General features: G+C 34.3%; 8 protein-coding genes and 1 long non-coding RNA gene across 13 annotated transcripts; 5 read left to right on the top strand and 4 right to left on the bottom strand.

The window, feature by feature from the left end:
• Positions 1-1898: 1898 nt before the first annotated feature.
• Positions 1899-6032, bottom strand: LOC125220501. Its single transcript, XM_048122667.1, has 5 exons — positions 5483-6032; positions 4230-5383; positions 3227-4045; positions 2978-3139; positions 1899-2723 (listed from the first exon to the last, which is right to left on the bottom strand). Exons 1-5 carry the CDS (start codon positions 6030-6032, stop codon positions 1899-1901), a joined length of 3510 nt encoding a protein of 1169 aa, XP_047978624.1.
• Positions 6033-20891: 14859 nt separating this feature from the next.
• On the top strand, positions 20892-23073 carry LOC125218832 (arabinosyltransferase RRA3-like). The gene is made up of 2 exons (XM_048120609.1): positions 20892-21260; positions 21724-23073. Exons 1-2 carry the CDS (start codon positions 21084-21086, stop codon positions 22834-22836), a joined length of 1290 nt encoding a protein of 429 aa, XP_047976566.1. The 5' UTR covers positions 20892-21083; the 3' UTR covers positions 22837-23073.
• A 176-nt stretch (positions 23074-23249) lies between these two features.
• LOC125220500 lies at positions 23250-23726 on the bottom strand. Its single transcript, XM_048122666.1, has one exon. The coding sequence runs from the start codon at positions 23724-23726 to the stop codon at positions 23250-23252; it is 477 nt and encodes a 158-aa protein (XP_047978623.1).
• Positions 23727-34388: 10662 nt separating this feature from the next.
• Positions 34389-35897, top strand: LOC125218910 (ricin B-like lectin R40G3). Its single transcript, XM_048120712.1, has 4 exons — positions 34389-34848; positions 34934-35056; positions 35488-35716; positions 35831-35897. Coding segments are annotated over exons 1-4 (762 nt in total). The 5' UTR covers positions 34389-34440; the 3' UTR covers positions 35833-35897.
• Positions 35898-37504: 1607 nt separating this feature from the next.
• On the top strand, positions 37505-40332 carry LOC125220077 (J domain-containing protein required for chloroplast accumulation response 1-like). Of its 4 annotated transcripts, none has more exons than XM_048122201.1 (8): positions 37523-37889; positions 38006-38354; positions 38750-38852; positions 38930-38997; positions 39144-39197; positions 39587-39667; positions 39754-39930; positions 40118-40332. In XM_048122201.1, the coding sequence occupies exons 1-8, from the start codon at positions 37594-37596 to the stop codon at positions 40154-40156; spliced, it is 1167 nt and encodes a 388-aa protein (XP_047978158.1). In that variant the 5' UTR covers positions 37523-37593; the 3' UTR covers positions 40157-40332. The 4 variants fall into 4 exon arrangements, with proteins under 4 accessions (XP_047978160.1, XP_047978158.1, XP_047978157.1 ...); XM_048122200.1 differs by having other exon boundaries at positions 37524-37889; positions 39584-39667; XM_048122199.1 differs by having other exon boundaries at positions 37525-37889; positions 39575-39667.
• A 671-nt stretch (positions 40333-41003) lies between these two features.
• Positions 41004-46185, top strand: LOC125222801 (lysophospholipid acyltransferase LPEAT1-like). 2 transcript variants are annotated; one of them, XM_048125618.1, is made up of 9 exons: positions 41004-41630; positions 42563-42685; positions 42801-42838; positions 43334-43398; positions 43809-43877; positions 44250-44383; positions 44824-44964; positions 45292-45355; positions 45688-46185. In XM_048125618.1, the coding sequence occupies exons 1-9, from the start codon at positions 41139-41141 to the stop codon at positions 45705-45707; spliced, it is 1146 nt and encodes a 381-aa protein (XP_047981575.1). In that variant the 5' UTR covers positions 41004-41138; the 3' UTR covers positions 45708-46185. The 2 variants fall into 2 exon arrangements, with proteins under 2 accessions (XP_047981575.1, XP_047981574.1); XM_048125617.1 differs by lacking the exon at positions 45688-46185 and having other exon boundaries at positions 41005-41630; positions 45292-45562.
• Positions 46186-49041: 2856 nt separating this feature from the next.
• Positions 49042-51048, bottom strand: LOC125185431 (protein BRASSINAZOLE-RESISTANT 1-like). Its single transcript, XM_048081962.1, has 2 exons — positions 50520-51048; positions 49042-50077 (listed from the first exon to the last, which is right to left on the bottom strand). The coding sequence occupies exons 1-2, from the start codon at positions 50811-50813 to the stop codon at positions 49388-49390; spliced, it is 984 nt and encodes a 327-aa protein (XP_047937919.1). The 5' UTR covers positions 50814-51048; the 3' UTR covers positions 49042-49387.
• Positions 51049-60908: 9860 nt separating this feature from the next.
• LOC125223782 (geranylgeranyl pyrophosphate synthase, chloroplastic-like) lies at positions 60909-62449 on the bottom strand. The gene is made up of 2 exons (XM_048127077.1): positions 61798-62449; positions 60909-61632 (listed from the first exon to the last, which is right to left on the bottom strand). The coding sequence occupies exons 1-2, from the start codon at positions 62342-62344 to the stop codon at positions 61082-61084; spliced, it is 1098 nt and encodes a 365-aa protein (XP_047983034.1). The 5' UTR covers positions 62345-62449; the 3' UTR covers positions 60909-61081.
• A 7662-nt stretch (positions 62450-70111) lies between these two features.
• On the top strand, positions 70112-70767 carry LOC125218060. Its single transcript, XR_007175865.1, has 2 exons — positions 70112-70353; positions 70562-70767. It is a non-coding gene; the product is annotated as an uncharacterized LOC125218060 (long non-coding RNA).
• The last annotated feature ends 119 nt before the right edge of the window (positions 70768-70886 follow it).

The raw sequence follows: 70886 nt of genomic DNA, 5'->3' as shown, positions 1-70886 counted from the left end.
TCCAAATAAAATTAAAAATTTTATGTGAATCACTACGAAAGAATAAAATATTTATAAATTGAGTTATACAAATATTTATCATCATAGTTACAATTTACAAGTATATTACTTTCTTCGTCCCTAAAGAATATGCAATTTAGGTTTTGCACAAGTTTTAAAACAAAATTGAAAAAATAAGAAAGTGGTAGAGAGAAAAAATAAATATAATATTATTAGTGGGAAATGAGTCTCATCTTGTTAAAGAAATTTTTTTTTCTAAATTAAAAAATGCATATTCTTGTGGAATAAACTAAAAAAAAATAGTGCATATTCTTGCAGGACAAAAGCAGTAATATACTATGTACATATATAATATTTCATTTCATAATATTTTTGGTACTTCATATATAAAAACAAATATTTATTATATCATAGTTACCATTTATAAGTATTTTAATATGCAAAATAAAAGAAATAAGAATAAAAGAAAAAGGGGAATGTATATAGTAGGCACATGTTGTATATTTACTATACATAAGGCTGATATGGGCCCACCACCCACAATAAATTAAAATGAATTGAGTTTATGAGATTTATGCGTTTCATGGGCATTGTGGTGCGTTTTGAGCACAGTATCATCTCCTGTGTTTTTAGAAACAGTAAAGGATCCATCCCCGCCCATATCCACTTCCTCATGGCAGTGCGCTACGACTTAGTCATAAATTGAAGGTGCAAATCCAATAAGAGAAAGCCCTAAAATTTAGATGTAAAAGATGAAAATTAAAAAAATAAAATAAAAAAATTTAAAAAAAAAACCCGAATGTTGATTAAATGATGGAAATAACGTTATTTCAAGTCTACCTAGAGGACAACATTTTGAAGAGTCAGTATTTTATCCACGTTGGAAAATCCAACTTCCATGTCACCGTCAACTTTATTTGAAATCATTCTCGTATGAATTGTAATAAGATACTCTCTCTTTTTCACTAGAAATGAAACATTTTCTTTTTGGTCTGTCTCATTAAAAATAAAATATTTTTAAAAATTGAAACAATACTCTCTATACTTTTTATTCTCTCTTACTTTACTCTCTCTTCATTAACTAATAAAACAACACCAGATTAAATTTCGTGCCGAAAAACAAATGTTGCATATTTAATGGGACGGAGGAAGTAAGATTTAGTCGAATAGTTAAAATCTATGGGATTAAACAAAAGTTAGGATTCAAGTCACAGTATTCCTATAAAAATGCATATAATCCTTACTTTTTGTTTCAAATTGTGATAAACACGGAATTTGCCTGTTTTTAAGATTTATATTTGGCTCGTTTTGAATGTCAATCATGAAATTGTTATGTTTTTAAATTGCATATTTTATATATTTTGGTATTTTGACTTGAGAAATGACAGAAAAATACTTAGAAAAAGATAAAAGTAGTCAAAACAGAAGTCTTGATCTAGCGGAAGATATTATTAGTCCGCCAACATCAAGTCAGTTGTCTACCAACATCTAGTTCGTGTGCCTGAGAGGTATAATAGTATCCCGAAAACGTGTTTAGAAAAAGAATTTATTAATTAGTAAAACTGGTTAGTTGGAATTTGATTCCATGGATAATAAATAAAATTTCAAATTAGAAAACTCATTGGAAAATATACTATGTTCGTCCCAAAAAAATATGGACATTTAGGGTGGTATGAGTGGTAAAGTAAAAGAGAGATAGAAAGAAAAGTAATTATAATATTGGTTTTTTTTTTGTTTTTTTTTTTTTGTTTTTTTTTAAACACCTTCACGGTGGAGGGTTGAGTAGGACCCTCATCCCATCTATATCATTCAGAAAAAGTTAGTACAAAAGGCCTGTCCACAAGAATGCTCCACACTACAAAACACTCTGAACAAAACCATTATAACCAAGAAGAACATCAAAACCGAAAATTCGGGAGGCCCCATTGATCCATTCTGCACAGAGCTTTAGCTCGTGGAGGTGTTGAGATTCGCGTGTAGATAATCTCAGAATCAGACTGCAGGCCAATCTTCGCCAGCAGGTCAGCAACCTTGTTGCCTTCTCTGAAAATGTGTGAGGCTCTCCAGATAGTTCCTCCCAATTCCCTCCTGATCTTCGCCAAAATGATACAAGAATCAGCTGACCCGAGTTGATCCTCAGTGAGCCAACGCACAACAACCTCTGAATCCAACTCAATCCAAATTTGATTACCGAACTGTTTGGCCAGATGGATACCTATCAGTACCGCTGCTGCTTCAGCCTCCAGACCTGATCCCGCCTTCAACCCTGCAGAGAATGCCGAGAGTATCTCCCCTTCACTATCCCTCACTACTCCTCCACCCCCTCCAACTTGGGAAGAAGATAAGAACGCGCCATCTACATTTAACTTGACCCACCTCGGATCTGGAGGACGCCATAGAACCATTCTAGTTCTCCTCTTGCTCTTCTCTTGAACCTGCCCATTCATAATCTCCAGCCTCGGACTGCAATCTCTCCACTGTTCTGGTCCTACCAGCTTAGCCAACACCAAGTTCCTCAAGAGTGAGGACACTTTCCTAATCACATTTTCAGCTTCAAGGGGTTTATTTCTGTGAACATTTTCATTTCTCTCTGTCCAGATAGCCCAAAGAATAAGGTAAGGAAGCAATGCACTTAAATGTTGACTGGAACATATATTGAGATATCTCTGCCACCGCCTAAATCTTAAATCTAGGTTGATTCCTAAACCACCACCAGAAGGAACCTGTGGGAACCATCTGTCAAAGTGACTCCAGACCCTCCTAGCCAACTCCCCATTCACAAACAAGTGTAATCAAGATTCCTCACTAGGCTTCGAGCAACACCTACATTTAGAAGCCAGCGCATTACCCCTCCATTGAAGTTTTAAGTCTACCGGGATTCTATTAGCAAAGAGCCGCCATAGGAATATGGAAATCGAAGGGCTAATGCATTTGCCCCAGATTAGCTCAAAGAACGTGTCTGTGCTTTGTATCTTACCAATTCCCAGGCAGACGCGATGGAAAAATTCCCATTGCCAGAAAATTTCCACCTTCCCCTATCCTTTTCTCTCCTATTGATCGGGACCTGTAAAATATCCTCAACGATTTCATCCGCTAGACCCACCTCATCAGCTAAAAGCCATAGTTCCATTTCGTTCCACTGATCATTCTCCCAGAGATCAGATACTTATAGATTAGGAAGTAGGATACCTGGACTGCAGAGGTCTGCAAGCGGAATGTTCCTCACCCATGAGTCATGCCAAAAGCTGATATTCCCTTCACCAATCACCCATCTTATCTGTTCCCGGCACAAATTTCCAACTTTGAACATCCGTCTCCATATCGGGCTAAATCTATTTGATCGGTATGTCACCATTGGTATGGATGTCGAGCAATACTTCTGGTACATGTAACTGGCCCACAGTGAACCTTGCTCGCGAAATCTCCACCACAATTTGATGCTGAAAGCCTCCATCGAGTCAGCCAGACCACGGATACCCAAACCTCCCTCATCCGTCGGCAGACAAACCTGTTGCCACTTTATCCAGTGAGTTTTTCTTGAGGAATTGCATGACCCCCAAAGAAACCTAGCCATCACCTGCTCTATCTGCCTCAGAGCCCCTTTTGTCGGTTCCAGGACTTGGAAAATATGAATAGGAATTGCCCCGAGAACACTCTTTAAAAGTGTCAGCCGGCCCCCAAAAGATAGATGCCTGTGACTCCATCCATGGATTCTCGACGAAATTTTATCACGAAGAAACAAGAACAAACTAGTTTTCTTAGGCCCTCGGTAAATTGGAACACCAAGATAAGAGAAAGGGAAGCTCCCCTGTTGAAATCCACTGATTTCCGTTATCTCTTGAGCCCACGAATAGTGCTTTTTATCAAGAAAAAAACAGCTCTTTCCCACATTCACTTTTTGGCCCAATACTTGCATGTAATGCCTTAGACATTCCATCAGATTTACAATGGCTGAACTCCGAGCCTGTGAGAAGATGATTATGTCATCAGCGTACGCCAGATGCGAAACCCCCATAGTATACCTTGCTGTGCGGTACATCATCTCCTTACGACCCAAGATCAGACGATCAAGAAGCCTTGAAAAATAGTCAGCTGCTAAGACGAAAAGTGAGGGGGAAAGTGGGTCCCCTTGTCGAAGCCCCCGGGATGATTTAAAAAAAACCCGCCGGAGATCCATTGATTAACACCGAGAACCAACTCGAAGATATGCAATTTTCAATCAATCTCACCCATTTCTCTGAGAACCCCATGTATTTTAACACTTTAAGAAGAAACGGCCATTGAACCCGGTCATAGGCCTTCTCCATATCCAATTTAAGGACCATGTTTGGAGATACTACACATTTCCAAATTTCGTGAAACATCTCCTTAGCCAACAAGACATTATCACTTAAAAGCCTCCCTCTGATAAAACCACTCTGATTAGGCACTGTTAGCAAAGGCAGAAAAGGGGCAAGCCTTTTAGTGATGAGTTTAGAAATGATCTTATTCATAACGTTACATAGACTGATAGGCCTGAAATCTGCCCATCTTGTGGGATTTTTCTTTTTCGGGACAAGAACAATAAGAGTTGCCGCAATTCCCCTAGGCAATTGAGCACCAGCAAAGAAGTCCACCACCGCCTCAACCACATCTTTCCCCACTATATCCCAGCAAGCTTGAAAAAACAAGGCCGAAAACCCATCTGGACCCGCTGTGCTATCCGCATTTATGTCAAAAACAACTTGTCTAACCTCCTCAGCCGTCGGGTCTACTTCTAACTGAGACAAGTTTACATCAGCCGGCAGAGAAGAAAGGATTTCTAGCTCTGGTTCTCCCAGAGAACCCACATCCTCAGTGAGCAAGTTTTTGAAAAAAAATTCCGCCGAATTCCTAATATCAACCTCTTCTGTCAATGTTTGCCCCCCTTCCTCTATCATGTGAATTCTTGACTTGACTCTTTTTTGCTTCACCCACCCATGGAAGAATTTCGTATTCCTCTCCCCCTCAGCCACCCACTTAAGAGTCGCTTTCTGTCGCCAAAAGTCCTCTTCCATCTTCAAACTCAAAATGAATTCAGCTGATGTTCTATTCATTTCAGCACGTAAAAGCGGGGAAGGATTCTGCTCAAAATTCTCCATAGCCTTTTTAGCCTCAAATTCAGCTTTCCTCAAATTCTCTAGGATGTTACCAAAGACGACACGATTCCAAATTTTCAAACTACGTTTCAGCCGACTCAATTTAAGTTGCAGATTAATCAACCCCCTTGTGCCTGTATCCTCCCTCCAGCACCTCTCAACCTCTTGCAAGAACAAGTGATGCCTCACCCACATATTTTGAAATCGGAAAGAAGGCCTGACCCTCGGACCAGGAACCCGGCACACTATCAAAAGTGGGCAGTGATCTGATAATATTGTGGGCAAATTAGTCACTCTTGTAGCTTCAAAATTATTCGTCTAGCCCTCTCCAAGCAGTACCCTATCCAATCTTTCAAAGGTGTCACCTCTTGCCCAGGTAAATTTAGGGCCATCTGCTCCAATATCTAGGAGCTGGCAGTCACTAATAGCCTCTGCGAACTCCATCATCTCCCTTGTTCTCCTCCTCTTGCTTCCCTGCCTTTCCTCTTCTGAAACAAAAATATTAAAATCACCTCCCACAAGCCAAGACAAACCATCCATCTTTGCAGCTAACTCTCGAAGTTTAATCCACATATCAATTCTTCCTTCTCTAAAGCATTTCTCATATGCAACTGAAATAAAGAATGGAGCAGACAGCATTGGTGTGATAAAACGAGCGTGAAGAATTTGTTCTGAATCATCCCACTCATCTACCTCTATTCCCTCCGCCACAAACACCCAAATTTGTCCATTGCAGTTAACACCCTTAAAACTGAGGCCAAACACCCTACTAAAGAAGTCCGGCTTTGGATTAACCATTGGCTCTATGATAGCTAACACCATAATCTTATTATCTTTCACCAAACGTTTGATCATGCTCTGAGTGTTCACGTTGGCCACACCCCTGGCATTCCAAATCAAGACGTTAAGAGACATATCAAACTGTAATCGTTAGAGCCGAGGAATTAAGCTTCCCCTTCTTCTTCATTTTACCATCCTCCTCCCCCAGCTCCACCAAGGCCAAAGAAGCATCTCTTTTGTCTGCCCCACGACCAATCTGCTGCATTTGTTCATTCTCCGGGTCATCTTCCACTGCCCAGTCCTTCTCATCCTCGTAAACCTCAGGGTCAAAGTCCTCATTCGGTAGCAATTTCATAAAACGGGCACGAGAACTGACCTCACTATGAAGGTCCACAAGAGAGCTGCCAACAGCCTCCAGGGGGAGAGAGTTTAACAACTCGAAGCGATTAGCAGAACCTTGAGAGGGAGAGGAACCCTTGCATGCAGCCTGATCCCCAGTCTCCGGGGACCCCGACCTCAGCTCCAAAGCATTCCCACCTCCCTTCCCCTGTTTACCCCGCCTTTTCCCTTGGACCTGGAACTCTCCTTCACCCTTATCCTCAAAAACTGGAACCGGCCCCTTAAATGCCACAGAGCAAGGCAGATCAGCATCCATGTGCGCCACCCCCGAGCCCTGCACTTCACTTCCCTCAACCAAACCCTCCACACCACCCCTGACACTCAACCCCTCAGCCCCCTCCTTATTACTCCACCCCTTAGCACCACCCCCAGAACCCGGCCCCTCACCACCAATCTCACCACCCTGCCCATCCACAACCCCTTTAGCTCCAAACACCCCTCTCCCCAAAGAAGTAGTCCTATCCAGAGAAGAATTAAGGACCTTTCTAACTGGCTTTTCCCTCTGACCATTAGCATAACAAACATCCCTAGAATGTCCAACATGCCTACATTCATGACAGTACAAGGGAATCCGATCCCATTTCACAACCTGCCTGACCTCCCTCCCTTGTAAATTCAAGATTATCTCCTGGACGGGGGTCTTGGAAATATCTATTTCAATGCAAAGTCTAGCAAAGGATAATCTAGATCTTAAATTGTCGCGTGATCCACTTGAAGCGGCTCACCAAGTAAACCACCAATAGCAAATAAAGCTGATTTCTCAAAGAGGTGGATTGGTAGCCCAATCAAGTTACACCAGACCGCCGCAATGGGGGATTCAAAGAAAGGATCAAACTCCGGAGTCCATTTAAATACTCTCATAGGATGACGATCAACAAACCACACCGGCATACCATTAGGGCCACTCAATAATTTCACATAATCATCAATCAGGTGGAATTGGACAAGGACGTGTTTAGCATTTATATACTTCCAAGAAAATTCTCCCACAAACTTCATGCCAATAAAAGCCTTCTGTATATGCAAGGCAGAGGGAATGGAGTGTGAGAACTTACCCACAACTGCATAGCCTAATTTCTCAGCAAGGTAGGAGGTTTCAGCTCCCGAGAAATGGATTAAAGGAAGCCCTGCGCTCTCACTAGGAACCCCTATCTTCTTAATCTTCCCCGGCTCAAAACTGAAATGGTGATTGACCCTAGAGGCATTCCCCTCAGCCACAGAAGCTTTATAGTTCTTACCCCTAAAATTTGGACCTCTAGAAAGTCCTTCATTGCTCTTATCCATTCTCTCTTTTTGCAACTGACTTGTTCCTCTCCAAGCCTCCTTTCCTCCCCCCCCCCCCTCCCCCCTCACTAGCTCTGTCTTTTCCCTTTATATTTTTTAGCCCTTCCTTGGTCAACGGAGGAAACTCCTCCAGTCCCAACTTATATCCACCTTCCAGGCTACTTTCCTTCTCCCCCTCCTCTCGGACCAGCCCCTCCATAAGACTATCCTTCGCAACAAACGTATCCACCCCCACAAACCCCATCTCCTGGAGCGGCTGAGCCTCAATAAGGTCCAAAGCAAAATCAGAGGAAGCTCCCTCCGGCAACCATTTTGATTGATTCACTCCTCCCGCTTCAGGAATTTGGACAGAATTATTCAGGAAAATTTGAGCATTGGCCACCACAACACTCTGATCCTCCACCATTTCAGCCTCTACCCCGACCTGATCCTCTCCACCACATTCATCCTTCTCTCCTACCAAAACCTCGCCCACATCTTCAGCTACCACCGGCTTCTCAGAGGAAGAAGGAAAATGCCGCAGAGCCCTACCCCCAAACCCCTTCAACCCCTTGCTAGGCCTAGCCTCTGACCCCTCCAACCCCTTAAACCCAACTTGCTTCAGAGCTCTACCCCTTAACCCACCCCCTTCTCATTTCAGCCATCCTCAATAAAGGCGATTTAGGCAAAGATTTTGGTGGACGCCCACGGGGAAGCCCTGATTTCTTCTTCAAGGAGCGCCTGCTTACAGGCGAACCACAAGCCCCACTACCACTCTGGATCAGGATCAGACTCCCCAAATCTATCTTCTCAGGGGGAGAAACATCCACTCTCCCAATTTCCGACGAAAACCCCTCCGGAACCCCCGCCTCCGCCATCGCAGAACCTCCACAGGAAAACAAACCACAACCAAGAAACAAAACCAGTACCCTCCTTCCGCCACCGATGGAAGCCAAGGAAAAGAAATTAAACGGAATCGGAGCAAGGGTCGATCGAAATCAGGATAAAATCAGGGAGAAATTACTGTGTGAAAATCGCACACACTCTGGGTGAAAATCGCCATCTTCAATATTTTCACCACGAAACAAAGACTTGGATTTCCAAGTAATTATAATATTGTTAGTAGAGAACATGACCTATTTTTATTACAAAGAAAGAAGTTACTAAAAATATGAGATATTTTTATAGGACGGTCCAAAAATAGAAAAAAAATCTATATTTTTTGTGGGATGGAAGGATTATTAAATTTAATTCAAGTCTAACAGGCAAAAGAATTAATTTAATGGATATTGGCTTAGACACGAGATATTTTATAAATCAAAATGGAACTCAATTTTCTCGTAATTTTGCGAATAGATGGGAAGTCAATATTATTTTCTATAATGCTACAAAATAGTAGTAATGTTTTATTGGATAAATATTCAATTATGTGTTAATTGATTTAGTACGTAATTATTCAAAAGGTTGACCCAATTCAATTAATCAGTGGATCTCTAACCTTGTTTGTTACTATAACCTTATAAATAGAGATAGAAGTGAAAACCATAGCCTCCTAACACTCAAAATCGGCACCTCTTATATGGGAGATAAAGAAAGAATTTTTTCTAACTCTTCTCGTGTTCTTCGTAACACAATTTAGCTTTCTTGTCTTAACGTTATTTTACCTAGATCTATTAAGATTAGCTCAGGTTTACCCGCGCAAATAGCTAATCTAGAATGTTAGAAGATTAAGGGTCAAGATCAAACCCGAAAAGCGGAGAAGGTGCAAGCCATGTCGATCATTTAGAAGGTCACAAGGTAACCAATAACACGTTAATTCATTTATTTTGTGTGATTTTAATGTGTTTTATCGTAGATCAATGTAATTTACATGAAAATTGATTTAATCACATCATCACATAAATGGATTCTTAAAAATTCATTTGTTTTTTCCGTATTCTTGCTGCGCAACCCCAACATTTTCATCGTCACACTTCTTTTTACTTCAGGTACAACTGTTTCCTTAACATTATATACCACAATCTTTACATTGAAAATTTCTCCATCCTCAAAAAAGAGACTAGTTTTACTATTTTGGATTGTCCCTTAAAATTAAACAAAGTCTAAGTACAGAAAAATTTTAATATTATATTAATATAAATCCCACAATCCACTATCACTAATTCTACTACTTTTCCAAATATTAAAGAAAATTGCCAATATAAGATGGTTATTATTAAATAAACCTACACTAACAATGGAACTTAGTATTCAATACGTCCCAAGGAAAATACTCATATATAGGCTGCAATAAAATCACACATTCTTATCATCATCATTATTATTATTATTATTATCATTATTGTCATTATTATAAATTTTCCAAATATTAACATTTTCTTTTCTCGAAAATGTATTATCTACAAGTGAAAATGAATTTGACTAAATCTAACGTAATTTTGACTAGAACAAGGATTATACCACAATCTTACAAAAGTAAGGTCAATTCAAATTAAATTGTTAATCATCCATAAGAATATCTAAATGTTGACTTTTCATTCCATTGCCCATTTTATTTAATGAAATTATGATCTTATAAGCACGTATAATAGCATTAAGTGTTGGGCGGTTAGTTTCTATATAGTCCATTCAATGTTTGAATCAATAATCCTCATTTATGGCAGAATGTTTCAGCTTGAGCAGTTTCATTTAATTTCTTTTCCTGTATATTGTTTTGGGCACAAAAACAAGAATGTATATAAGTCGATGAAACCTATACGGCAAATATTCAAATCTATATCCACTTGATAAAAGAAAAATGGCAAGCTTTCTCCCAACATGTTTTTTCGTCATCACTCTTCTTTTCACTTCAGGTACAACTATTTCCTAAAATTATTAAAGTAACTTTTCAATATTGTTAAACCTACATTTATTTATACATGACAGGCATGAGTGAGAGGTTGAAAGAATATAGGACGAAGGATGGAAAGAGATGTGTAGAAGGGTTGGGTCCATGTAGCGTTAAACGCTGCCCTGAGATTACTTGTTGTAAGAGGCTGTGTAACAGTTACTATTCAGGTGCTAATCCATTTGGTTATTGCGAGAAATATGGTGGATATCCAGGTCGTATTTGCCTCTGTGAGCATGATTGTTAATAAGGGAGGAGATTCTCTATTGTTCCACACACACGGCAAATCATGTTTCACACTAAATAAAACGCAAGATTAGTTCTTTTCCTTTTCCTTTTATAATAAATTTATTTTGTACTATAGCTATCATTTTATATTTAAATACTAAAATATCTTTTTCGTGATTTTATTTTGTTATGGACAAGAAACTGATATTAATATTAAATATAAAAAGGAAAATGTCAAGTGTTATAGAACATGATGCTTGGGGAGATGCTTAGAAAAATGTTACTATGTTAAATGTCCATGACAACAATATTTAATGTACCACAGTATTACTAACATCTTGGCTAAATGATGGAATAGAACATGCCAAATGATGAAATAGAACATGATGTACTGATCTATCTAAATGATTTAACAGAACATGATACTTAAAAGCAGAATTAGTTAATGTACTAATCTATCTAAATGATTTAACAGATTTTTTAAGTAATGTACGAGTATGCATGTTTAATGTAACATTGTTTTACACACTAATATACAAAATATTTGTAAGCAAAATATGTAAAAATTCCAATAGGAGCCTAATGCCCTATATAAAACCGAATAAAAGTTCCATTAGGAGCCTAATATGCCCTTATATATTATTATATTAAATAGTACTTCATCCGTTTATTTATAGTTGGGGCGAAACTTTTCGATATGAAATTTTAGAAATGAATGTTGGGTATGTTAAATAAATAAAATAAAAAAATAAGAGAAGGGAAAATGTAGAAGAATAAAATATAAAGTGAATAAAGTAGAGAGAGTAAAGTAAGAAAGAGAAAAAAGTTATTATATATGGAAATGACTAAGAGCATCTCCAATGGGACGATGTCCCATTGGACTTCCCGACGGACTTCTCAATAACACCTCCTACCACGTCATAAGGATCTCCCACTGCACTGCCACGTCATAAGGACCTCCCACTGCACAATGACGGACATCTCCAAGGACATCATGCGCGGACTTCAACAATAAAAAATAAAAAATTCACAAATGTGCAATTTACGGAATTAAAATTTCGACACGAATACGAACGGAGAAAGTGAAAAAAAAATCAAAAATCGGGACGTCCGTGTCGGCGCGCAATGGCGGACGTCGGCGAAAAGCCGCGGATGAGAGGTGTCAGCAGCGGACGTCCGTGTCCGCCACCCCTGCGCCTAATGGCAGACTTCCCGCGGCGGTCCCACGTCCGACGGGACATCCTCCATTGGAGAGATGCTCTAAACTATGAAGGAACTTCTCGAAATGGAAAAATGACTCAACTATGAAGGAACGGGGAGAGTAATTCGCTTTTTTTGGTTTTTGGTTTTTTTTTCGTCCGAACTGAATTGAACTGAAAAACCGAAAAATTTAGTATTTTTATAACCAAACCGAACCAAAAAAATCAAACCGAATTTCAAAATTTTGATTTGTATCGGTACGGATATTCGATTTTCGGTTTTTTTTCTCACCCTTAGGTGTGCTCATGAGAAAAATAAATTTTGGCCCTAAACCTGACCAATTTCATATTATTACTCCTCTCTACCTCATTCTAATTATCTCTCCGGCGTGCCCAAAATTATGTTGCCATTCCTGCCCAACTGCAATATCGCGGTCATCACAGGTGTACGACGACGGACATTGTGTTCCCGCCTAAACCACCGCGCAGTGGCTGTTATCGCCGGACGCTAATTCCTCCTCTCTTTTGTATATATTTGCCATTATTATTTGTTTTAAGAGTTGATGCACGAAGGAAGAAACAAAAGTAATTATACTCCCTCCAATACAAAAAAAAAAACCAGATAAGGACGTTTTATAATGCTAATAGATGCTAATTTATGTGTCTAATTATACCACGAGTCATTATTATTGGTGTCTCAATTAAAATTAGGGAACACAAATAGAAGCGTCCTAAAATGCAAAAGATTAAGTTAATTTATCCCTAACTTAAAAATACTTTCTGTTGCATCCTAAATTATGATTATTTTAAAAAAAAAATTCAAACGCTAATAATTATATATCTCAATTTTTGTGTGCTCTAAAAATATAATCATTCTTGTTTCTTGCTATGAGTTGCACTTTGACGACGCTACCGCTCCGCTGACATCCCTCTTTGTTCTTAAGACTGCGTTTATCGGTTGAATAAGGTCGACCGCCATGTCATTAGCATATAAAAAAAAAATCTTCCATGCGGTCTCTCTCTCTCTTTGACATGAAGTTGGGTGGTGGGCAAACATAGACCGAACGGTCTCTGCTTCATTTCACTATTCAGCCAATGAGATTGTGCCATTTAATTAATATATATATATATTTTTAAAATTTATATATTTTTAATATATTATATGAAAAAATATAATAATTATACCAAAATTCATAATTTTTCATCCTCTATAAATAAATACCACATTTGCTATAGTTTTGCAAAAAATAAAAAATCATTTTTTTCCTCTTATAATCCTTTTTATTTGATACAATTTCATAATACTATTTTTTTAGTTTCCTTTGTTGCTATAGTTAATATTATTATTAAAAAATAATATAAAATAAATATATATTGTAGTGGTTGGATGGTCACTGATAAAGCATAAAAAATAGTGTGGTTAGGTTGGATGAATATTGATGATGTGTAAGATGATGTTGAAGAGATAGAAATTAATTAAATATAGAAAAAGTGGATGGTTGGGTTTGGATTGAATGGTTGTTGATAAACATGGTCTAATTAAGTGTACGATTATTTTTTTCACAATCGTACAAAAAATAGTGGATGCATCATTTGTTTTGTGTAGGGCCCTCAGAATAGTTTATATATAATTCCATTAATATGCATTGGAGTGAAAATGCAATTCCAAAACTTATACACTTAAATACGAATATGAATATAGATGTTAATTATTTGGATAATAGCATAAGCTGAGCTGCAATAAAAATCACACTTATTATTGTTATCATTATTATTATCATTATTATTATTTACCCATAATCTATTCATGTACTTTTTGCGAAAATGTATTATCTGCAAGTGAAAATGTATTGACTAAAACTAACGTAATTTTGACCAAAATAATGATTATACCACAATCTTACAAACATATGGTCAATTCACAGTGTAAAATTAAATTGTTAATAGTCCACGAGAATATTTAAATGTTCACTTCTCTTACCATTGCCCATTTAATTTAATGAAAATATCAGCTTGTAAGCTGTTATATAATAGCATTAATTGTTGGGTAGTTAGTATCTAGTATGTTGGGTCAATCCGATGTATCAATCAGTAATCCTCATTTATTTCAGCTTGAGCCATTTTATTTAATTTCTTTTCCTATAAATTGTTTTGGGCATAAAAATAAGAATGTATATAAAGTCAACGAAACCTAGCTATAGCTATATATCAAACTTTCCCCCAACATGTTTTTTCATCATCACTCTTCTTCTTTTTTCACTTCAGGTACAACTATTTCCTAAAAATATTATACTATCACACAATCATTATATTGAAATTTATTTAAGTAAAATTATTTAAACATACATATGCTTATACATGCATGTGTTTTAGTTTGAGAATCTTGAATCCTAAATATAGCCACATGTATTTGATCAATACATATACATGCAATAGACAACGTCATACATATTGACAATATATGATGTTAAATTGAATTTTAGAGTCACCAAAAACTTAGGGTTGAAGGTACTTATCAACGTATACATGCATCATGCATGTTGGTCTTATATATGTTACGTTAGTATGCCTTGAATCCGTATTGTTTGGCGCTAGCCCGTCTTCTGTGTGCCTATTTATATAGAGTAGGGCACACAACTCTGTAATCTGAAAACAATCTGAATACAATATGTTCTCCTTTCCTACCTGTGGACGTAGCCAACACAACGTTGGTGAACCACGTAAATCTGTGTCTCTTTAATTACGTTTTTGTTTGTCTCGAGTACACAATTACTCTATTTTGTCACAACATGTTAACATACAATATGGTGATGACAGGCACGAGTGCGACAAGAATGACGGGTGGAGACAAAAATATGGGTATTACTAGGCTGCATAAACGTGTATTGGATGATCACAAGGTGTTTAGTTGGGCTTGCTGAATGTAGCATTAAAGGATGCGATGAGAATTGTTGTAAGAAGATGTGTAACAATTACTATTATGGCGCTAATCCATATCCCTCTTGCGAAGTATACCCTTGATTGCCCGGTCGTGTCTGCATCTGCCAGCATGATTGTTGATATGCATTGTTCATCAAGAATAAAATTTAAGTTTTCAGTCTCTTGTCAATCTAGAAATTTTAGATTAATTCAGTGTTGGTAATGGAATGTTTGAATTTCTATCTATTTTTAACATTGCAAAATTATACTAGAAAAAAAATAAATGACATCTTAATTGGCAAGACATGAGTAATGAGACTTGTCATTGATCAATAAGGATGGAATATTCCGGGAACTTGAATGAAATTTTCAATTTCACCTCAATCATTTAATAATGTTTGGAGATTATGAAATTTTCAATTTCACCTCAATCATTTAATAATGTTTGGAGATTATGAAATGACTCTATTATTGTGGAGTGAAATGAGTAATATTTACTTGCTTACGACAAAAATTGATTAAATAAAAAAAAAATTATTCACAAAACATCAATTGGGGGTTCAGTTTTTAAATTTTTTAGTTTTATTTACCCTTTTGTCCTGCACATTTCTTTTGTGTATGAGATTTAAGAAAAATAAATTTTAAAAATTAAGTGGAGAGGAAACAAAAATAAAAAAATAAAAAATAAAATAATAATAATAATAATAAATAAATAAATAAATAAATAAATATAAAATTAAAGAAGAAGAAAAAAACGAGAAACAAAGGTACGAGAGAGTAATTGTGTTACTATATTAGTGTTATTTTTTTAGAAAAAAGAAAGAACTTGAGTTTTGGTGTTAAAAAAAGTAATACTCCCTCCGTCCGGCGTTACTTGCACTAGTTTCCTTTTTGGGCGTCCCAAGTTATTTGCACTCTTTCCTTTTTTAACAAAAGACAAAACATCTAATCACTCTTTTTTTATTCTAACATTTACTTTACTCTCTCTTATCTTTCCTACTTTTTTCATCTCTCCTATTTATTTAATATAATTTCTTAACCTCCGTGCCCAACAGTAAACGTGCGACTAACCCGGGACGGAGGGAGTACAAATTGCTCAAAGTGAAATGCTATCTTTCTATAAATTTGATAATGAATTCACTATTCTAGTTAATTAGAATGATAATTAATTAACTAATGACTAACACACAATTGACTATCAATTTTTGTCATAAAACTGCTAATTATAACTAAAGTATACTCCTTATTTACTTTTATGATTAGAAGCTGGAAACAAACTTACTATACAATTTACAATATTTTATACATAATCAAAAGTTACCATTATTTAGGAATTAGGATTAGAAGGTAAAGACAATGAAATCAATTTTTTAAAATAATGTAGATGACCAAATTTAGATTTTACTCTATTTTGATACTATTAGACTAGATAATTAAAAACGTTTCTTAATTAAAAATGTAACAATATAATTAAATATCATTGTAGAAATATCTCATAGTTGAAACATATGAGGTGAATCTGAATTTCCGTCCACACCGTCGAATTAAGATCTCAATTAAGGAAACAAACTATTGCAGATTCCATAATTATATTAAAGTGTGGAGCTTTTAAAATTACAAATTTACAATATTTACGAAAGCTAAGTTTCCTAAAATAAACCCACCACTGAAACTTTTCCATGTTCGAGTTTGATTAGTAATCAATCCCTAATCAAGATCCAACTAATACAAAACGTCTAGAAATTTATATTAAAAATTCATTCTAGAAATTTCTCTTTGTTGAATTACCATCCACGATCTGAAATAAGGAAACAAAATAGTATATGTATGTACAAATCCACAACAAACTGCATGAGTTTTAATAAGTACTCAAAAGGTAAATTTCCTAAAATAAACTCAACTATTTTCCATGTTGGAGTTGGATTAGGAATCAAACCATCTATAAAATTGTAGTCCCTATACAAGACGCCAAAAGACAGAGAATTATCAATCATGAGGATGAGGAGATTTCTAAAGAAGAACAAAGTTTCATATCTTCAAACCATTCCTCGTGAATTGACGACGCATATTCTAGCTCGAGTTGCAGCATCTTCCGCAGCCGATATCTCTAGCATTAAGCAAAGGTATGTCTTAATTTTCACGGTTGATTTGCTTACTTGTTTCTCAAAATTGGCTGATTTTATTTTACTCTCTTGAATATCTTTAACTACGTACAATTTTATGAAAACTGCAACGTTGTTTAATATTTAAAGTTAGAATGGATCATAATATTAGCAAATCCTATTTTTAGACATGATAAATCTTAATACAAGATGATCAAACTTTTCTTTTTGAAATATGGCCCTAGCTAGTTGTTTATATTCAATTAATTATGCCGTTGTATGTGCTTTTATTTACTCATAATTAACTTTACTTAATTAATGATGTATTTATTTTTGGGCCGCAGTTGTAAAGAATTAAGTGAAATTGCTGAAGATTCATACATCTACCGGCATGCAAGTTTAGAAAAATTTCCAATTGTTGAATGGAGTCCATTATATGAGAAGAAACAAAAGTTTCTCAACAAATGCAAAGAAAGCTCTAATCCTGAAATCTGGTATAGGGAAGCACTGGTGAGTATATATTTCTAAACTACACAAAAAATATATACTCATTAAATTTGAAATAGGAAAAATAAGTTAACATATTTATTTGTTTGGCGTGACCGTTGGATTTTTTCACCAAGAAAAACTATGCACTAGCTCTCCGAAAATTCACCATGGCATCTGAAGTAGGACACATACCAGCCCTATACCTATGCTGTGTTTTGATGCTTTTAAGTGGGAACAAGACGAGGGGGATTGGAATGATTGCCAAGATTAAGAAAGATGGAATAAGGGTGGGATTATGTTGCAGAAAATTGATAGAGGAACTATGACAAATGTGGGTGTTGAATCCATTGCTTAGTCAGCCACGGTTGCTTTGTAGCAAACACCCCCGACGAACAAATAACTGGTCCCGCGAAGACGACGACGAAGAAGATGACTGCGCAACCTGTGTTGCTGCTAAACATATTGAGCTTATTTGTGCTTGTTCCCACATTTAATTGTCATCACCATTTTCCTTCCCAACAATTCAATTCAAATCTTATATGTATAATATTTGTTTCACAACTTTATCGATTCATGATTGTTCAAAAATTTATCGAACGGGAAAGTTAATTATGGCTAACCCGATCCATGACAAAATAAATGTACAATTTTTGGATGGCTTCAAATCATGTGTGATTAATGGGTCGTGTACGGCATTATAAAAAATACAAACCAATCAGTACAAAACATTTCCAATAGAGCTTAAATCGGGATCATTGATCAATTAATTTTGAGGCATCAATCTAATTCTGAGTATCCACTGTTTAATTAACTAAATGTGTACGCTATAATAAAAAATACAACCCTCTCGCTTAATTAACTAAAATGTCATCTTATTTATTTAATTTCTTTTTATTATCATCAAAACTATGGGTACGTTTCTTATATAAAATGAGAGTGTATATACATTTGTTTTTATTATCGCCACGGCCCACGTAGATGATTTGATTTTCAGAATTAAAACTATTTAAATATACCTCTTGATATAATTAAAATATTTAATTATAAGCTACTTGTTATTAATGTAGAGTATTTAAAAGTAATTAATGTCCATCTTCTAAAGATAAAAAAATATTTATTTCTAAATTAGGTTAGGAAATACTCCCTCCGTCCTGGATAATTTGTCCCATTTTTTCATTTCAATCCGTCCCACATAATTTGTCCCCTTTAACTTTTTACCATTTTTGGTAATGGACCTCATATTCCACTAACTCATTCCTACTTACATTTTATTATAAAACTAATATATAAAAGTAGGACTCACATTCCACTAACTTTTTCAACTCACTTTTCATTACATTTCTTAAAATTCGTGTCCGGTCAAAGTGGGACGAATTATTCGGGACGGAGGGAGTAAATTACTACAAATATTCATTCAATTTATACATACACGGTATTTTCCTAAGATGTCGTTAGATTGTCATGAACAGTTATCATATATGATAATTCATCTAGTATATATTTAGTTGTAAGATTATTTAGTTAGAGGAATGTGTCTATGACGACTAATTATTACATAATTATCCATTTAAAATTAAGTTACGAGATTCAATCTCATTATTTAATCATGAGATATAATCTTGTAAACAGAACAACTCCTTAAATTCACGTACTATTACTATTTAATACTACTATGTACATAAAAAAAAAGTCATACAAATTGTTCCTCAAACGTCAATCAGTTTTAACTACACCAACTGGAGTCGCTCTATCACCACACCACTCCTTGCCAAAATTAAATTGTGTTAATTCATCGATGGATCATTAATACCTCGAAAATAATGTTATTACCATATAATAACACAAAATGAATGGCAAAAATTCATAAAATTCGGAAAATTTTGGTTGTTCTAGCATGGGCACTCAAATTAAAGAAATTAACATTATTTTGCAAGCAAGACTATCATACGTTATCAGGCATTAATTCATAATTACTATTGTAGTATTGAGAATATCAACAACTTAATTAAGACAAATCATGTTTTTTTAATGTATAAAATGGGACTGTAAATGCATTTGTTCAAAGCAATGTACTGAAATTGAGATAGGAGTATACAAAATGAGCAGGTTTTTGGCAGCAAGTATGTTGTTGATGATGAGCCTTGTTTTGAGTTCAGGCATGAGTGAGAGTAGAATGGTGGGAGAGGAGAAGATTGTTGGTAGTTTGAGAGCAGGGAGGTGTTCATCAGTGTTCCTGACATGCAGCATAAAAACCTGCAATTATAATTGTTGCAAGAACAAATGTAACAAAGATTATCGAGGCTTTAATCCCTCTGGTTTCTGTGGTACAGACCCTGGATTTCGCGGTCGCGTTTGCATCTGCCAGCGTGATTGTTAATCCATGTCTTTTGTTTCCTTAGTAAGCAATAATATTTGGAATCGATTTTGATGTTTTTTTTTTTTTTTTGCATCAACTATTGTCTGTTGGAATGACATTGATTTGTTTTTGCTGCTTCAGTACGAGTAAGAAACCGATGTATTTCCACGGGTCGCCCTCGTTCCGTATATAAGTTCTTTAGAATTTCTCGTATCGTTTTTCGCATGGACATGTATTTAAAAAGTGTAACAAGGAGTGTTTCACATGGAATGTTTTTTTAAAATGAAAACTGAAATCGTATTAATTCTCTAATACATTATATTAATATCAATTGGCATCATAAACAATAAACTGATAATCAAATCAACGAACTGATATTTAGTCAAAAAATGATATTAGTTCTCTTATACATTACACTAATATCAATTGATAACTGTTAATCATAAATCACTGAACTATTGATATTTAGTAAAAAAAATGACATACTCCCTCCGTCTCAAGGAAGATGACCCTTTTCTTAGGCGGCACGGGATTTTATGCAATTTTATTTTGTGTGTTGAGAGGAGAGAGTAAAGTAAGAGATAGAATAAAATAGATTCATTTTAAGTAATGTGTCATCTTAGTTGGGACAAACTAAAAAGGAAAGTGGACCATATTCAATGGGATGAAGAGAGTATGTTTTATGATGTTAACTGATATTAATATATTTTATAAATTAATATAGTTCAACATTATGACTTAAAAGAAAAGTTATGTCATGATTCATTTCCTAATGTATCATCTACAGAAAGAATTAAAAGTTAAAGAGTCATCTTACTAGTTATCATAAATTATTAGATGAAATGTCAATTCGCGATGACTTTTATATGTACTCATTTATTAGAAGTAATACCATGCTTAATAAACGTTGTTAAGTCTACTATGAAATTCTATAACACTAAATTAATTCATTTATTCATAAATACCTAATCTTATTAGTCAATGGAATTTGGCAGAGCTGGATATGACCTAGTCACATAGTCAACTTTCATCTCCACGTTCAGTAAACCAATAGCATCGAAGAAACATATTGTACAGACGCAACGCGAAACATTGAATCATTCCTCTCTACAAATCTCTAAACCCACGTATAAACCACTTCTGTTGAAAACATGAAATAAAGAAAATTGCACTGAAAAAACTGGATTATACAAAGCATTGAAGAAAAAAATGCTCACGCCAGAATTCCAACTCTCGATTTTTCATTAATTGAGAAGATGACCAATGATGCGATGACATTAATTCTGTTTTTTGTTTAACGATTGAGTGCAATTCACGTTTGAAAAAATTCGTTGATAGTTTGAAATGGCGTTAGGGCGGAGGGTGAAGAATTTGCAGTCATCACTCCGCGGATCACAGATTATTGCGGCGATTGGGATCGGAGTAGCCGTCGGATGCGTGTTTGCATTTTTGTTCCCCCATGGATTCTTCTCCACAAACCAGCTCACTAAAGTCCGCCATGTTTCCGATTCTAATTCGGAGGTGCGCTGTTTTTAATTGAATTCGTTTGCTGCCGTTGATTTTGCCTTATAGTGTTGACTTTCAGCCATGTTTTTTGATACGACTGTGCTTAAACAAGTTCTAGAAATGCATGAGTAGTTGGGGAGAAGTTGACTCTCTCTGCATTTGTTCGTTTTATCAGATCAAAATCAAATTGAGTTTTCATCATTTAATATAAATGTATGCTAAGTACTATCATTTTGTTGAATTAGAGTCATTACACCAAATTTATGAATGTAGAGTGCTTTATTTAATTATGGCATTAACAAGTAAAATGTGTTGAGTCACTTGAGTGGTTCTCTGTGACTGTATTTTTTGATGATTTTGTATTGCTGTGGTGAAAGATGAATTGATTTTCTGGCGTTATTGATGCACAATATATCAGTTAGTTTATGGGATATAAGGATTTATAAAGATCTTATCTATGTTGTGGATTGGTGCATAGGTTGATGCGGCATCATGTGAATCGACTGAGAAGATAGATCTTCTGAAGTCGGATATTAGGAGGTTATCTGATAAGAATGCTGAATTGAAGAGACAAGTGAAGGAGTTGAATGAAAAGATGAGGTTCGCTGAGCAGGGGAACCGACTGGCGCATGACCAAGTTAAGGTGCTGAATGAACCACATAAGGCTGGACCCTTTGGTACCGTTAAGAGTCTAAGGACGAATCCAACTGTCGTTCCTGATGAAACTGTAAACCCTAGACTTGCAAAGATCTTGGCTAAGGTTGCTGTTAGGAAAGAGATTATAGTTGCTCTTGCCAATTCGAATGTCAAAGAAATGCTTGAACTTTGGTTCACATATATTAAGAAAGCCAAGATTCCTAACTATCTGGTGGTAGCCTTAGATGATGAGATTCTAGAGCTCTGCAAGGCAAACGATGTCCCTGTGTACAAGAGGGATCGAGATGAATCTGTTGACGCTATTGGAAAGGGTGGTGGAAATCATGCCGTATCTGGCCTGAAGTTTCATATACTGAGGGAATTTCTGCAGTTGGGCTATGGTGTTCTTCTTTCAGATGTAGATATAGTATTCTTGCAGAATCCTTTCGATCATTTGCATAGAGACTCCGATGTGGAGTCTATGTCAGATGGTCACAATAATATGACTGCTTATGGGTACAATGATGTTTCTGACGAGCCTGCGATGGGTTGGGCTCGATATGCTCACACAATGAGGATATGGGTCTTTAATTCCGGTTTCTTCTATATAAGGCCCACTGTCCCTTCTATTGAGCTGCTAGATCGTGTGACTGGAAGGCTTGCACGGGAAGATGCTTGGGATCAAGCCGTTTTCAATGAAGAGCTCTTCTTCCCTTCTCATCCTGGTTATATTGGGCTTCATGCTTCCAAGAGAACTATGGATTTTTATCTCTTTATGAACAGCAAGGTCCTTTTCAAGACTGTGCGGAAAGATGCCACTCTGAAAAAAATCAAGCCTGTTATCGTTCATGTGAATTACCATCCTGATAAATATCCAAGAATGAAAGCTATTGTAGATTTCTACTTGAATGGCAAACAAGATGCTCTAGACCCCTTTCCTGATGGATCTCAGTGAAGAGTTGAAGTCATGATAAAGCCACTTCTTCGGTGTTTATTTCAAGTGTACACAGATCATCTCAACAGAGAATCCCCCTCTTGGAGCTGTGTATTTTGCGAAATGTCATTTGAAACATCTCATTTTCCTTCCAAACTTTGTTTTCTTGTGCTACATCAGTTCTACCTTCTGTTTCATGTAATGTATTTTTTTTACTGTATGAATTTCTATACATATCAAAGTTTTCCTGTTTGATCAGTGTTTACTCTCTTTGAATGTTTCGCATTATTCTTCTCTTAGAAGTGTAGATTATTATAAGAACTGCATATATTAGGTAAAAATTTCATTCGTTCAGGAAACTTAACGGTGAAAAACACTGATAGAATCGACTACTAGTTATTAAGATTATATATATTCTGTCAAAAATTGAACATTCATTCTTGATCAACTGAGGCAGGAGGCTCATTCGCCTCGTCTGTAGCATTCTTGTGGCGTGGAGCTTCTTCGTCTTCATTGGCCTCATCTGTATTATCCGCATTTGTAACTCCAGTCGCAGAATCCATGGAGTGTGAAGGTTCACTGGAGGCAGACTCCTTTGGAGTCGAAGGAGAAGCAGAGGCAGCAGCAACATTTTCCTGGGGTCGGAAGAAGACGTAGATGTGGGAGCTATCTTCAACCCCATAATCTTTAAGAAAAACTTCGTCTTTATCCAACGAATAACGCTCCTCAGCATCCAGCAGCAGAATGAGGCGATCCCCGGGTAGATTTTCTTGCTTCCCGATTGCTTTCTTGAGATCAGCTACGGTGGCATCCTCTCCCACCTCGACGTAGAACAGATTCCCGGTCAGTATCTCTGCCACCAACTTCATCTTCAAAACACTAGACTGCCTTTTTTCTTGTACCAGTCCCATTTCCATTATTATTTGAAGTGCTTGTTAGTGCAAATGGGGTTGTTTGTGCATTGTTTGTGGTTGTGGAGTGTGCATTCTGTGAAGAGAGAGAGAGAGGTGTTCACAGAGACTGCATTCTAGAGAGTTAGTTTGAAGGCATGCTTGGATTAGTAGGGTTGTTGAATATGTGTCCTTTTAATGATCGAGAAAAATGTTTTGAACAAGTCAGTGGATCCACAACTGCATATATGTGATGCTCGTATTAATTAGCATTGCAACTCTACATATTTTTGATATTTTGGTCTTATATAAAATAGTACGAATGTGATTGTGTTTTTTAGACAACAAAATAACTATACGAAAGTTGTCTAACCATTCCTTATTTACATTCATCACTGTTCTAGAGATTCTCATAGGACTCAGTATAATTCTTGCTTGCCACTAATTTTTTCCCTTAATTTCTGCTTAATGCCATTAAATCCATTCAAATTAACATAGTGATTATTTGCAAGTTTGCGTATCAGTAATTATTTGCATATCTTTACTTTGTATCAACAGCGATACTAAACCGTATTTTGTTTCAAAATAGCTACTGAACTTTATTTTCATGATATACGTATATCATTTCTTGTAACACGTCTCCTATTTAAAACAAAGATATGCCATTTGAATAATATGCTCCCCGTCCCACAATAAGAGTCACATTTTGTCATTTCGGTCCATTTTATAATAAGAATCTCATTTCACTTTTATCATAAATGATAATTAGGTCCAACATTCCACTAACCCACTTCACTTGCATTCTATTATAACACCAGACTAAAAAAAAAAAAAAGTGGACTTCATATACCACTAACTTTTCCAACTCACTATTCTTTATATTTCTTGAAACGAGTAAAGATAAATTAACAAAAATTGTACATACAAAATGCCCCTTCTTTTTAAACCGGTTTTCTTATTAACTACTATTTCTTCACATAATTACCCTTTTGTTATATTTGTAAAGTTAAATCACTCTTAAATTACATAGACTATATATGGAAAATTTGAAAATATGGAAGATCACTGGCGACAAAAAATTTGAAAACGGTAATGCATTAGGTTTTCTCCACCATTTTAATCCTATGTATTTGGTGTTTTTATTTAGCGTGGAATCATATTAGCTTCAAAATTCTAATTGTTTCTTATTCTTAGATTGCACTCAAACAACTATAAAATTAAATGTAAATATTATTATTCAATAATTATAAATTAATTTTTTACAGAAATTTATGAAAAAACCCAAAAAAAATTATTATTTTTTATTATAAATTTATGAAAAGAACGAAACATAAAATAAATAATTTCCCACTTGTTAACATTAAAATTTACAAAATGATAAGAATATAACAAAAAGCAAACAGATGAAAACATTGTTACTTTTAATTTAAATTAATTTCGTATGTAAATTTAAACGGAAAAAATAGTACTCCCTTCGTCCCATAAAAGTTGAGTCGTATTCCTTTTTAGTCCGTCCCAACAAAGTTGAGACATTTTCTTTTTTAACAAAAGACAAAACATCTAATCACTCTTATTTTATTCCATCATTTACTTTACTCTCTCTTATCTTTCCTATTTTTTTCATCTCTCCTATTTATTTAATATAAATTCTTAATCTCCGTGCCCAAAAGTTTTGTCTCAATTTTTATGGGACGGATGGAGTACTGTAGTAGTATAAGTTAAAAAGAGAAAATAGGTATCCCAGACTCCAAGTCTCCAACATGACTTGTGCTATTACATTACTATAATAATGTTAATTCTAATTTATAGGAATAATAGAATAAAGACTACAAATGTTTGCAAATGCCAATATTTATTTTGTGTAATGTTAGTATTACGAAATTAAGTATGCATGTATATACTCATTTTATACTTTAGAATTTTAAGAATTAAATAAAATAATTGGATTCGAACACTATGATAACTCTAAGATTTTAATTATATACATATGTAGTGATCATTTTTATAACTTAGAATTTAAAGATAGTTTGATAATAAAATAGTTGGATGCAAACGGCTATAATTATTTTGTAATTCGTTGAATGATAACACTAAGAAATTAATTATATGCGTATATAATCGTTTTGGTAACTTAGAATTGTAAAGTGAGTTAATAATAAAATAATTGGATGCGAATGGACATTACTATTTTTTATTTCATTGGAGGATAACACTAAGAAATTAATCATATATGCGTGTAGTCATTTTTATAATTTTTAATTTTAAGAATTATATAATAATAAAATAATTGGATGTGAATGACTATAATATTTCTTTGGATGACAATACTAAGAAATTATTCTATACACATGTAGTTGTTTTTATAGTTTGGAATTTTAAAGATTGTTTATTAATAAAATATGTGGATGGAATGACTACGATTATTTAGTTAGATGATAACACTAAGAAATTAATTATATACACATGATGTTGCTTTTATTAACTTATGATTTTTAAGATGATTTAATAATGAAATAATTGGATGCGAATGACTATTATTATTTTGTATTTAATTGGATGAAAACACTAAGAAAATAATTAAATATGTATGTAGTCATTTATAACTTAAGATTTTAAGAATTATATATTAATAAAATAATCGGATGTGGATGACTATAATTGTTTCTTTGGATGATACACTAAGATATTATTACAATAGTTAATTTTATATTTTTGAATTTTAAAGATTATTTATTAATAAGTATATGGATGTGAACGAATATGATTATTTAGTTAGATGATAACAATAAGATTTCAGTTGCATATGCTTGTAGTCGTTATAACTTAGATATTTAAAGATGATTTAATAATGAAATAATTGGATGTGAATGATTATTATTATTTATTATTTTGATAGATGATAATATTAAAAAAGTACTTATATATGTAGGTAGTCATTTTTATAACTCAGAATTGTAAAATTGATTTAATGATAAAATAATGAAATGCCGAAGTTAATTTAAAAGATATAATTCAGTTTGTACGGGAGAGTTTAAATTTAGAGTAAATGGAATGAAGAAATATCCTTTTTGTTGTTAATGGAAGAAGAAATTATGCAACTAATATTATCTACCTAATTGAATAGATCGATTCAACATTATTGATAACAAACTATGCCATTGATTATGTAGTAAATCAATTACTAAATATATAAACGTTGATGAAGGATAACGCTTTCCTAAATTATTATAGGAGGGTAATTATGTAATACAGCAAATTAGTTAATAATTATAATTTTATTTTGTATGTAAATTACCTAAAATGTCCAACTTTGTACATACAATTTTTGTTAATTTATCACTGTCCTCTTGAAACTCGTGCTCATATCAAATTTGACTCTTTTGAGGGACGGAAGGAGTAGTGCCTAAAAATATGAACTTTGGAAACAGCACGGGTTTAATGCAAAATTGGTGAAGTAAGAGAGATGAAGAGAAAAAGTAGTGAAATTAGTATTAGTCGATTATGAGATCCATTTTCTAAAATTGAGAGTTTCTATTTTTAAGAACTGATAAAGGAAAGAATTTCTATTTTTAGAAAATGGATAGATTATAAATATTTTTAAATTTTGTTTAAGTGTATAGTGAAATAATAGTAGTAGTGTTTATTGTTTAATTCGTATGAGATCTAACTAGATAACATAAAAATTGTGCAGGAAAATAACTGTTGAGTAATTAATTTAATAAGAATATGTTAACGTTAATATAATATCTGATAGAAAATTCAAAGTACTACATCTGAACTATTTTTATCTAGTATCCTCTTTTGATACAAAAATGATGTACTCATTTGGAAAGTTCGATCACTTTTTATTTATAAAGCATGAGCCAACTGAAATATATATATACTTTTTTAATTTTGAAAGTGAAAATACGTTTATAAATCATGAAAAATCATTAGTAATAACATCAACTTCTAATACGAATTAATCGTTTGCCCATTCTTATTCGTGCACGGTCATATGTTGATTAACAATAGAAATTAAATTAGGCCCATTTGTTTTGGGTTGTGGGATTGACACTCTGAGGCCCATTTATTTTGGGTCGTGGGATTGACACTCTGAGGCCCATTTTATTCATTATACTACTATTTGTTTCTTAGTACCTCATTTTTTCTTGGTTTTGTTTTCTTAGGGTCCGTTTTATAGACTGGATTTCTATGGAAAAGGTTTATTATCAGGATTAAACCTCTGTTTTGTAGCTTGGATAAATGCAATCCAAGGCCCGAAAAAAATGACGGCGGCCCGCTAGGCCCGCGTGAATAGTGCTATTTTTCACTGTTGGGCTTGGTTAATTAATCCCAAAAATTTTATGGGTTTATGCACTGTTTCAGTAGGTTTCCGCCTCCTACCCCTTTCTCTTACCTCCTACCCTTTTCTGAGTTTTCTCTTTCCTCCTTTCTCTCCCAAATGATTTCTCCGCCACAGCCAGCTACTTCTACGCAGCAACCCTCTCTCCTTCATATCTCCCTCGCCTTCATCCGTACCATGGCTGCCGACGGTAATGGCGGCGATGGGCCTCGACCACCAAGTTGTAGATCCCAACGAATCAGCCACCGTCGTTGATGCCTCATCCGCCGTCGTTTGTGACCGGGCTGTAGTGGTGGCGACTGTTGCTCTGAAAATTTCCTGTGTTCGTTCCTGAGTTTGTGAGTCGATTTTCTGGGTTTCATTCTCAAATTGGAAATTTGCAAAATCCGGCTGTGATGAATTTCCAAAGGAGATTCCAGCCTCCTTACTCCCCTCCATTTTCTTCTCTATGTGAGCCTCCCCAACGTAATCTGCAACCTTTGCGCCATATCATCTTCGAGCAAGCGGCTGTTCGCCTTTATCTAATTCTTGCTAAAAAATTGTACCTATATTTGCATCAATTTTTCAGTGTTGCTTGTTATATTTGACTTCTATGTTAATTTTCTATGAATTAATTTAGCTAAGTTTTATGCTTATTAATTGGTTCTTAGTAATTTTTTGGGTTTTTTTTGGTGAATTTTGTTGATTTCTGGAGAATATAAGATCCTTGATGAAGTTTGGGTTGGAAAATAGAATCAAAGATGAATTGCAGGAACAATCTTGATGAATTTTCGGTTACACTTTTTTTAATTCTTTTCTAAATAAGAATATTTATAGGAAGGGCAACTTTGTCATTGCATACCTTAACCTTAAAAATAATCCAATCTACAAAACAACATCATAAAAACCATATCCATACACTATCCTGCTTTTGGCCCGAAAATTTTATCCCAAATTACCTATCATGTTATATCCAATCCATGCTACAAAACGAGCCCTTAGTATATATGTTTTCTTTCTTAATATTTTATGTACATTTTTTTTTTTGTATTTTCTGTGATATATGTTAGTATTTTTTAAATTATTACCTCAATGTTTCTGTATATTTTTTCATGTTTTGTCTACTTATTTATTTTACATTTCTGGTAAATATGGCTCTTTCTTGGAATGTTATTATATTTTTTCTATGTCATTAATATGGTTTCTGTACATTTTATCTTTTATGTGAAATATAATTTTTTTGGAATGATTATTATTCATAAATTTTATGTTACTCCCCATCAAATCATAAGTGAGATACTTCTTTTAAGCATTATTCTCTACATTATTATTTCTCTTAGCTAACTCTCTCTTTACTTTAACTCTTTAAAAATTAAACGAATACTTAAAAAAAGCACCTCCTTTATGGTGGGACGGTGGGAAAATAAATTTTAATATTGATAAAATAAGATAAATATCTTGACCTATCTAGTAAAAATTAACATTGATTATTTTAGAAAATAAAAACAGTGTGTTATTATATGTATATTTTTTGGTTTCTATCATTGTTGTTTTCTCGACATTGTCGCCTCCTTCAACAACTGGGCAATTTCGATTGACTGACGCAAGTATATATCTAGACTCTATCATGCACTAATCACTAATCACTAATCAGTTAGTTATTTGTAGCTCATTTGCATGAGTCACTAATTAGTTGTTCTTTCTAGCTCAATAACATCAATACTTCTCACATTCTCCCGCCGCCCATATTGCAGTTGCTTCTGACAATGAAAACACTGAAATATATTTAGACTTAGAACCCCTTGTGTTAAAATCCTAGCTCCGTTGCTCGCTGCAATAATATAAAACATGATACTATATCAATATGCTACTAAACTCTCTAACTAATAGTAGTACGATCTCACTTTCACTATTAAGAGCCGCACTCATTACGAGCTCGCACATACTGTGGAGCCGAGTCCGTCTTGTCTTGAATCAATATAGTAATCCCTCTGTTAAATAATAAGAGTTATATTTTGCTATTTCGTTTTGTCTCACAATAAAAGTCACATTTAATTTTAATCATAAATGGTAAATATGTCTCACATTTAACTAACTCACTTCACTCACATTCTAATATAATACTAGTATCACTCTCGTGCGATGCACGACCCATTTTATTTTTTACTTATTTGATTTTGTGAAATAATTTTATAAAATTATAAACAAAATATATTCTACATCCACTTACTTTGGAATATATTTTTCCAATTGCATAAACCCACATCATTTTATCATTAATTTATATATTAAATTATAATTTATTCAATAAATTACAAAGTTTGCAAATTAAAATATATATTAAACATACTTATATTTATTATGCAATTTATTTAAGTTACGCCTTAAATCCAATGTTCATAAAATAAAATAAAAAACATTTTAACAAAATAACCTCATTAATCTCACTAAGCAATTCATAATAGCAGGGGTGTGCATTCGGGTTTCGGTTCGGTTTCTCGCCCAAACCGAACCGAACCCGAAAAACCGAATTTAGGCTAAAATTAAAATTGAACCGAACCGAAAAATCGAAAAAACCAAAAAATCGAACCAAACCGAAAAAACCAAAATTATAAAAATAAAAAAATAAATAAATAAATAGTATATATTAATATAGGGTCATATTCTAATGCTTATAGCACCCTAATCCAAAATCAAGACCAAATCTCCACCCTTAGATTTTAAAATGAGTGGATGAGATTAAATCTTACGAATCTCAATAAAAAGTAGACAAAATATCAACAAAAGGGTAATATCGTTATTATGTTATCATATGATAATTTTCGTGAATGTTTTTTTATATCAACATAGTGTATTACAAACATCAACAATATGACATAAGAATATCAACACTAGTACAAGAAAATATCAACACATATTTATTGAGATTTTTTTATGTATTTGTTGATAAAAATCTGATTATCAACATTTACGAAAACTAAAATAAAAAATATCAAATTTCATCATCTGAATGTCGTCGGAACATATGCAATTGCTAACTAATTAGCAATCCCAAACTAAGACTAAATCTTAACCATTACATTAGAAGATCTAGTGGTTGAAATAATGCCACATGGATTATATTTTTAATTAAGAAAATTAATAAATAAAATTAGAGGGTATTAATGTCAATTTTCTCTCATTAAAATCATCTTAAAACTTTAAATTTACGTAATTCTCTCGATTTAAATTATTTTTTTTGCAAAAAATATATCAAATTAAAGATAATTTTATAAGGATTCCAACGAGATCTCAATTGCATATGTTCCGACAACATTCGGATGATGAAATTTGATATTTTTTATTTCAATTTTTCGTAAATGTTGATAACCAGATTTTTATCAATAAATACATCAAAAAATCTCAATAAAACCATGTAAAAATCTCAATAAATATGTGTTGATATTTTCTTGTACTAGTGTTGATATTTGTAATACACTATGTTGATATAAAAAACCATTCACGAAAATTATCATATGATAACATAATGACGATATTACCCTTTTGTTGATATTTTGTCTACTATTTATTGAGATTCGTAAGATTTAATCTCATCCATTCATTTTAAAATCTAAGGGTGAATATTTAGTCTTGATTTTGGATTAGGGTGCTATAAACATTAGAACATGACCCTTAATATATATATATATATATATATATATATAATTTATTTTATTTTATGTATACTAATAGAATATAAAATTAATAGAACATATATAATACATACTTATATTAAAATATATTAAAAGAATATATATTATATACTCCCTCCATCCCGGATAATTCGTCCCAGTTTTTCATTTCGGTCCGTCCCACATAATTTGTCCCACTTCAATTTTACCATTTTTGATAGTGGACCCCTATTCCACTAACTCATTCCTACTCACATTTTATTATAAAACTAATATATAAAGGTAGGACTCACATTCCACTAACTTTTTCAACCCACTTTTCATTATAATTCTTAAAACTCGTGCCCGGTCAAAGTGATCCGAATTATCCGGGACGGAGAGAGTATATGATATAATATACTAAATTAAGAGAATAAATATATATAATATTATAGTTAAAATATAATTCGGTTTTTCGATTTTTTTTTTCCACCCGAAGCGAACCGAACCAAAAAATCGAAATTTTTATATTTTCCGAACCGAACCGAACCGAAAACTGTAAAATCCGAACCGAATTTCAAAATTTCGGTTTGGTTCGGTTCGGAAATTCGGTTTCCGATTTTTTTTCTCACCCCTAATTCATATCAATAATCGCAATAATTACCAATCAATTCCATTAATTAGGAAACAGTCCTATAACTGATTATGATCATTATTTTGGTTATTTCAAAAATTTTAAATAGCTTTCCATAAGTGAATTTTGTTGTTGATTATTTTTAGTAATGCAAACTATTATGTTTAAATTGATTACACATCTCATCAATTCCTCTTATTTGCCCAAAGGCATTCCCCATTATGGTAGGCTGATTGAAAAATAAAATTGCAATTTCATATTGTGAAATTAAATTTTAATGTACATCCAATATTTGATTAATCTTGGTAGTGAAATAATCTAAATCTTCCAATTGGCACCGTATAATTACCCAAATGATATCAATATTATTGAAAGTAAAAATTAAAATATTATAAATTATTGTTGACTTTCCAGGCTAAACTCAATTAGCTTCCATGATTCCATCACTTAAGAATCAATCAACGACATACCAATAATCAAGAAACAATGAAAAAAAAAATTAATTAGGTTAATGAATTTCCCTCCATCTTCTCTTATATATGCTCTAATACGTTACAGTTATCTTCTTCCCTAACTTTTTATTTTTGCCTCCGTTATATGAATAACCATCATCTTCTTTGGTAATCTTTTCTAGCACTTCCATTGTCATACACTGCCGTCATTTTTTTCATCCAGTCAGTTTGCTTCCATTAGTAGGTAAGAACTTCAAACAAAAATAAATCACGTACCTTATATTGTAACTTTGTGTTTGACTATAAAATTTACAAAATACTCACCAATTTCAAAACCAAATTCAGCAATTTGCATTCCTTGTTTAGTTTGGATCACTCCAACCTTCCTTGCTTCTTATTTTTTATTGTTGAAATTTCGTTGAAAGAAGTTGTTTTGTGAATGGGTATTTATAGAGACTTAGTTTTATGTTTTACTTTATACTGCAACAATATCAATTAATTCTGGTCAATTAACGTTTAGTTTGAAACGGTTCATTTTATTTATTAAAATTTCAATTCAAATGCACCAATAAATTATGTAACTGATTGTGGTACGGTGACAACATTAAATTTGTTTAATTTTGCATTATTTTCTCATCCATGACCAAGAAATAATCATTTCTAAGTTCGTATCATTGTCGGTTATATACATCAAAATCAAATTTGCCTAAATGGTGTAGTGCTTAATTCATTAGGTAAATGCCATATTAATTATTTGTTTATTTTATTGCTTAATTCAATAGGTAATTGCTGTACTAAGAAAATATGGTAATTAGTCCAAAATTTATCAATATTCAAATTCATACTCAAAATATCATAAATATTCTAAATTAAGGCCACAACTCACTTTTTATATATGTATGTATAGGAGTATAAAAATAGACTTCATGTTCTACTAACTTTTTCAATCCACAATTTTTTATACTTATTGCTTAAGAGATGCGATCAAATGAAAACTCAAAACATTGTATAAACTCAAAACTATGATCTGGATCATTGAAAAATGTCAACAGATCACAAAAAGCATCAACAGGAAAATGTCAACAGAATTTCAATGGTATTCAATGATTGTGTTGATATTAAAATCTTGAAATTTTACACTATTTTGATATTGTATTGAAACAATGTTGAAGCTGTGTTGAGCAGTTTTGAGTATAAATTTTACACTATTTCTTAAAATCCACGCTCACACTAAATATAAATTTTTGTAACATTTCTTAAAACTCAGTGGTGTTACAAAATGGTATTCCTAATAATGAAAAATATGGAGGGAGTAATCAATCCATTCCATTGTTGTAATTTGAGTAGAATTGACTCAAAATAAGATAATCAACCCAATACACATTCCTACCCGTATCATTGACCACGATTGTTAGCTTTCTTGAATTTTGTGTACACTAATGCAGGGATGGAAGATATTGCTGTGCCACCTACACCTTCTGCTTCACTATCTGTCTTATTTCGTCCAATCACAACCTCACACGATACACGTCACCGACTTTCCCCATTCTCTCTAAATCAAGAAAATTTATTAACACTTTTAATTGCAAACTAATCTCAACCATCCCATTATTAATCATTATATATATATCTTCGCCTATTCTGATCTGCTGAAAAAAAGCACTCAAACACGAAGATGGACGGCCACCACCACAACACCCGCCACCACGATCGCCGAGAAGAAGAATACAACCACCCGCCTCCTCCACCGCAAGTTCACCACACCGGGCCAGCGCCGCCTCAAGTGCACCACACCGGCCCCACTCCAAACGCGCCGCCAGTCTACACAGTGAACGCCCACAATCCATCGCCGCCGCAAGTCCATCACACCTCCCACACCTCCTACTCTCCTCCTCCGCCGCCGCACGTGCCAAGCCACAGCCCGGCGCCCGCCGCCCACCACCAGCCTAATGCTCCGGCCCACAACGAGCTGGCAAATAAACCTTCTGTGAGGATGTATTGTAAGGCTGAGCCCAATTTCTCCTTGACCATTCGCGAGGGGAAGGTTGTTCTTGCGCCGTCGAATTCCGCCGATCCTTTGCAGGTGGGCTTCGATTAGTTTTGTGAAAGATTCAATTTTGATTGCCAAGATCGTATTTTTTGATGGGAATTTGATTTTGGAATTTCAGCACTGGATAAAAGATGAGAAGTTTAGCACGAGAGTCAAGGACAAAGAGGGCTTCCCAAGTTTTGCTTTGGTCAACAAAGCCACTGGACAAGCCATGAAGCACTCTATTGGTGCTACTCAACCTGTACTCTCTCTCTCTTTAATTAGTCTGTTTATTGCAAATCAGAGATGAATTTGATTGTGTGTGTGTGAGGTTGAGTTAGATCCTGAATATGCAAATTTCTTGAAAAGTTTGCCAATTGTCATGTTTTCAGTATTCACATCTCTGTTTTTGAAATTTGATTCTTGGATTTTAGGTTAATGATTTCTGTTCAGTGTTGGATTGTAAGCTTCTTGATTGAGCACAACTCATTTATGATGACAGCCTACATGATTAGTAATCTGATTTCCAAATAATCATAGATGTTCTAATTCAGTTAAATTATTTCTAGATTTTTGAGTTTATTTCACTGCCAAAAGTGTTGATCAAGTTTGGTTTAGAGTTTAGACTCAATTTTCTTGTTGGTTTTGGTACTTAAACTATTTAGCAAGATTCATTGTTCTTGTCTCTAACAGGTGGAGTTAACTCCTTACAATTCCAACAAACTCGATGAATCCATTTTGTGGACTGAGAGCAAGGACTTAGGCGATGGCTATCACGCAGTGAGGATGGTCAGCAACATCAAACTAAACGTGGATGCATTCAACGGGGATAAGAACCATGGTGGCGTCCACGATGGCACTAGAATCGTGCTCTGGGAGTGGAAGAAGGATTCAAATCAACGCTGGAAGATCGTCCCATTCTGTAAGTTAATCATCTATGCATCAAGTTTATGTGCTATAAGTCCTTTGTGTTCGACTGGTTTTGACTGCAATGATTTCGCGTTTATGATGCCTGTGTCTTTTGTTGGATGTGTAGGATTGATTGCATCTCGTGGATCTCTTGCGTGGATGTGTGTTTGTTGTCGAGTGGTTTATTTTACTACTAGTTAATTGAATTTAATTAATCAAGGGTAACATTCAATTTTTTAGGAAAGTTGCAACTTATCTTTATATTCACCAAAAACCGTCGGTGTGTTTTTGTCGTTTAGGTATTGATTGTGAATCTGTGTGATTATTCGCTACTAATATTTGAAAATGATGGCGTTATTGTTGATTTTTTGAGTTAAATCTCTAGCTTTGTAGCGACCAAACAAAAAGTTGAAAGATATATGGACTATAGAGGAAATTGGGTTAGATTTTAATTAATTAATATAGATAAGAAAAAGTGGAAGCCCATGGACCTGGGCCTGGGGTTTTTATGGTCAAGTTATACCCCCTCCGTCCAAAATAGGTCATTTAGTGTTAGCACGAGTTTCAATGCGCAACTGATAAAGTAAAAAAGAATTAAGAAAAATAGTTGAAATTGTATATTGAATAGTGGAATTTATTAATGTTAAAGTAAAAAGGAAGAAGAAAAAAGTTAGCATATATAGATATGGACTATTTCTATAGAAAGAATGAAAAAAGAAATATAGCTTATTTCTATAGAATAGAGGAAATACTATATTTCTGTATTGTAGAGATTGAAAAAAAAAAGAACAATGACAAACACCCTTTGTCAGACAAATAGAATACTTGTATGTTTAATATGAGATTTCCATGATTTCTTTGATTAAACTTTGTGCTGAGAAATTGGCAATGCACAATGATACTTTAGTGGATGCACTTATAGAATTCGATCAATCGTGAAAATAAACTGCGAGCGTATAGTAAGTATTCCTAGTTGTGCTCAAATGTGAATATCTGTCATCAATGTAGATTTGTTTCATGTCTACATTTACCATTGTGCATCAATAGATGAAGACAAGGATTCCCAACAAAAGTTATGTGCATTCTTTGTTGATTTCCTGCTATTTATCGGTGGAAGGTTTTGTACAATGATTAATGACTTTCGGTGATGTATGTATCAAATATCCCTATGTCCATCAATTAGAAAACAATTTTGTTATTTTAGGTTGTTCATGATTTATAGAAATACTTTTTTCTACTTTTAGTATACGGACCTCACATTCCACCAACTTTTTACACTTATGATCCAATATAAAACTAACAGTTCACATTCCACTCACTTTTTCCTTTTACTTTTTCTTCACAAACTTGAATAATTTTTTAAATTCTATACCGAATCAAAAAAGCTCTTTAAATGGTGAACAGAGCGAGTACCATTCTACATTTGTAATTTTGTAAATCTGATAAATGGTTAATGACATCGTAAACATACAAACTTCCGGTCGAAGTAGAAATAAAAAGAAATTTTGGTATAACAATGAGGCAATCACTCCATACTCGTATACGTAATCACTATTGAAGAATACATAACTCAGTGTCATATTTTAATTGGACGGGAGTATATTTTTAAAAACTACACAAATACTCCCAAATTACTTTTGGCGACACCTAAATTTGATATTAACGAGAGAGAGTCCCCCATCTAATAATAGCAAAGTTGGTTGTATTTTAGCGACGTTTTCCCCTCTCTTATCCGAAAATCTTGATTTAGAAAGAAACATGACATTTGATCCATCATGTGGCTTCACTTTCCTCACAAAAACTTATCACTATCACCTTCTTGAACCACTCCAAATTCCCAACTGATCAGTTCTTTTCCTGCAACAAAAAGTTGAAAATGAAAACTAGCTCATGATGTTCAATAAATTCAAGATAAATCTACTCATTGGTGAGATTTGTTTGTGGACATCAATGGACGTATTCATGAAAGATGAAGATGGTTTGAGGCAGTCTGATCGCTCCAAAACCGCATCCCTTAAATCACCATACACAGACTCAGGGGGCTTGGATTTCGGTGATGTTTTTGGGGGGCCGCCACGGCGAGGTGGCGGGCCACATCTTCACGGTGATGATTTCTTTGATGACATATTTAGAGGCCATGAATCGTATAGTTCGCCATGGAGAACTCATCATCGTCACACCTCAAGGTACTACTATAAAACTGTGTTTTCATTTGAAAAGATGATCAATCAAGATGTTCGAAATACTACTACTAAAATATAGTAGTAAAACCTTTTCTTTTCCTATCTCTTATATGTAACAGTTTTCCAGCCAAATCTAGCAAATTAGTTGTGGAATTTCCTACATTTTCTTCAACAAGTGATCATGCTTTGGAGCATAAGAGCAAGAGATTCTCAAATGATAAAAATGGAGGGCTAAATTATGGAGTTCATCAAACCTCTCATAGAAGAAATGATGATGTACCAAACATTGGAAAGGATTTGAATAGTCAGAGCAATAGGTATCATTTCAGTGCTGATAATGTGAAGGGAGGCTTTGCCAAGATATTCAACAATGAAACAGATTTAATCCCAAAATCCTATGTTAAGATGCAAAGTCAGAGTTGCAGGTGGACGGATATAGGAGTCAACCTAATGGAAAATCATAATCAAGTAAGTTTGAAAAAATTGATACTATACAGAAAATTATTAAATAAATCATGAAAAATGATCAAATTTAGTTAGTCTTGCACTTTTCAAAATCTGAAACGGTGGAAATTTTGCGATTATTCTGTCAGTCTCCTCTCCGGTAAAATATGCGATCCTGATTTTAAACAACCACCCATGACCCATCATATAACCATATATCACAAATAAGTTGGCATACTCATAACACTTTTAATTAAGTGCTTAAAACCAGTTGCAACATCATCGCATATTAATGTAATTGAGATTTCATCTTCTGTGATTTAATTTTCGGTTTTTGAAAAGTATAGGATGGACTATATATCGTGATTATTTAATTGGCAATTTTTCTTATCTTTAATATTTATTTAAACTTTTAATAGAAGGATGAGAGTTTAAGAAAGGTGAAACCACAAGAATGGCCTTCAGCAAGTTATGCAAGAAACGATGCTAATTGTATCAATAAGAAGAACGCATATTCGTCAGGTTGGTAACATATAGTACTATCAATTGTTAATGTTTTTCCTCTATTTTGAGTGTCTGACAGATGATTTCACTTTTAGAGTCACCACGCGTGGATTCTAAGATATTAGAGGAAGATTCGAACGACCCTTTTGAAGACTTCTTCGAGGTTAAGTGTTGTCTTTTTTTATGGAACTTCATGTGCATTGTGCAAGAACATATATAGAATGGGTACTGGTCTAGGACCCACATTCGAAAGTGGTACCAGATTTCTTGATATATTTTTAATTACTTTTGAGATGTTGGTTTTAACAGTTGAAGGAGTTGCATGATGATCTTGAACAAGCTACACCATGTGAGGACACTATAGTAAGTATTGATATATATGTAATTACCAAGTTCCTCACCAGGTGTGATCCATTGCTAATTTTCTTAAGTTGGGTAACTATGCTAACTCATCAATGCAGTATATTAAAAATGTCAACACAATAACATTGAACTGTCAACATAAACTTAGTTGATATTTTAATACACTGTGTTGACATTTTATATTTAAAATGTCAACACATTATATTAAAATGTCAATACAAATTTGTGTTGACATTTAACGTGTTCGTGATGACATTTTTAATACACTGCGTTGATGAGTTAGTAAGTTAGCAGTATACAAAATGTTAGCATTGTAATGCACCCTAGTTACTCACTATATATGATGCATTGCAACATATACTAATTGATATGTAAAGTTGTTGCAGCAGACGCAGGCTGATGCTAAAATTCGACAGTGGTCAGCAGGGAAGGAAGGGAACATTAGGTCTCTCCTGTCAACCCTACAATATGTGAGTTAGTACTATATTATTAACTCTTAATTAATTTAACAATCAAATAGCTAGTACATGTTTTAACTATTAATTTTGTGACGAAGGTTCTTTGGCCGGGAAGTGGATGGCAGCCAATCGCGTTGGTGGATCTAGTCGAAGAGAATCCGGTGAAACGAGCTTATCAGAAAGCATTGCTCCGCCTACATCCAGATAAACTTCAGCAGAAAGGCGCTGCTTCTCATCACAAGTATATTGCCCTTCAAGTTTTTGATATTCTTCAGGTATTTACTACTACCACTACTTGTCTATTTTTTATCTGCCAAAATTCCACTATAATTTTGGTCATATTTTTTTTCATTTTAGATACCGACATAAATTTTCTTTTCTGGGTTTAAAAATATATTTAGAGTTCTTGAACTGTCTAGAGATCACGTGAAATGTGAAGATTTGCCTTCATTTTTGATACAGGAAGCATGGGACCATTTCAACAACACTTGTCCAATTTAAGTACTAACCATTCATGCAGCCATGTATGTATACTAGCTCGGTCCAGCATAGTGCAGAATGCATATATCAATCTTTTTTATTTATGACAAAGCAAAAATAAATGTAAACTAAATGAATACCACATGTATAGTGCACGTTAATTTGCTTGGAATGTTTATAAAATTGTTTCCATACAATGCTTTTTTTATTATATCACAATAACAAACATATTGTTTAAGAATACAAAATTAAAACGCACTGCGTTGGAACAGATATTTGAATTACTATGTTTTCTCAATACATGGTAGTCGCATGTAAACATTAATCCCACAATATAATACAATTATAAAAAGGAGATATATATGGATAACGACAAAATCTATAGTTAAATTGATCCACACCAATTTTATTTAAATTAATTTGTGATTGATTAGATTGTTTTTACTTAAATAAATTGATCGTATCCTGAAAATTAATCTTGTTGTAAAACTATAAATATTAAATTGAAAACTTAATTCCTTATAAATTATTAAAAAATAATTATTGTATATTCATTGTAGTAGGAGTATTATTTAAAAACTCATTTCAATTAGAAATACCTAAGAGCTAACCATGCCATTGCTCAAAAGTCAAAACTATAAACATTCGTATATTTTAGTGCAATACAATTCACCTATTCATAATCAGAAATTTTATTATACTAATAATGTATAATTAGGTGAAATGAAAATAGGAAAAAGGATAAAAAAAACGAAAGAAACATGATGGGCCCACTCCGCCGTTAAAACATGACTGCACGTGTCGTCGCACGCACGAAAAGTCCCCACGCGGCGCCCCGCATATCCCACTCCACGCGCCAACTCCATTACCCCCAAATCCAAATCCAAACAGAATCAAATTCACCGCAGAATTTATCTTCTTCGAATCACAACAACAATGTGCCCCCGCTGAAACTCCTAAACCAATTCCGCCCTAATAAAAACTTCATCTTTCTTGATTACCAATGGAATCCGAGCTCAAAGAGCTTAATGCCGCCCCCGCTGCCCCTCCGCAGCCCGAATCCGATTCCCGCCCGCTCCTCAAACCCGAATCCGCGAACCCGGTTTCCAGCCCTAGCACCAGCATCGACGAACTCGAGAAAAAGTACGCTCCCTATGTCCGCTTCGATGTGTACGGCCCAATGGGGCGCGGGGACCTTCCGTTGGTGGAGAAGTTTCTACTCGGATTGGCACTCATCTTTCTGCTTCCGGTGAGGGTGGCGGCGGGGACGGCGATTGTGGTGTTTTATTACTTGATCTGTCGATTTTGCACGGCGTTTTTAGCTCCGAATAGGGAGGATGAGCAGGAGGATTTCGCCCACATGGGCGGCTGGCGGAGGGCGGTGATTGTGCGGAGCGGTAGGTTTTTGTCCAGGGTTTTGCTCTTCGTTTTCGGGTTTTATTCGATTTCGGATACAAGTGGCGGTGGTGAGGTTGATGGAGCGGTGATCACTCAGGTACTTCATTTTTTTTTGTCTTTTTGCTGATGTTTAATGGCTTGATTTTTCTTGCAATTGATGTGCTCGTTTGATTTTTAGTGCTTTTGTTTAGTTAGGTGTAGTATGGTATTATTGCCTTAGATTGAATTAGTATTAAATTATTTGTTTTAATGAATTTGGGCATTGCCTGATGCGTTTTGTTGCATCTGAGCTTACTCAATTGCTTGTTTTTCCTGCTTCACAATGGAGTTTTGTCTAGAGATACAATTAGCTTTATGTGATTGTGGAAACAACATTGTGTGTGTAATGAATTGGTGAAAGAGATGAGTGGAATGGCATTGGGTGAAATGTGTTACTCCTAGAAAAGCTAAAGTGGATGTCTAAATTATGTTTCAGCATTCCAGAAGTACTAAACTAGCCGAGACATTATCTGAGATGGGAATCAGTTTGCTTCAAAACAAACAAAGAGATAATTTCCTGCCTTGCTTACAGGGCATGCAGATAATGTTCTGGGGAAGAGAAAATCAGTTTTTTCTTTAGTTTTCTTTGTGGTCCGACTGATAATTGCGGTAGTTACCAAAAAATGAAAGGGCAGTGTTTCAGGAGATGGGCTTAAATTGCAAAATGGGCAATTTTTTTAGGGCCAGGGGGAGTAAGATTTAGCATTTCACTGACAGATGTGGTGATGAGGTGTCTTAAGTTGGTAATACACTCTTGAAAAGGCTGTTTGTTTGAGATTTTCTGTACTTAGTCTTTTCTTTATGATGAGTTTATAAAGATGATGTTACAATTAGCATATAATCATTTGATTAGTAGATCACATTTTTTACTGATTGGTTGCTTGCATCATAATTATTTTTTTGATAAGATTTGCTTCCTGAAGATTCAGAAAATATGTCTGGCTATGTGATCATCTTAATTTGACTAATGAGTTTTTTCAATGTTTTCAGTCTGCAGATAGTAATGAATCATCTGAAGTGTTGGAAGGATATGGGGCTATTGTATCCAACCATGTATCTTACTTAGATATATTATATCATATGTCTTCTTCTTTCCCAAGCTTTGTTGCCAAGGTGAATTAATACTTAATACTCCCTGTTATAGTAATATGTATGTCTTTCACAGGCGTATTTAACTCAATGCAATGCTAACATGCCTATTGTCTTCTTTGTTGATTTGCTGCTGTAGAGATCTGTGGCTAAACTTCCTCTTATTGGTCTTGTAAGGTGGGTTCTTATATTTCAATACGTAACAGAAAACCTATTGTTTGCTTCTCCAATATGTAAAAAATACAAGTGAAATCAAATTCCTACATGCTCCATGTGCTGTTTATTGTAACACATTTCAGTTCACATTTGTGAATGTGATTGCATCAAATTATGGAGTTCCAGTATTATGGGGTTTAAGATATAGGAATTTAGGGTCTTTTGAGTTTTTGCATGAATAATCCTTTTGCCAACCCACTAGGAACTGTAACTGCTTTTGTGTCCCACTTTTAGATTATTTTTGCAATCTAATATGCCCGGTAACACTGACATTTTCATTGTAAAAAGTACAGTACTATTTTTTTCTACTTTGACATCTTAATGGAGCAGGATTAGTGTATTTATTCAAGCATAGATCTTGCTCACCCACTTTCTTTTCTCATATATGAACCCATATATTATTCCAAGATGCATGCCGCAGGTGTAACTATTTACCTTATCATTTTCTCATTACAGCAAGTGTCTCGGTTGTATCTATGTGCAGCGTGAATCAAAGTCATCAGATTTCAAAGGGGTTTCAGGTAAATCTTCTTTCACTGCACCAAGTGATAATTTGGCTGTAGATTATAAACTTAAGGAAGTAATCCTGGGATGGGTGGAAAGGAACAATAAATCCATTTTTATGATGAAATGCTAGTTTAGTTTGTCACCTTAGTGTGTCTGACAAAATAAAAAGAAACCTACGTGAACCACACGAAATTCATTACCATTATAGTCAACCCTTAAGAGTAAAGGCTGTTCAATGAGATCACTCAATTCAAGGCAACAAAGCTAATCTAATTCCTGTAAAAGATAGTTACTTCAAATCAGAAACTTTACTAGTACTATTTATGTGAACATGCGAAAATCTGGTGTGCACAGGGCATGTTTTCTGACTGTACTAGCCTGGATCCAATTATTTTATACTGGAGGTGTCTTTGTTGTTTTGCAGGTGTTATCACTGAACGAGTTCAAGAAGCTTTTCAAGATAACTTTGCTCCAAAGATGCTACTTTTCCCAGGTTATCTTTGTGATGACATTTATATCTTCTGGTTTTTGCTCCCTTTCCAGACTATTACTGTTGACTTAGTTAATCACTCTGATCCATGCCTTTAAAGAATGAGATTGTAGTGAGAAATAAAGATACATTTTCTGAATAATCAGTTCTGCATGATTTTATGACAATACAATGCATATTCATGGCAATATTTTCTTCTGTGGTATACTGGCAAATGAATCAAAAGGTAGCATTGTAAATTGCTTCTTAATCTGTCATTTTGGAGTAGTTTGTAAAATTTGCTTATTCCCTCATTAGATGGATTTCACTATCTTAGATGTTCTAGTTATAAGAGAAGCTCTAGTTTGTCTAACTAGTTTTTTTGTCTTTTAACAGAAGGCACAACCACAAATGGTGACTACCTCCTCCCATTCAAGAGTGGTGCTTTTTTGGCAAAGGCTCCAGTAGTTCCTGTCATTTTAAGATATCCCTATCAAAGATTTAGTCCTGCATGGGACTCAATATCTGGGGTGAGTTATTCTATTGTGCGCTGATAGAGTTCAGTATTTAGTTCTCTCGGTGAGATATTCATCTCTACATATGCTCTAGATCTGCCCTGGTAGAAAGTTAAATTTGTTGGTGAAATTTCTTCTGTTCAATTTGGGTTTAATTTGTTATTTTTACTCTCAATCTGTATGAGACTGTTATGTTATCTTTTGACCCCATAAAAGTGAAAACCTAACGCCGATAGAAGAAATCACTGGTCTTTATGATCTCTAAATATTCAGCTTTGGTGGGATTTTCCAGACAGTTGTCCGTCCTTATATACTTCAGTGGTTACCAATGACAAGGAGTGGTTTTTATTCTGAACTTTAGTTGTTACTAATGACCATGGAAATGCTCTTGCTTGTGTGCAGTCGCGGTCCAAATAGTCCCATTACCGTGCTCATGATGTTTATATCTTTCACAGGTGCGCCATGTGATTCTTCTTCTATGCCAGTTTGTGAATTACATTGAAGTGAAAAAGTTACCAGTTTATCACCCCTCAGAACAAGAAAAGGCAGATCCCAAACTTTATGCTGAAAATGTGAGACAGCTGATGGCTCGAGAGGTATCTATTTTCTGAACATCAAGCTATTATTATTAAGTGTCAAAATTAGCATCAATTGGTTGCTTGTGTGGAATCATATAAAATTCCTTTTTCTAGAGTCCACTGTCATTTCTTGCATTGATGAATCGGGCTCCCACTATTACTTGACCAAATAACAGGATGTCTAGCAATTGACTACATCATATCATATGTTACTGAAAATAATTATTACTGTACTTAATAGGCAGAAGCTTATAAAAACTGAACACTGAGGCCCAGTTTTTGTTTAAGGAATTTCCGTTTACTACATTTATCTGAAAGGAATTTCTCGTTGCTCTTATGTTGCAGGGCAATCTGATTCTTTCAGATATTGGATTAGCAGAGAAACGAGTCTATCATGCTGCTCTTAATGGTAATATAAGTATGCCTACTGTTTTGCATCAGAAAGAGGATTGATAAATTCATCGCCTTGCTTTGAATGTTTAGTTAGTCCATTTGTTTGCTAAAAACTGCCAGAGACTTACCTGGAGCCACAATCTATTAGAATTATGTTAAGATCTGTAACTATTTTATACACAAAATGATGGTCCGAATGAGATGTTATAATGCTTCTTGTTCATCGTGTTTTTGTCTCTGTATCACTAATTCTTCATTTCATGCATGGCCTAGAAATAATAATAGCCCTAGAAGCCTCTGGTTAAAACTGTGGCTAATCTGAATGGATCTCTTTGGTTGTTCCTGCAGGTTTATTATGTGAAAGATAACCCGAGTCCGACGTGTATATATTCATATAATGAATGTATTTTTTGACCCCATAAAAGTGAAAACTTAACGCTGATAGAAGAAAATCACCGGTCGTCTATATGATCTCTAAATATTCAGCTTTGGTGGGATTTTCTCTGTGCTCTCTTTGTTCATATATTAGGCAGCATTACTTAGAAGTGATCATGGAAAGCTCGGTAGGCAGTGGACATGGCCATGGGGCTATTACTTGCGAAAGTTTCGTTTATTTGATTGTTGCAACGTAAATTATAGCAGTTGTGTATATAGCCGGGAAACCTCATTCTTTGATTATATCTAACAGCTTCTTCTACTAGTTTAGGTTGTCGGATTCGAAGTTTAAACTGTTATAGAATCTTAGTTTCACTCACAGCTAACAGTCTTTCAAAGCCTCAACAGTGTATCAAATTGGGGATTATGTTGTGATAGTTTTTGAAGTTAGAATCATGTTTTGTTGTTGCATCATAATTTTACCCTTGAAAAGCAGGCAGGATATGATACATTACTTATTCCAAATTTCTGTATGTGACGAACTCTTTCTCTCTCTTGAGTTCACGTTTCGATTTTGCTCGGCTATTGGTCGATGGAGGAGGAGACGACGATAGTAACGCAGGCGGAGGGATAAATTTGTAACAAGATTCAAAAATTGAGATTTAGTGTTGAATTATGTATATATTCTCAAGTGTAGATAGTAAAGAAGTAATAATGCAGAGGTCTAATTCTAATATGTTTGTGTATTGAAATGTTTGGGACATACAATAAATGTTAAGCGTTAAACACAGTGGGATACAATGTATAGAACCAAGGTTCTGATGTAACAACTCCAACATGCGACCTGGAAAATAAACCATGACAGTTACAGTTCTTTTGTCTTTTCCATATGTTCTGTTCTTCCTCTTATTGATTTTAAATACAAACATCACCAACAATCATATTTGTGGAAGCAACCTTGTCGACAAGGAAAATAAGCAGATCGTTCATTATAATGTGATGTTTGCGTTTCTTCTACCTAAACTATGACCGAATAATATTTAGAGGAAAAGGAGAAATGTTCTTTATGAACTTTTCTAAAAGAGTGAACTACATCAATGGTATCTGATCTTTCATTATAAATGGTATCTGGTGTTTATTTTATATCGTTTTTGTTACCCCATGAAAAAATAGTCCTAGGTACCAAATATGTGATTTTTTTGTTATGGGAGATATTTTTGGGAATTTAAATTAAATAGTATCAGACATGTGATTTTTTTTCTACCTTTTTTTATTTCTTTTTTTCTTCTTTAGTTTCTTCTTTTTTCTTCTCTCTCCTTTTTCTTCTTTCTTTTTAGTGTTTTATACGTACATCTAATTGCATTCATAATATAAATCAAGAAAAATATCTAATTAATTTAATTATTTGAAGTAATTAAATCAATTGAATATTTTTATACTCATTTTAGGGTTGAAACACCTAACTAAAAAATATTCAAATCTTTTTGTTATGAATAAAATTCATAATTTTAAATTTTTATTAAGGCCATATTGATTAGTTATTTATTTAATATAAAATAATAATAATAATAATAATTATTATTATTATATTATATTATATTATATTATATGATTCATAATTTAAATAATTATACTACGGTTATTGATTAATTACTACTAGTTTTTAGTATTATAACAATAATATTATTATAATAATTAAATATAATTATAACTATAATTATAATTAAGTATATTTGAACGATATTAAAAATTAATTACTATTTATTTATAATATTAAAATAATAATTTTAATATTGATTAGTAATAATAGTATAAAGAGTTAGGAGAATGAGATATTATAATATCACTTTTGGTACTAGTTTTGTATATATGCCCAAAATATCATCTATGACACAAATGGGAAAATGTACTTGTTTAGAGGGCATTTTGGGGGTGAAATTCACATCAGGTACAAAAAATGTGATTAATAAATATGTACCAAAATCGATATAAAATAAAGATCAGGTACATTTTATGTGCGAAAGTGAAAGATCAGATACCATTTATGTAGTTCACTCTTTCTAAAATATATTCTGATCATACACCATAATGAGGCTTCAAAAACCGCACAACAGCGAGAAAAGAGTTGGGATGGAGGTAGCAACCGTAGAGTGAGAGGTTGATTTATGAGGTTTTCGTCTTTCGACAGTATTGATCGTAGACCGACAATAGAGTATCGACCCCTCTCAACCCTACCTAGCATTGTCCTTAATAGCAAGTGTGATGACTGAGACATATCCTGAGAGGGTAAGAGGGCAATATCTATGTTGTTTTTACAATTTTTAGTGGGACAAGATATAATTATTTTTATAATTTATATTGTATAATTTAATTTATAAATAACTTCAATAAAAATAAAAGTGTGACGATAGTCGGCCCTCCCATGAGATCCTCTATCTCATAATTTTGTGTCTCACAATGTCCCACAAATAATTTATCTATTTTAATAGCAACATTTGTTTTGAAATAAATTTTTATATTGCACAATACATTATGATTAATATTATAGTAAAAAATAATTATAATTCATAAAAATTACACCATAATTTAGGAATATTTTGATTGAAACTAATTCTTTTTGTTGATTATTCTAAAAATGGTGTGCAATTTTTTAAAATTCTCCTTTTTTGTAAAATGTTGAAATTATTAGTGTAACTGTGCAACGATGGAGTGAATTCCATTATCAGTGAAAAACACTAGTTACTTTTTGAATCATGTGTTAACAAATTTTGATTGACCATCAAAATCAATCCAAACATCATCACACTTTGGATGACCCTAATCCCGAGCACGATCACATCTAATCATATTGGATTCATTTTAGTCCGTTTTGTGCGGATAATTGTGGTGACATATCATTGGTTGACCAAACACATACTCCTATAAAGCATGAGCATCAGATAATAATGCATCCATTTCTTTTCTTTACAAGTAGACCAACACCACAATCATTCATCAAGCACTACATGTGATCAAGCCCACATATTACGCTCACTTAACAACAAAACAAAATATACAAACCCCCCAAATCATTTCCACAAATCCAATCTTTGAATTTCTTTATTTCATCTCATAACCAACTTATAATGTCTAATAATTCACTGTATTATTGCCAAGACCAAGTTGTCTGGGGCCACTATTAAATCACAAATCTGAGTAAATCATGTTTCATAAAATAAGCAAGTTAATCAAGAAATGCAACCAAATCTTGCATCAAATTTCAGTAGATGCAAGAAGAAAAGTGATCTGATTTCAACAAAAGTGAGTTGCTGCATACTGCTAAAAACATTGAAAAAACTAATCTTTGATTAAGAAACATCAAAAAGTTCACACATGGAGGAATATCATACTAGTCTATAATGACCTTGATCACAATTCAAAAAATGAGAACAAATATCTACATGTAATAGTACCCCAAGCAACTTAAAATGGGGCCAATTATAATAGCTAAAAGCATGAAAAGATCAAATGAAAGGCCAGACAGAAACAATATGAATGAATTATCCAACCTAGAGACGAACCGATACAAGCTTTATGGGTCAAGGTTCGTCTCCGAATGAGAGTCTTCCATGAAAACTAAAACTTGAGCAGAACTAGGCATGCCCTTTTAAGCCTGCAGCAAGAGCAAGGAAAGCTAACGAGTGTTGCCACTTCCTAGGGTGAGCTCAAGATCGTCCATTCCCACCTCATGGATTCTCTCACCTTCCCACGGCTTCACTGCCATACTCTCAAAGTCGAATTCAGCAGCCTTGCCCTTATCCAACATGCCATCCTTGGAAGGAACGGGTTGAGCCACGGGTTTCATGAGATTGAAGGTGGGAGAAGTAGGGACCATGTTGGCAGCATTTGTATAGGCTTGGAAGTTCATCCAGCGGCAGGAATCAACAGTGGAGGTGTCGGACTCATCACACTCCGGAATGGTAGCTGGAGTGAAGCGATGGACACGGGTTGGGCTAGCCGGGGCAGAAGCAGCATAGAAGGGTATATTCAAGGCAGACATGGATTCTTTTGCAAGAGTCTCCAAGTTGAAAGTTTGCTTGGGGACTCTTGTTGGGGAGGAGAGGGGTGGGGTAACTGGGGCACTGTTGGATATTCGAAGAGGAGGCAGAGACGAAGGGAATGAGCTCATGAGGAAGGCGAATGGGTGTGACGAGGCATTCCCATCAAGACGGGATGGACTGGGGAAGGACGACGACGATGGACTTGGCTGGTATGAAGGAATGGGACTGGCAAAATAGGAAGATGGTGGGCTTGGATTTCTTGAAGAACTTGGAGTGATGTTGGTTGAGGTGCCTCCTATTTCCATTGGGATTGGCTTGCATCCCTATATCATAATTAGTCCAATTCAATCAAATTAACACCCAAACAAATAGGGATTTAGGCAGATTAACTGGTAATGCTCAAATTAGGAGATTGTAAACATTCACTAATTTATACTTCAATTATACTTCCAAAACTGAAAATTCTATTTAACTATATAACCCAAGTGCTAAATCCATTCCTAATTTTTCTGTACATTCAAATATGGAGCAAAAACATAACTAGAAAGTAATGGAAGAAACGAAATTTACAAACCTTTTCGTGTGGGGAAAAATAAATCTTTATGTAGAAACCAAGAAACAAGCATCACAATCAACAGATCCAAACAAAACCAAGAAAAACACACAATAAAATCCCAATTATCAACCAGAAGAAAATCAACCTTAAAAAAAACTAAAATCAAATTCTAATTTTCCATCAGAATGAAAAAGAAGAGTGAAAATCACCTTGCGATAGGTGGTGCCGTCGGGCTCAACGACCCAACCAGCCTCATTGCAGAGAGCTTTGAGAACTTCGTTGTTGTCGCAGTGCTTGGGCAGATTGTAATTCCCCTGCGCCCTCAGCCCTGTGTAAATCTTAGCTGCAATCGCCCTCCTCCTCCTCTCTCTCCTCCTGTTATTCTCCCTCTCTCTCCACGACGGCTTTCTCCTCCCCGAGCCGCCGCCGTCTGCGACGCCAGCTCCGGCAGCAACACCGGCGCCTGAGGATGAGGCTGTCGATCCTCCAGCTTCCCACATCATAATTCCCTTCTCGCTGTCTCTCTAGATCTGTGCGTGAATCGAATTTTGGGAGTGATGGAAGATGAGTTTATGCTTTATAATTGGGGGATGCAATGCTGATGAGGAATTAGCTTTGCCAAGTGTTGAATCAGAGAGTGTGTGTTTGTGACTTGTGTGTTCATATCATGAAATTAATGTGCATGTTTTTCTTTTTGCCTTTTTCTTTTATTTTACATTTTACAGAGATAAAGCAATAATTGAGGGAAAGGAATGTGGCACTGCAATTCAGCTTGTTGCCTCACACGCTTATTTTTCTTTGTATTCGATCTCGGTTCTGGTTCCACCCAAGGTTAACCGAGAATTGGCCCGAGGGGGTTCGCTTTGAACTAAAATCAACCGTTCCAATTCTAGTTTAAAATCCATCATTTTTTCTAAATGTTTTTTTTTTTTTTTTTTTTTTTTTTAAGTGTTTCTCTATTTTTTGGCTAAAATCGGCTTTCTTGTCGATTTATTGATACAACTTTTGTAATGATAACAGGTACCTAAATTGCGAAGCTCATTCCAATTCGGCTCGTTGACCACAATTTCGCTACCAAATTGTTTACCATCAATCCGATTCCAATTTAATCATGTAATCCTACTCATTTATATGGATTTTCTTTATAAATTTAAAACAAGATAAGTTCATAGTTATACTATTTGCTATAGGAATTTACCCATTTTACCTAGTACTAGTAGTTACTATTACTCCTTCCGTCACACAAAAGATGTCACAAAAGATGTCACACTTTCTTTTTTAGTTTGTCCCACAAAAGATCTCACATTTCCTTTTTGGTAAAAGTTCTCTCTCACATAAATATAAGGGCATCCACAATGGATGCCCTAGTGGAAGCCCCAGTGAGAGCCCTAGTGGTTGCCACGTCAGCATGCCCTATCTTTCTGCAATGGTGGAGCCCTAGTGGATGATGCCCTATCTCTTATCCACTTTTCATTTCAATTTTAATGTTATTTTTTTATATTTTCACATATTATAAATAGAAAAATTCAATACTAAATTAAATGAAAATCATGCATTACTTAATTTAAAAAAAAAATTATAAATTATATATTTAATTTTAATTAAATAAAAAATAGCAATATATAAATACAATATTATAGAACACAATAAATTTAAATAAAACACTTGCATTAATCGAATAAAATGAGTAAAGTATAATAAAGGTCAAAATAAAAAAAGCATGTTGAGTTTGGGACTTGAACACACATTCTCTATAATTTTCCCATATACATTTACCATTTGGCTAAATATAGATTATACATTGAAATCAAACAAATTTTTACATAAAGCAACAAAAAACTCTCTTTTAAGTGTAAAACTAATTGTCCCACATCGAAATCACAAAGAAATTTGGAGTTGAAAACCTATCTATAAAATTGTCATTTGTCCCACATCGAAGTCACAATGAAAGTTGGAGTTGAAAACCTATCTATAAAAGGTACTCAAGTAATGCAAAACTTGCTCATTTAGTGTGAAGGATTATATTCTATAAATATATTCTTTCACTAATTCACGGATCCTTCTTTTAGTATGGATTGTTGTGAAATTATAGTTTTTATTTCAAGTTAAAAAATGATTTTTTAATTTAAAAATCGATTTTTTGAATTAAAAATCGGTTTTTATAATTAAAAATCAATTTTTAAATTTTTTTTTTTTTAAGATCGGGCTCGCGCGTTTGGTCGCAATGGGCGCCCGATCTCGCGCCCGATCGATTGGGCTCGGGATCGGGCGCGACCGAGGGCTACAATGGATGCCCGACCGCGCCCGAGCCCGATCTCGGCCGATCGGGCGCGCGATCGGGCATCCATTGTGGATGCTCTAAAAATTATATTTTCTCTCTGCATTTAACATACAAAACAAAACCTCCTAAAATCTCGTGTCATCCCACAAGTGTGACATCTTTTGTGGGACGGAGGGAATACTATCTTTGTTTTAAAAAAAATCTATTTTTATCATTTTGTTTTATCTCTCAAAACTAGTTAACTTTTCATTTTGTATAAATTTTTTATTAATGAGATGGACTATATTTTCAACTAACAATCTCCAATCATTTTATTTTCTATCTATTTCATAATTTATCAATTTCACATTAAAATTAGCATAAGTTCCTCAATTTTTATGGCACGTAGTACTAGTTATTAATTGTTCATGTAGTAATTTTTTTAATTTATACTAGTAAAATACGCTTATCTTTATGAGTTCAATAATACTTCGACCTTGTTCCACAATTGATATGTGATCATGCATATGGAGAGTACACTCTAAATCTCGATGAGTTACGCCACGTTATTTTTCTGTCATAAAATTTCGGCATGTGTATTTTGCTATAAATTACATTATTTGTAATAGTAGTTTATAAAGCGTGTCAAAAAATTTAAATAAAAATTTGAAATTTTAGCATAAGTTCGTGTGAATATTTGAAGTTCTATTACTATCAGTTCTCTTGTACTTAGTACTACTCTCTCCGTCCTTGAAAAATAATATGAACAATTACATAATTGATAAATTAAAAAAGATAAGACTAATGATAGTGTACTACAGTATTAGTAGAAAGTGAGTTCCACACCATTAGAAGTGTAGTGTAATGACATTAGTTATAATTAAAATGATGTGTATAATAATGTGTCGTGTAACTATTCTAAAATTAGAAATTTCATAATTTTTCAATAACGAACTAATAAAGAATTAAATAATTCATATTTTTCGAGAACGGCGAGAGTAATATATTGGATTGTCAGTGAAACACGAAGAAAGCATGACATAACTGGCTTCTAGAAAATGAAATATTTCGTGTTCATACTTAATTAGATTCGCAGTTTGTTATTCGATTGAACGGGGATGTTATATTTATGGCAAATTGTCATAAATATTTTTGGTCAGGTTTTGGAATGTGCTTCAATTTTCAAAATTGATTGTAAAAATTATTAAGCTTTTATAATATTAATTTTTTCACAATATCTAGTTTGGACGAAATTGTATTCAATGACAATTGAAATATTCTGCATTGAGAAAACTCAATGGTAAATTTTACTTCCTCCGTCCTACGAAACATGTCACACTTTCCATTTTACTTTGTCCTATAAAAGATGTCACATTTTCCTTTTTAGAAAAAAGTTTTCTCTCACATGAATATAAAAATTATATTTTCTCTCTCCATTTAACACACAAAACAAAACCTCCTAAAATCTCGTGTCGTCCCACAAGTATGACATCTTTTGTGGAACGGAAAGAGTAGTGAGTAGGAGTATTATTTTTTCAATACAGATAGCATATGGAAATGGATCCCCTGCTGTGCATTGCAGGGGGCTGTGTTTAAAACACAACATTCTATGAATAAAATGCAGCGACACTTATTTTATTTCTTTTTCTTTTTCCTTTTCTTTGATTTAATTTTTCCTATGGGAAATGGCACAGCCCCTTTTGTCATAGCATATAATCCAACCACATCATCAAATTTGATAATTTGATAAGCATGTGCGTCAACAACATATACAATGGAAATATTATGCTCATGTGAAAAACTAAGAATATTGTTGAAAATGGTTTTTAATACCATTTTAAAAATGGTTGTAAGAGCCAAATCTTGACAAAAATTCATGATTTTTTTAACAATTTGCATTAATATTTATATCACTAGATGTAAATGATAAGAGTAGTATCCTTCTGTTTGTCATAATTACAAGTTAATGCTGCAATAATTAAACATAAAATAGAGGTATTAATTGTGTGAATAATAATTATATATAGTCAAAGTCCAAAGATAAGGTCAGCACTCATTTATTCTACAATACACTATTCCATTCAAATTTTTTTATCAATGGAGCTTACATTTCATTCATTAAACTATAAAGTGAGACTAATATTTTTACACCTATTATAGTCATAAACACAATTAGTAAATGATATTTTTACTTGTAAATAAATGGAGTAACTATTTACTGGCACAAATTTATTTATTTTTTAACCTACTTTATTCATTCTTTTGAGAAATAGATTGAGGGAGGAAAGGCAAAAGAGAAATCTTTGGTGTATCACATTCACAATCACATTACTGCAAAAAGAAGTTTTTGGACAAAAATTTGAGCTAGTGTTTTGATGAAGCATGGGACCAGACTTGTCTCTCCTCGATTGTCGAATTGGTCAACGAACCAATCATGTCTTTCCACGTCATCTGGAGCCTAATATTTACCTTTCTCAGTCGCAAATTGTTGGCTTAGCCTTCCATAATTGGCAGGAAAGCTGCTCGAGATTACACTCCATATTTATAAATTAGACTACGCAAGTTTTCTCAATTTTTGAGGGGGAAACATCATTTTTTTTTTCAGTAAATGATTCAACTATTTCGGAAAGTGAGATTTTGAAACAGAGTTGTGAGATAAGTAGGCAGTGTGGGGTCTCATAATTGATCCAGCAGAAATCCTAGCCCTCAGTTACTTTCCTATTCAAGAACTTTGAAAAAATTATTTATAATTTTTAATTTGTAATTAAAAAAATATAAAAATACATGGCAACTTAAAAACATGCATAAAAAATACTTTTTCACAAAGATCTTATTTATAGAAAAATATTTAGCTCAAAAAGACCCAATTCACTTTAGTGACAAGTTTGAGTTGAGCCAGACATCAAGCTGATCTCAAATAACTTGAAAATTTTATAATCGCGACTTAAAAAAAAGTATACTCTTATATAGATACAGTCAAATCTATATTAGTAGATCCCAAATTTACAATACCAAATTTATTAGTACAATAATTTCGGTGATGGGATTTAATCAAGTTCAACATATTTATACAAAGGCATCCAAACTTTTATCTTGCAAATTGAATGTTAACTAATTCACCGCAAACTTTTCAGTAGTTCTTTGTGAGCAAACCAACATAATTTTGGTCACGTGTTCATCCTCTTTACGCAGTATACAATACTCCAAACTAAAAGGGTCTGAAATAAATGTGATGTATTGGAAATATGTGCAAAATACCTATTGCAAGACTTCAAAAAGTGGCCTACAATGTCAAGTGATTAATTGACTGTTAGAAACAAGACATGCATCAAATTCAAGCAATTTGATGCCTTTTGATTTGTTACATAAAATAATATTTTGATTTCTTTTAAGGTAGTGAGGCTATTTGAGATTGTTGATCATAGTTACCAATTCTATAGCTTCTTCACCCCTCAAACATATATCATTTGCTACTTCAACATATTAAATACAAACATCCATATCATCATATTTTACTAATCTTTAGGACCACAATTATATGTAGGAAACAATCATCTACTCCATTGAGAGAATTAGGTCCTAAGAATTTGTTTTAATTAGGTCCAAAGATGAGAATACACAACCTTAGCAAAAGATTTTCACAACATGCTTTAGTTAGACCACCCTTGCCACTCTTGGGCCGTTTCCTTCTCCTAGCCTTTTTGTAACGCTCACAAAAAAGGAAATTATAAATAAGAAGAGTTTAAGAAAATCGAGGATTAGTTATGATAAAAATATATATATAGAATATTCACATTAAATATGTATGAAAATTTTGGGAGATTAAGTAACGTTTAGTGATCATTTTGAATTATTTATAACTGAATGGTTTTAATAGATTGAGAATAAAATTAATTGAACTTAGTTATGTCAATAATTGGGCTTTCTTCGAGACAAATTAATGAAGAGAGAGATAAATTGCGAAAGCCCAATGTTTTAGGCCCAAACAGATATCAAATGAAAATGAACACTAAATTTAAATTGTTTATTAATAGTGTAATTATTTTTAGTGTAATTAGTTTTTATAGCAAATATTCTTAATTTGTAGTATAAAAAATCCCTATTGTTAAAAAGCCTCTTCTAATAAACATTATTAATAATTTTTATCCTTAGATCATGCAGATTTTAAGGTAGATTCATTATTTTTATTGAATGAAACTATAGTCCTGATTTCAAATTTCATAGGAGCAAAATTTTGAATTCACATACTTTCAAGGTGAACTCATACAAGTTCCATGATTAATTTATGGTCCAATCTTTCTTTAGCCTAACCAATTACTATATGTATCTAACAAAAGATATTTGAACTATTAAATAGAACAGAATATATATGCTCATTCTCAATATAATATACTATGAATGATTAGAGTGTCAATATAGTAATATATCTATGATTTTCTTTGATTTTATAGAAAATACAGGTCTTTTTTAATCTAGAAGTCCAAAATTATTATACTATTTGTGCGACTTTGTATGCCATCTACTATGTGGTATACATAATACAGATCATAATTAAAATAAATACTAATTGCGTATTATTTTAGTATCATACAAAACCATGATTAAATTCTACATTTATTTTAATGGATCTTGCCAAACATGATATTGATATATAATTAATAGCATGAATAAATATAGTTCATTCAAATTATATCACGTTTTATCACATGCCGTGTATATCATATTAAATTTCTCTATTTTCACAACTTTTCCACCTCTCAATTGTGTAAGCTAGGCCCAGAAACATAAAAAATTTAAAATAGATTGAAATGTATATTATTAGTAGTATTATATATATGTAAGACTTACCAATGATTTAGCCCTTCCTAACCATATCGTAGCCCACTAAATTTCTGTTGATGTTACTACAACTCCAAACCTTACTCTATTCTTCCTAATAAAGCTGTATTAGTGTCCTATACTTTGTTTAATTAGAACTACAACATATCTTTTCGATTTCCTAAATACATTCAAATTAAAGTATACAAAACTTAAATTAAAGGTTCTAATAACTTCAGCATTCATTTATTTATTATTGAATCGAACATAGTAATTACTACTCAAAATTATAATATGGACTTTTAGGTAGATTTTGGTCCTTGTGGATCTTGTGATGACCTAACATCAGTGTTTTAAAAATCGGACAGGATCGGTCGGTCGGACCACGAACCGGCAGCTGGTCTGGTCCGGTTCAGCCCCAAAAACTGTTAGTATGTTAGGCTGCCTTGAACCGTAGGAACCGGCCGGTTGGATCTGTTGAACCAGAAATCGGGAATCGGTTTTTATGTTTAAAATGCTTGTTTAAAATATGAGAGTAGAGGGGATTGAACCCTAGATCACCTCTAGGTAAGAAACCAACACTTCTACAACTCCACCACATGATCTTGAATGAAGTCTTGTAAACATTAATTATTGTTATATATTAAGTCTATAATTTTTTGTCCACACAAATTAATAATTTGAGTTTAGTTTTATACTTTTAAATAATTTTTAGTTGTGATATGTTTAATTTTAATTATAAGCCACTAAAATTTATTTTTATTGGTGTAATATATTATGAAAACATAATTTTACCTAAGATTTAATATTATGTAGTATATTATTAATATAGTTTATTATTCCATATTTACTAAATATTACTCCAAACTTACTAATAATTCAAGTTTAATTTTATGTATTAACTAATAATACTATTATTGTATATAGTTATCCAAATTAACTAAAAATTGATGTTTAGTTTTATATATTGTCTATAATATTATTTCACCACATAAATGTTTTTGAGATAATATGAATTTTATCTATTTATTATATGTAAAATGTGTACTTTTTGCTACATTAATTAAAAATTTATGTATTTAATAATTATTTAAATTTTACCATTTACTTATTTTAAATACTCTTAATATTTAATTTACTTAAAATGTTTAATATATGTTTTTGTTATATGTTACTATTAATTATAATATATTACTCACTAAACTTAATATATTTTGTAAGAGTATATTTAATTTTATATTTGCAAGGTAAAATGGTCAAACAGGTTGAATCGTGAACCAGTAGTTTTGCCGATTTACTGGCCAATCCGGTTTTTAAAACATTGCCTAACATCATAGATGGATATGATAATGAATAGACCAAAATAAATACACTATTCTTTGCCATTAGGCACTAATGAACCACAACGGTTCTCCAATTCCAATTTTAGTGTATTTGTAATATCAATTGAGTCTGGGAGAAAATTGTGCGAGGATAAACTATTTTATTTTTAGTCCGTTCCTGAAAATGATAAAAAATTTTAATTTTATAAATACTTTTATATCTCTAATGACATGAGATTCGTTTTTCACTTACTTTAATTATTTTATTTTTTGTTTTCTCTTATTTGATCAATTATGCATTAAACCCGTGACAAATTAAATGTTCATACTTTTCATACTTTTCAGGTAATGAGGAGTACGTTATTTTTCTAAAACATACTTAGCTTGTCCAATATTGTTGGAATTTTTTCCTTGTAAATACTAATGAAAAAACCAACCTTTTTTTGTAATTATTTTTACTATTTCTGAGATATGTACTTCACAATTTATTACTAATAAGTTTTTCATACTTTCTTGTCAAGTTTCTTTTAATAATATATATAGGTTTTATAAATTTGAGTTTGATATTCTATTACTATAAATCATGGATAAGTATTACTACTATTATTTAATGAGCTCTTAAATATTTTCATAAATTTTTCAAAATTACTAGTAGTAGTATTTTTAAGTTTTTATCAAACTTCTTAATTTTTGCACGAACTATAAACAACGATTGATCATTGTATACAGTTTTTGTATAAATTTCTGTAGCATACATAGTCATTTTTAAATTTTAAACTCAGTACCGTAGTGTTTTACTATTATCCTTATGCATATTCGAGTTATACGAGTATAATTTTAACTTAGGAAAATTAGAATGTTTATAAATATATAAGGATAAGGATAATCTTGTTAAAATCCACACAGAAGATATTATATAAGCATCGTTAAAATGACTAAAATATACACCATGAGAGACAAACAAAAGCACTGAACTAAGTTTTCTTGGAAAATAACTATTCATTTATTATTCAAAATTGGCAGGGCTCGAATAACAGTTAACACCAATTGGTTTATATGTCACACTCATCTCGATTGTAGATTGTAGCAGCTCACATTAAATATTAATTTGCTTTCCGATATTATCGAACTACATAGTCATATTTACTAAGTAATAGTATTATAATTTTGTCATTCATTGATTCGAAAACCAACAGTGCATAATATTATTAAACTGCTCTAGTTCAAAACCTCTAAATCTGAGCAATATAATATACTTGAACTAATTAATTTGCTAATAAGTTAGCTACACAGTCAATTTATCAATGTAATGCTGATTAATTTAATTAAGAAGTCCAAATTAACCAAATATTTAAAGATGGAGTGAACATGCAGCTACGGCTACATGCGCCAACCAAAATGTAGATTCACCTTTTTTTATTAACCTCATGAAAAGCAGTCATAAATTTCTATTTTTATAGTCAATCAAAATTTGTCTGTAATTTTTCTAAGTCTTACTTTTCACTAACGCAAATCCATTCTTTTTTTTCTCTCTCTTATGTTTCCATTTTTTTCACTAAAACTTTTGTAAGTTCCAACTGTTTTTTTTTCCCGCAATCTCTCTTATGTTAACTTTTTTTTTACTATCAAATAGAAAGTATTTTCATTTTGGTCAATAATAGAAATTTTTTATATTATTTATTTTATAAAAAAAATTTTCTACAAGATTTATTTTCTACTAATAATACTTTAATCACTTATTTTTTATATCTCTTTTATACTTTACTAATTATGTATAAACATTCGTACTATTTTTTATTTTTTTAAAAATGAAGAGAGTATTAAAATTTCATAAAGACAGAAATCAATCTTGTGACCATATATGGATAAGGATGAATGAATGTCATGGGTTATTCAATATTCAAAATTCTGTAAATAAGCTTTAATTTTTTTTCAAAACCAAGGATTCGCAATCTAGTGTCATACTGTTAAATATTTTTGATAGATGGAGAGTCAGATGATAAGCGTATCTCGTTTATAACGTTGGTACATTACCAAGAAAGGAATTAATAGCTCTTCAGATTTATTTAAAATAGAATTAGTTACTATCAAACAAATTAACTTCTACATCAATCAGTGTCACAACCAACTTTGTATGTGAGCAAAAGAGTCATTCAAGTCAAGAGGCTTTCCACATTCAAAAACTCCACAACCAAAGCTGTTAACAATCTTAGCTTTTATCATTCCAATTAACAATGATGATGTAACAAGATACAAATAATCTGACAACCAAAAGAATTGCTATGATATTTGAATTCATGGCATAGCATAGCATAGCATAATATCAGCACTCTTCATTTCTACAACAAACACATTACACAATTCAGCAGAATTAGTTCTGCCTATGAGCAATGTAATCGGCCAGCGCCAACAACGGGGCCGCCTTGCTCGGGTTGAAGCCATCCAGCTGCGCCTTCGCCTCCTCGTTGAGCTGCTCCGCAAACTCAATGGCCTTCTCCAGCCCCAGCAGCTTCGGATACGTAGTCTTGTCGGTGGCCAAGTCCTTCCCGGCCGTCTTCCCCAGCTCCTCCGACGACTTTGTCACATCCAAAATGTCATCCACAACTTGGAAAAGGAGACCGATTTTCCTAGCAAATGTTCTCAATTTCTCGATTTGTTCGCTGCTTCCGCCTCCCATGATTGCCCCCAAAACTACCGATGCTTCTAATAATGCTGCAGTTTTGTGAATGTGGATGTATTCCAATGTGTCTAACCCTACATTTGCGTCGCCGGTGAAGTGCAGATCCACCACCTGCCCCGCCACCAGCCCCTCCGTCCCGATCGCCTTCGCCAGCTCTCCCACCGCCGCCAGTATCCTCTCCGCCGCCACCCCTACCGTCGCCTTCGCCATGAATTCAAACGCGTACGCCAACAGAGCATCGCCTGAAACAGAGGAATCAATCCAGATTCAATCACAATTTACAAATTGGGGATATATACTGATTTTGGTAGCGAATTGAGAGACAATTTCGAAAATTAACACAATTGAGGCATTAACCGGAGTGTTGATTGAATCGGAAACGGAGAATTTAGGGTTGAAATCCGCACCTGCAAGCACGGCGACGTTCTCGCCGAAGACCTTGTGATTGGTAGGCTTGCCGCGGCGGAGGTCGTCATTGTCCATACAGGGGAGATCGTCGTGGATGAGCGACATGGTGTGGATCATCTCGACGGCGCAGGCGGCGGGGATGGCCGCGGCCTGAGCGCCGCCGACGATGTCGCAGGCGGCGATGCAGAGCATGGGGCGGACGCGCTTGCCGCCGGCGAGGAGGGAGTAGCGCATCGCGTCGTGGATCATCGGCGGATTCCCGACGACGACGGCGTCGTCGAGCGCCTTGTTGACGTGGTTGGCCTTGTCGACGACGTAGGCGTTGAAATCGAAGGGCGCGGCGTCGTCTCTGCGCGTGGAGACCCTGGCCTCCTCGCCGGTGAGGACGGCGGAGACGCCGAGGGAGGAGATAGGCCTGCGCGATTTGAGGAAAAGAGGTTCGAATTTGGGGTGGTGGATGAATCCGATGGGGGATTTGGAGGGGAATGGCTGCTTGGAGAAGGAGAGATTCTGGGCCCACGCATCGACCAGATTCATAGACATCATAATGAATTTGGAATTTGGAATTTGGTGTTGTTGAATAGAATTAGAATTAGAGATACAGAAGTTGCAGTGAGTGTGTGTGTGTGTGTGTTAATGGAAATAAGTAGAGAAATGCGCGCACATATATAGTGTGAGAGTTAAAGAGAGAAGAGGGAAGGAGAGGAGATAGGGTTTTGGATGAGGGCAGTCAAAATGGATGATGTAATAAACCAATTTTGTATTCATTTCTATTTTTCTAAAAATTACTATTTTGTTCTATTATAAAATTAGTTCATTTTTATTTTTATAAATCTTTCTCTCATGAGCTCAACCATAAGTCTTAATTTTTTTTCTATTTCTTCCATACTTTATTAATTTTTCTTTAAATTTTGTTATTGTCTAGGTCTCTATAATATAATAGTAATAATAATAATAATAAACTAATTAAAATAACAATAATAGTGATGATAATTCACAATCTTCATTCAACAAAAACAGTAGCACGAGTTTTAATTACTAATAAAAATGGTTAATGTATTTTGTAAGCAAAAAAATGATCTCATATTAGTTAATGTAAATAAGAGCATCGCGCTAGCGACCGGCTAGCCGATTCGTCGCGCTAGCCGAACGGCTAGCCGAACCATGAGCAATCGGCGAGGGCGATTTCGGCGAGCGGATCGGCTGGGCTGACCGGCTAGCTTGATTCGCTGGCGAAGCGCTAGCCGATCGGCTAGTCGCGCCATTGTGGCGGCCCGATCGGCCAGCGCCGATTTTTGATTTTTTTTTATTTTTTTTTTAAATCATATATAAACGCGATTTTCGTTTCATTTTCATTTGCACCACTTGTTTTAACGAGTTTTCTCTCTCTCTAACTTTCGTACAAGAGCATCATCGCAGCGATGGATCACAGAGAGAAACAACGAGTCCACCTCAGGCAGACGAGTGGATCTCGACTCCCACGCGCACTGTAGGATCCTCGGATGAGGAGCGAATGGGCGGGGTTTAACATCCCTTGGAATCAGATGATGGGGATGATGGATGGGTGCGCCGGGGGGCGATGGGGGGAACCAGTGGGTATGCCATGGGGATGCTCGAGGCGGCGGGCAGTCAGCGCAGCCGGAAGTGTGGGGGTATGCCCCGAGCTGGCTGGCTGCAGATCATATGTCGCGCAGCTGTATGATGGGGATGATGTGGCTTCGTGGGGGATACCAAGACGGGTATGCATCCCGGGATGCCGGGGGGTGCAAGGGTCACCGGGAGGGGACGCGGTATATCGGCCCTCGCTTGATTTTTTGACGGCTTCGTCTCACACGTAGACCCCGGTGGAGACGCAGCTCGCGATGACCTTCTCGTCATTGCATGATATGGGGATCGATCTCGGGGACGATGATACTCCCGTTCCAGCGACTCCAGCCGCGCCGAAGAAGAAGACGAGGGGGAGGGGAAAGGGCAAGGCCGTCGGCGAGTCATCGCAGCCACCGCGACCCGGCCCGGAGGAAGTGGACGGAGGATGAGTACGCCGGGTGGCCAAGGGGTGGTTGGAGGTGTGCGACGATCCGCCGGTTGCGAACAACAGCTGGTGCCGTCAACATGTGGGCGAAGATCGCTAGCCGCTTATAAGAGGCACTGCCCGCACGGGAAGGACTTTAACAACGAGGAGGTCCGGAAGGGGTGGGAGCGCACCAGGGCGCGGTGGGCCGTTTTGCGAATTTGTACGCCAACGCCCTCCGGTCAGCCTCAGAAGTGGGCAGACTGAGGAACTGACGCCCGGAGGATAGCCGCGAGTCAGTTCCCCCTTGGAGGGGAAGTATAAGGAGTTCACCTTCTGGGAGTGCTTCTTGTTGAAGGACTCCGAAAAGTTCCTGGCGGGGTGCGACGCTTGGGTGGCCGAAGAAGCAACGACCGAACTATAGCGGCGACTACAGCGGCAGCAGCGGCGGATCCCACGACCTCCCCCCGGATGCTGAGGAGTTTCCATCCCCTCCTTCATTTACCCGGTCGCCCCCGCCCGGTTGGACAGAAGCGGGCGCAGCGGGCTGCAAGGTGCGGATCCCCCCTATCGCCCCGCGAGGTCCAGTCCTCCGCCCTCCCGGCCGCCCCACTCGAGTACACTCTCCATTCGCGTAATCAAACGCGGGCTCAGATGTTACAGGTCTTCCGAGAGTGGAAGAACGCCACCGACCCCACGGAGAAGAGGTTTCTTTACGAGATGCTCGAGAGCATGCGTGCCGATTTAGAGATCGCGAGGTCACGGCTGCGGGGGTTCCGACGTGGGCTCGAGATACCACGGGTGGCGGCGGGGCGGCGGCGGCGGCGGCGACGACGAGGACGACGACGACGGCGATGAGGAGTAGAGAGTGGCGGGGCTCGTGTGTTGAAGCCCTTTTTTTTAAAAAAAAATCATGTACTTTTTTTTTTAAATCTTTATACTTTTTTTTTAATGGAATGAATTATTTTTCCCGTATATGTGTCGTAAATTTAATTCCGTATTTTAATCGTAATTTTAATTCCGTAAATGTGGTATATTTTGAATTATTTTTATTGCGGCTGGCCTATGGCTGGCCTAAATCTGATGTGGCAGGTAGTTTTTTTAGTGTTGCTGACGTGGTAGGGGAGAGAATGGCTGGCCTATGGCTGACCTAAGCACCATTGCGGATGCTCTAAAATAATGGTGGATTACTTTGAATACTTTTATAAATAGATGTAAAAATAAAGGTACAGCGTATATATGTTCACAAGTTCAAAGTTATCATTACGTTATTTTTGAGGAGACACGTGAAAATAATAAAGTATGCTATTTGGCATTTAGTAAGTATAGTAATGATAGTAATTTATTTTGCGCTTTGCAACCTATCAAAAGAACTTTTTTATTTGATCTAAAAGATAATTATGTAAATAAATTTAGTTTCAGGTACTTTTGTATAGTTACAATTAGATATCCAAGAATAATGGCGTGCACGATGTTTAGGAACTAGGGCATTCTTTTCTAAAATATTCTGAAGTCAAAATCAGATCTATTACATGCGATCTACGTATACTATTGGTCTAATGAGAGCAACTTCAAGGGGAGAAGGTTAGGGACGAAGGCACACTGGAACCTGGAGGACCCATGGGCCCCTCAGCAATATGTATTATTATAATATTAGTAGTATTATTTAGACATTAAATATCTGATAGAGTCTTAGCTTACTTGGTTTAAGAGTTGGTCTGGTAGCTTTGTGGCCTGAGTTTGAAACTCACTAACCTCTAATTTTTATTTCAATGTCAAAGGAGTATAATATAGTTATATTTTTAAATCTAATCTTTTTATTCTTATAAAATATTATTTGACAAATTTATTTATCATTTATTACACACCCTCTGCTCTTTCTTTCTCCTTATTTTTCTATATTTTTTGCAACTCCATATCGCTATGCTGTAGCATTTTTCGGCAAAACTAACATCGAAAAATATCAAAAATTTGGCCCCCCAACGTAAAATTCCTGGCTTCGTTAGAAGGTAAATGAAAAAGATATACTTATACCTTCTAAAAAAGTGTAATATACTTTTCTAAAAATCAATCAATACCAAGGATAAAAGATATATAGAAAGGTATATCATTTTTAAAAAATAAAATAATAGTATAAAAGCATTAAAAAAGCATAAAGTGTAATACCATCTCAAATACTTTCTCTTTTGGAGAATGATTTTTTATGAAAAGAAGGTAAATATGGTGGTTATATGATTTTACCTCTCCATTGATGGTGGGGTAAAGATACCTCTTCAAAATGGGAAAAAGTATAATACCTTCTCAAATACCTCTCCCTTAGAGAATGATTTTTCATGAAGAAAAGGTAAATATGGTAGTTATATTAGTTTACCTCTCTATTTACCTCTTCCCTTGGAGATGCTCTGAGTGAATAAATAATGAACACATAAATATATAGGTGGTGTTCGATTTTTAAGATAAAATAATATCAAAATACAATATAGGATTGGGTTGTGAAATTGTTTTAGTCATAGGGAGTTTAGCTATGACTAATTATCCCATGATTATCCATCTAGGATTGAATTGTGGGGTTAATCTCATGAACCAAACACACTACAAATTTAATCATGGATATAATCTTACAAACCGAACAACCCCTATATAGTGTAAAAGTCTAATCAAGGGGTTCAAAAGAAAAAGAAGATCAAAATAGATTAAAAGACGAAAAACGATCTTTGGATTCCACATTAAAAAAATATCTCAAAAAATAAAGAAGGATAGGGGATGACTAAAGGTAAAAGAATTTGACAAAAATAGTCATTAAGTGATGAAGGATATTAAGAACAAGAATTTATTAAGCGCAAAAAGCTTTTCCAACATACGTGTACAGTTATTTTTAAAATACGAGAAACACAAATAACACTATAAAAACGTGTAAACAATGAAATTGTAATACTCTCTGTAAGATATTCCGTATGTATAAAAAAATATGAGCTTCCATTGGATTTTTTCTCAATGAAAAGTTATTACTTCTTGTGTTCCACAGTAAAAGATTAGTTAATGGGTTAATTGAATTAAAATTCAGTTTATTGTTTTTAATTTTAGGTGATTTCTTAAATGATCAATTCGGTTATAATCTAACTGACCTACACTACTATTCATCATTATACACACATTAATAGATATACGTACACTGATTTGCGTATATTGGCTTAGTGGTAAAGTGATTGATATTTGAGGCAACCGGAGACTTACTTACAAATGTACGAGTTAAACTAGTTAAACTATAAAAAACACTGATTATATCAAATTTAAAATAATTTGCACCTTAATTCAGCTCAGCATGCTCTCAATTAAACAAAATTAGGTAATCTAATTAAGTTACGTTTTAGTACTGTATCTATTAGGTAAATTCTGCCGTAACATGCAAATTGTTAATTTTGAAATCAATCTCAGGTTTCCGTGGTATGACCGTAACGACCATAATAGATATTATAAGAAAAATATTCAGCAGTCATCAAAATTGAATATCAGAATATATTTGCATAAAAACTAGTACTACTATTAAGTCAATAATTGTATATAAATTCAACGAATCCATGTTTTTAACGCACAGCCAAAATAGACCAGCAACAGACAACAAACTGATTGAATGAACTATGTCGTCTGCTACTAATTAACTCAAAAATTTCCAGTCAATTGATGTATTTGCCATCAACATATGAATTTGCTTGCTCATAAATTCATAATTAATTGCATAGTCCAACATTGCTATTTAGTCAATAGTCTAAAATTATTAAACTCCTCCATTTCTGACCCTAAAATTTATTATTGTTGTACGAAATTGACTAACAGGAGTAACACACTAACAATAATTCCATAATTATGAATATTGCACCAATGGAAGTAGAATCAGTATGACACTGCAAGTGTTAAGTAAAAATGGGTTATTTCTAATAAATACTCCCTCCGTCCCACGTTACTTGAGTCACTTCTTTTTTGCATTCGTTTTGAAAAAATAATAATAAATAATTAAAGTGAAGAGAAAATAAAGTAAAAAAAAAATATAGTTAAGACTCTTCTCTACATTATTCTCTCTCTTACTTTTTTTCTCTCCATTTTAACTATTTATTATTATTTTTCCAAAACGAGTGCAAAAAAGAAATGACTCAAGTATCGTGGGACAGAGGGAGTACTACTCCTGCTAGTATAGTATCAAACAAAAATATCAAAGTGTCGCACCAAAATTCACAGAATTCGAACATTTTTTTGTCGCTCCAAATACCCTCATCAGCCCCGTTGTACAGTGGGATATTCTTTCGCATGTGGACACTAGCGGAGCTACGGTGGGGCATGGGGGCACGGATTGTGGGCACGAATTTAAAAAATTTAAAGAATAGTAGATTGAAAAAGTTAGTGGAATATGAGACCCACTTTTTTATGTTAGTTTTATAATAAAATGTGAGTGAAATGTGGGACCTACATTTATTGCGGGACGGAACAAAATAGCAAAATGTGACTCTTATTGTTGGACATGAGAGTAACATTTAAAGGAATAATTAAGGAGTCTTCAATTAAAGAATTAAGAAACCATTATACTCCATTTGTCCCAAGTTACTTAGTCGTATTCCATTTTGCGTTATGACAAGTTACTTGAATCATTTCACTTTTTGGCTAAAAACAAAACATCTAATCGTACATACTTTATTCTTTCACTTTTTTTAATTTACTCACTCTTCTCACTTTTATTTTATTTCTCCTCTACTTTATTTAATTTCCTAAACACAATTTTCTTAAATCTCATGCCGAAATAAAAACATCTTAAATAATGTGGAACGGGGGAGTAAGAGATAGCCTATACAAGAACGTGTCCTACTCCTATATAATTTAGGATTGACTAGATTGAATGTGCTATGAATATGATTATGGAGTGGTGAGTCAGTCATCCTGCTTAATTTTCTAAGAAACTGAGTGATATGGTTATTTTATTGTTAAGTCGAATCTACACTATGTTTTTATCATTTATTATTTTTCACTATTTAGTACTCCTTCCGTTCCATAGTAATAGGGGCGTTTTTTCATTTCCGTCCGTTCCATAGTAATAGAGTAATTTCCTTTTTAGTAAAAGTCAACACATTTTTCCACTTTACTCTCTTTTACTTTTTTCTCTCTTCATCTTTCTACCTTTTTCATTTTCCACTTTATTCTCTCTTTACTTAACTCACCTAACGCAATTTTTCTTAATCTCCGTGACGAAAAGTTTTGCCTCCATTACTATGGAACGGAGGGAGTATTATTTATTACTCTCTCCATCTCCCAAAATTCGTCATCATCTGACCCGGTATGAGTTTTAAGAAATGTAATAGAAAGTGAGTTGAAAAAGTTAATGACATGTGAGTCCTACTTTTATATATTAGTTTTAAAATAAAATATGAGTGAGAATGAGTTAGTGGAATGTGAAGTCCATTATAAAAATTGATAAAAGTGAAAGAAGACAAATTTTTAGGGACGGACGATAAAGAAAATATGTGACAAATTTTCAGGGACGGATGGAGTATTATTTTTATAAATGAGTGCAGAAAAGTCAAAATGATTCTGAGACAAAGGGAGGATATAATGTCGTTTTAACCGAGTGTTACATTGAACAGTTGCGACATCATCTAATATCTTCTACACTCATCAGTTTAGAGGGGATCTAGCTTAACGAGCAAACTTGAAACCAAAGATGCAGTTTAAATAAGTTGAATTAAAAATTTCGGACAAGTCCTTTTATTCTGATTATAAATATTTGTAACGTACATTGAAACTTGAAATGTAGAGGATCATTATTCATTACCCCTGTGTAGCGAATGGATAGGAAGGAACGAGAGATTCTTATTGGGTTGTTTGACAAATCGAACGGATTAGCTCGTTATCAGAAAAATGAAAAACCAATAACAACCCAATCCTAATAAAGTCTATCTATTCAAACCCAATCCAAAATCACCAGATTTTTATTGGATCGATTCGATACAAGACTCTAGCTCATTTATTATGTGTGTGCAGTGACGGAACCAGAAAATTAAACAAGCCGAGGAACCAGAAAATTAAACAAGCCGAGGCTGAAATTTTAAAAATATATATAATATTAAAATATTTAATTTTACATGTAATGTCTATTTTCAATTAAACTTTTACGACACCCTATGTGATAGCAACTATTTTCGAGGAGTCACCCTTTCTTGAAATCGCCGAAGAGTAGTCTCATTTCCATTTTTTTTTAAATTTCCCTCTCGATATATACAACTAAGATATCATTCATTCATTCGTCTCCCATTCTATTTCACAAATCTGTCTTGAAAAGTTTCATAGAAGAAAATACTCTCTCGGCACAAGCTGTTGCAACCGGCAGAATCAGTGTCAACTCAATCAAACTGTACACCAAAGAGAAAGCTTTATCTCGTAGAAACCAAAATCTTTGCTAATTTTCCCAGCCCCGATACATCACCCATTGACCATCAATTCTTACCCAAATCGACGAAAGGCGCGGCTGCGGAACTCCGGCAGCGGCGGCAAGCGTAGCGGGGTTGTCTCGCAAAGTTCCAGCCTCTAGGCGTGAACTATCTATGAGGATTTGGGTTAAATGTGTCAAGGGCTTAGAGTTCATTATTAAGTAGTTTATTAAGTTATAAGGCCAACATTAAAAAGAGCCCAACAATAAATTAAATGGCCCAAAACAAATAAGCCTAATTGTCTTCTTCTTCCCCAATTTTTAATTTCTGAATCTGGAACAGGCGGCGGACAATTGGAAACTTTGGAGTACAAGGCTCGGTGGCTCGCTCTGGGGCGGATATCGGTCGGAGCACGGCGGTACAAGGGGGGATCAAGGCCTGGTGCCGGTTAAGCCCCCGCTGACGCGGGGGCTTGGCATTGTGTGGTTCCGTCACTTTGTGTGTGTGTTCGTGTCATATGAAAAAAATTTGTGATCCCGTTAACGATATGATACCATTCAAGTTGACACGACAAAACTTAATATTACACGATTAAAACACCATATAATACGATCAAAACTTTATCACTATTTAAATCTATATAATAACATTAAAGTATAATTTATTT

Source organism: Salvia hispanica, chromosome 4 (assembly GCF_023119035.1).
Source record: "Salvia hispanica cultivar TCC Black 2014 chromosome 4, UniMelb_Shisp_WGS_1.0, whole genome shotgun sequence".
Lineage (NCBI taxonomy): Eukaryota > Viridiplantae > Streptophyta > Magnoliopsida > Lamiales > Lamiaceae > Salvia > Salvia hispanica.
The sequence above is the reverse complement of the archived record's forward strand: the minus strand, read 5'-3'. Positions and strand labels throughout refer to the sequence as shown.

What these genes read in the sequence shown, in the direction of transcription:
- LOC125220501 (XM_048122667.1), bottom strand. Translation starts at nt 6,032, where the DNA reads ATGTCTCTTAACGTCTTGATTTGGAATGCCAGGGGTGTGGCCAACGTG. An exon ending in TGGGGTTCTCAGAGAAATGG is followed by an intron (nt 4,046 to 4,229) that starts GTGAGATTGATT and finishes TTGGGTCGTAAG; the next exon opens with GAGATGATGTACCGCACAGC. An exon ending in GCTTTTGGCATGACTCATGG is followed by an intron (nt 3,140 to 3,226) that starts GTGAGGAACATT and finishes GAGAATGATCAG; the next exon opens with TGGAACGAAATGGAACTATG.
- LOC125218832 (XM_048120609.1), top strand. Translation starts at nt 21,084, where the DNA reads ATGGCGTTAGGGCGGAGGGTGAAGAATTTGCAGTCATCACTCCGCGGA. An exon ending in TTTCCGATTCTAATTCGGAG is followed by an intron (nt 21,261 to 21,723) that starts GTGCGCTGTTTT and finishes ATTGGTGCATAG; the next exon opens with GTTGATGCGGCATCATGTGA.
- LOC125220500 (XM_048122666.1), bottom strand. Translation starts at nt 23,726, where the DNA reads ATGGGACTGGTACAAGAAAAAAGGCAGTCTAGTGTTTTGAAGATGAAG.
- LOC125218910 (XM_048120712.1), top strand. Translation starts at nt 34,441, where the DNA reads ATGGACGGCCACCACCACAACACCCGCCACCACGATCGCCGAGAAGAA. An exon ending in ATTCCGCCGATCCTTTGCAG is followed by an intron (nt 34,849 to 34,933) that starts GTGGGCTTCGAT and finishes TTGGAATTTCAG; the next exon opens with CACTGGATAAAAGATGAGAA. An exon ending in CTATTGGTGCTACTCAACCT is followed by an intron (nt 35,057 to 35,487) that starts GTACTCTCTCTC and finishes TGTCTCTAACAG; the next exon opens with GTGGAGTTAACTCCTTACAA.
- LOC125220077 (XM_048122199.1), top strand. Translation starts at nt 37,594, where the DNA reads ATGATGTTCAATAAATTCAAGATAAATCTACTCATTGGTGAGATTTGT. An exon ending in CACCATGTGAGGACACTATA is followed by an intron (nt 39,198 to 39,574) that starts GTAAGTATTGAT and finishes TGATATGTAAAG; the next exon opens with TTGTTGCAGCAGACGCAGGC. An exon ending in TCCTGTCAACCCTACAATAT is followed by an intron (nt 39,668 to 39,753) that starts GTGAGTTAGTAC and finishes TTTGTGACGAAG; the next exon opens with GTTCTTTGGCCGGGAAGTGG.
- LOC125222801 (XM_048125617.1), top strand. Translation starts at nt 41,139, where the DNA reads ATGGAATCCGAGCTCAAAGAGCTTAATGCCGCCCCCGCTGCCCCTCCG. An exon ending in TCCCAAGCTTTGTTGCCAAG is followed by an intron (nt 42,686 to 42,800) that starts GTGAATTAATAC and finishes TTGCTGCTGTAG; the next exon opens with AGATCTGTGGCTAAACTTCC. An exon ending in AGATTTCAAAGGGGTTTCAG is followed by an intron (nt 43,399 to 43,808) that starts GTAAATCTTCTT and finishes GTTGTTTTGCAG; the next exon opens with GTGTTATCACTGAACGAGTT.
- LOC125185431 (XM_048081962.1), bottom strand. Translation starts at nt 50,813, where the DNA reads ATGATGTGGGAAGCTGGAGGATCGACAGCCTCATCCTCAGGCGCCGGT. An exon ending in ACGGCACCACCTATCGCAAG is followed by an intron (nt 50,078 to 50,519) that starts GTGATTTTCACT and finishes ATTATGATATAG; the next exon opens with GGATGCAAGCCAATCCCAAT.
- LOC125223782 (XM_048127077.1), bottom strand. Translation starts at nt 62,344, where the DNA reads ATGATGTCTATGAATCTGGTCGATGCGTGGGCCCAGAATCTCTCCTTC. An exon ending in GAACGTCGCCGTGCTTGCAG is followed by an intron (nt 61,633 to 61,797) that starts GTGCGGATTTCA and finishes CCTCTGTTTCAG; the next exon opens with GCGATGCTCTGTTGGCGTAC.